This window comes from Elaeis guineensis, chromosome 2 (assembly GCF_000442705.2).
Source record: "Elaeis guineensis isolate ETL-2024a chromosome 2, EG11, whole genome shotgun sequence".
Lineage (NCBI taxonomy): Eukaryota > Viridiplantae > Streptophyta > Magnoliopsida > Arecales > Arecaceae > Elaeis > Elaeis guineensis.
Genome location: NC_025994.2, coordinates 48,288,892 through 48,360,631, shown reverse-complemented (window position 1 = coordinate 48,360,631; position 71,740 = coordinate 48,288,892). Strand labels below are relative to the sequence as shown.

Genomic DNA, 71,740 nt, shown 5'->3' with positions numbered 1-71,740 from the left:
AGCATTTGTCAGACCTAGGTCCAAGTTTGTTTGTGACTAATCGTTTGACATAGGCCGGGCACCCCCAGACCCTAAGGTATGAAAGTACTGGCTTACGTCCCGTCCATATCTCATATGGAGTCTTAATTACAGACTTACTTGGAACCCTATTTAACAGATAACAGGCCGATTCGAGTGCATATCTCCAGAAGGATATCGGCAAGCTAGCAAAATCCATCATGGATCGGACCATGTCTAACAGAGTCCGATTCCTCCTTTCAGACACACCATTATGCTGTGGTGTTCCTAGAGGAGTCCATTGGGAGAGAATCCCATTCTCTCCTAGATATGTGAGAAATTCACTAGAAAGGTATTCTCCTCCTCGATCAGATCGAAGAGTTTTAATACTCTTCCCAGTTTATTTTTCTACTTCACTTCGGAATCGTTTGAACATTTCAAATGAATCCGACTTATGTTTCATCAGATAGACATATCCATATCGGGATAGGTCATCCGTGAAAGTTATGAAGTAAAAATATCCACCTCTAGCACTGGTGCTCATGGGCCCGCATACATCAGTATGTACTAGGCCCAAGAGCTCAGTAGCTCTCTCACCTTTTCCAGTAAAACGTGACTTGGTCATTTTACCAAGAAGACAGGACTCACAGGTTGGAAGTGATTCACAATCACTAACTTCGAGGATTTTCTCTTGAGTCAACCTGTTTATTATGTTCTTGTTTATATGACCTAGCCTACAGTGCCATAAGTAGATATCTGACACACTATCTAATCTAGGGTGCTTGCCAGTTGAATAGACTACATTAACAGGTTGTGATAACATATACACACCATTGTTCAAATGTCCACAAAAAATAGTAACACCGTTCTCAATGATATTACAAATTTGTTTCTTTATTGAAATTTCATAATCATTTTTGGCCAGAAGGCCTACAGAAATGATATTTAAAAAGAAACTGGGACAGAAATGACAATCATTAAGAACAACGATATGGGATTCAAATACAAGTTTCAAGATTCCTAATGCTAGAACTGGAACTGGTCTTCCATCTCCAACGTTCAGGAACCTCTCACCTTGCTCGAATCTTCTACTAACCTGCAACCCCTGCAACGAATTGCAAATATGGTAAGGGCTACCGGTATCCAATACCCAGTCAGTTATATCACAAATAGAGAAATTGCAAGGAGTTATCATATAAATACCTTATCCAGCAACAACTTGCTGCTTTCTCTGCCTGTTCGGGTCTAGAGAGGCAATATACTGGGGACAGTTCCTCTTCCAGTGCCCCCGCTTCTTGCAAAAGAAGCATTCAGCTTGACTCTTATCGAGTTTGATCTTTTTGGTCTGACACTGCACAGATGTCCCAACCTGAACTTGCACCTTCTTCACTTTCTTCTTCTTGTTCTTCTTCCCTTTCTTAAAGGGTCGAGAATCAGAAGACGAACCTCCCACTAAGTTCACCGACTCCTTATGGAGTTGGTGATCTTTCTCAAAGTTCTGAAGTAACCCCAGTAATCCATGATAGTTTACTTCAGGCTTTGTCATTCTATAATGAGTGAGGAATGGGAGATAAGACTTGAGCAGCGAGTTCAGTATTGCATCTTTCTCAAGCTGCTCATGCAAGGAAAAGCCGAGCTTGCTCAATCGTTCCATCAGCTCGATCATGTACAATACATGTTCAGTGATAGAGGCACCATCCCGCATTTTGGCGTTGAAGATGGCACAACTAGTCTTGTGCCTCTCCACGTCATCGGGTGTGCGAAAGGCATCCTCCAATACTTGAAGCATGTCCTTTGGCTGAGCCGTCTCGAATCTGCGACTGAACTCGTCGCTCATAGCAGCCAGCATGATACAGCGCACCGTGGTCCGGTCACTGAGCCACTTTTGATAAGTGTCTCTGACTGTTCCACGTGCATTGACAGCTGGCTCCTCAGGTGCAGGATCCATTATCACATATAGGATCCGTTCATGCTCCGGGACTATCTTCAACTTTCGGTACCAGCTACCGAAATTGGATCCCACCAACTTATCATTGTCCAACAATGATCGGAGCGATAGGGAAGTGGCCTGTTGCTCCTAGATTGATTTTGATGATTACAAAGCAGATTGAAGGGATACAAATATTTTTAAATTGAAAAAGTCTTTATGCTCTTCAGGGGCAAAATCGTAATTTTACTAAAATCCTGATTTGATAGTATCATTTGGTAGAACAAATGATTTGTAATCTATTGGTGAAAATTTCATTGTTTTTGGACTTATATTTTTGAAGTTATGAATGTTTGAAGTGCATGAGTCGACTCATGAGTCAACTCATGGCACAATGAGCTGATTGGCACGCAAAAATTTCCCTTGGCATGCTGGTTTTTTGGCTTGGCACGACCTGTGAGTCGACTCATGAGTCGACCCACAAGGCATGAGTCGACTCATGAGTCGACCTCTACTGGTTTGGGCCAAAAAATCCAGAAACCAACATTTCTGGCTGTTGCAACAGAAGTCGACTCATGAGTCGACTCCTGAAGCATGAGTCGACTCATGAGTCGACCCCTGCGACGGAAATTGTCCGCAACGGCTAGTTTTTTGCCCATTTTAATTGCCTTTTATGCTCCCTTAAAATGCTCTAACGGCTCTTTTTCTGCCTAAAATATTTTTCCTTGTTTCTTAAAGCTATAAAAGGTTTCAAAAGGTGAAAGAAAAAGGGGATCAACGATATACACGAGAGAAAAAGACAGGGGATCCACAATATACATGAGAGAGACAAGGAATCTACAATATACACGAGAGATTGTGAAAGAGAAAAGCAAGAGCGTTCAAAAGGGCATTCAAGAGCATTCAAAGAGAGGGTTTTTTAAGCCAATTTTTCAACCTTGATCAAGAGCTCTTTCAAAGCCTTCAAGAAGTCTTCAATCAAAGTTCACCTTCTCCTCAAGCGTTCATTCAACTCTTCATCCACCTTGAGGAAATCCAAAAGGGGCTTCTTCATTTGAGTAAAGTGTATTTAATGTTATATTCGCTCATTTAAGGAGCTATTCTTGTACTTATTTGTGCTCTAAACTGTCTTACTCTTTGTGAGTAATTGTTCTTGTTTTTGGAGGGTTTCCAAAATAAGGGAAGGTTGATCCGAACCTGAAATCGGAGTGTTTTGGGTTGGCTTGTACCGGAAAACAAGTGGACTAGCTTGAGATAGCTAGTATCGGAGTTTTCGACGTTTGTATTCGGGTTGAATACAAGTATAGTGGATTGGAATTCCCAAGTAGGAGCTTGGGGAGTGGATGTAGGTGCAAGGTTGGCACCGAACCACTATAAATCCTTGTGTTTGTGGTGTGCTTTATTGTTTCTCTTTATTTCTTTATTATATCCTTGCATTCTTGCTTTAGGTAATTAATCTTGAACTAAAGTCTTTCTCCTCATTCATCAAGCTTTTAACAAATACTTTTCATAAGTAATTAGTTAAGCTTAAATTTTTTAAAAACCCAATTCACCCCCCCTCTTGGGTTGCATAGCTGGGCAACATGACCATATCTTCACAAAAGAGAACCATAACCTAATTAGTAATTGATTCATTAAACCTAAAGATTTTGACTTTAATCAAAAGGTTTCTCCCACTATTTTATTCGAATTGGTAGCCTCTACCTCCAATTCGAGGAATTACCCTAATTCCTTAGCGGGTACTAGAATCCACTTAGACTGCACACAAACCCAACTTTGGTTGGCCAACCCATGTACATCTAGGGGTAGGTTCATAACCAATTATTTCTCTAAACAATTTCTAGTAATTTTAATTTTGCCCCAAAAACCTAATCAATAGGCTTTGGCCTCCACTGTAAGGATCCAGTTAGGTCCAACCATTAACATGATCATACATGGTGTATCTAACCAACGAATGATTAAGCCCAACTTTGGTTGGCTCACCTAACCACCATTAGAGAGACACTTCCAAGTCGTCATATGATGAGTGATAATTCCATTAGTCAACAAGCACCAGGCCTTTAGGTCTGCAATGATTATTGAGTTAATGGACTCATTATCAAACACCTTAATGGGAGGCTATGATTCAGTTATCTCCATAACTTTATCATTTTAAGGACCTAATAATTTTAGAGGATTTAAATAATATAGAGGATGAAGTCAGATGAACCAGCTTATCATCATCCTCCCACTGGCTTCACCAAGTCAGCTTAAGGGAGACCAGGGCTGGTCTAGGAGCACCTAAATCAGTCACACTGATTTACCTAGCTAACATGGGTCAGCTCGAATAGTCAAGTGATCCGATCAAAACATAATTTCACCAAGAGGCCAAGTAAGTTCGATCAGTGGGAGGGTCTGCCAAAGCTTGCCTTAGACACCATCAGAAATGGCCAGGTAAGCGGGCTCCCAATTAAAAACCACCGGTCTGGTTTACCTTAGATACCAACTGGTTTAATTAGTTTCGATTAGATCAACCTAACAGTTCGTGCTAGACCGCTTAGCCAAGAATCAAGTCCATTTGGTTCTCGTTAAAGACATGGACTTGACCAACTACAACTATTGTAATTGATCTAGAGAATCCTTGACCTAATCTAAGACAACAATTGATTAGATTTAGTCAATTCTCTAATTAAGTCCATCTTCAATCTAACCATAGGTCTAACCCAATTAATGGACCTAATTCCCGCTAACCCATTAACCCAATGTGTTATGGTTTGTGTCTTAGGTTCTTCATTTCACAATCCTAGAACCTATTCAAACAACTTCTTAATTCTTAATTAAGTTTTGGGCTGAGGGTTGGGTTTGGCTTTTCAAAAAATAATTTTTATATTTGTAAAACAATTTTACAATATGATTCTACCAACCATATTGCATGTTTGATTCATAATCAAGATGCAAGTGAAATAAACATGAAACTACTTCAGATCTAATCTAAACAGGTTCATGTAATTGAAACAATTTCAACTTTAAACAATTTCTTTGCACAAAAATTATTAACAAAGAGATTTTATTTCAGATTTAAACATCTTTTAAATCTAATAAATCATAAATTTAATCTAGATCATATCTAACAAATTTATGATTAAAAATAGATCTACACAAACTAGGACAACCTTTGCACTGTAAGGGGTAAACCTTACAGCAGGACAACCTTGCAGTTTGTGATTGATCTAAAATTTTAATTTTAAATTTAATAATCAGATTATAAATTAGATCTAATCTAAAAAATAATCTAAGCATGTATAAATAATCATGTAATAAAGAACCTAGGCTCTGATACCAATTGAAGAAACCTTATCTAGGGTTTCAGGGTTAGATCTTGAAACTTTTTCAAGATCATACAGCGGAAGACTAAAATAAATCAAAATTTATTTTTTAAAATCAGAAAATCTCTAGATCTAAGATCTTATTATATGATTATTATATAGTATTAAATCAAAAATTAAAATATATAAATATAGCATGAACTACATGTTGATCATATCAACATGTTTCTATACTACATCTAATGTATGTTTTAAACAATAGATCAGATCTATTACCTTGCAAGTTAGATGTTCTAACCTTGTTGATCTGGGCTTGAGGATGATGTTGCAAGCCGCACATGCGTCCGGCCTCTAGGAGTCATCCACACGAGCCCACGAATCTCGATCAGAAGTTCTGCTTCAGGAAATCAGCACAGTATGCTAGTACTGCGCTGATCCTTTTTTGATGGTTGATCAGGTGCCTCCTTCTTCTTAATTTAGACTCTTCCAAAGATAGAAAGTAGAAGGAGGAGTTTCAGATCTGAGACGCTCTTAGAAAACTCAAGATGGAGGGAGAAAAGATATGAAAACAAAAACCCTAGAAGAAGACCCTCTTCTTCTTCACGTTTTTCTCTCTAGACACCCAAACTTGCATCTTTTATATCTCCACGACCCAAAGGTATTTCTCTCTAATTTTTGGATGGCACAAAGGTCTCTCAAATCTCTGACTTCTTCTAAAATTTTATGAAGAAACTCATCTTATATAGAGAGATATGATAGAGTCCTTGTCTAAGTCAAACACCTAGTCAAGGCTTATCCAAACATGGCAAGTTAAGGGGCGCCCAACTCTTGAGCACTTCCTTCATATTTTCATGCATGGATCACTAGAAAAGGGTGCACAATGTATACCCTAAAAGCCACAAAAATTTTAAAAAAAATTTGGACAAATTCGGTGCAAAATTGAAAGGGTTTTGGATTTCTAAAACTCTATCTCATAGAATTCGAAATCCAAACTTATTCCTTTTAGATTTGATCCAAACCACCTTCCATGTAAGAAAGAAGAGAGGAGACCTTTTATGAATGTGGGAGAGATCTGGGAGAGGACTTTTGTCACACAAAATAAGTGGAGATTGATGTTGAATAAGAGAGAGGGCGTGGAGAAGGATTATGTGGCGCAAGGTGGAATCCTAGTCTTACTAGGATTCTGTCTTATGACTTGTTTTAATTTGGTTTTTCAAACCAAATCAAATCAAAATTAGATCAACCCAATTAAAATAGGTCTTAACCCAATTAAGAACTTAATTTAATCAGATTAAATTAGATTTAAATCTGATTTAATTTTCTAATCAAATTAGAAATTAGATTGATCCAAGTCCTAGTTGAACTAGGACTAGTTTTTCTTTGCACTTGGCTTATCCAATAAATCAATTGAACTTGATCCAATCAAGCCCAAACCAAATCTAATTAAATCATATTTAATTAGACTTAATCTCAGCCCATTGGCTTAATCAAATTAAGCCAATCAACAATCGAATTGCTAATAGATCCTCCTGTAATACTTTCACTGGGTTAAATGTCAATCGTATTGATCATTTAACCCTAGAACGATTCTTAATCGTTGATCAACCATCTGATCGAATCATGAACTCTAATATGTGTGACCTCATAGGTCAAACCTAAGCCAGTAGCATAGGAACAAATTTCTATACCAATCGAAGTGACCATCTAGCAATGGTACCCGACGACCGGATAGGTCGAATGTGTAGAACAACATCCTTAGAATCCATGTGGATATAGTTTTCATATAATTCATCCCCTTGACCAAAATGATCATAGGACACCCCAGAGTTTAACTGTCAACTCTGATCAGGTTGTCCATATTGTATTTCAAAATATCAAATCCATCTGATGGATTACCCTGGCCAAGATTTTGCTAAATTGAAATACAGCGACTCATTCTTCTCCAACTCTTGGAGTGGTCAATCCCATCTCGATCACACTCTGACTTCGCAAGTACTTAACTGTGCTCAGAAGCCTTCCGTCCCTGAATTAGAAATTCAGTTAGTCCAGTACCAAAGCATAGTGAGTTGCTTGCAAGTTACTGAGGCGATCTCAGGTCTAAGGGACACTTATACCTATATCCCATCAGAGACATTCTCGACTGCAGAATACTCTGGAGTTGGTCACGTTCAATGATGATGTACCCTTACATCTCACCTGTATGCCATACCAGTGTCTCCACACTCCTTGGTTAAGAAGACAACCAACCCATATGGCCTACAGCGACCTATGCTCGATAGAAGCTGTTGTCCTTATTAACAGCCTATCATTTGGTCGTGAACAGTTTTAAGGACTAATCGATAAATCCTCTCTTTATCGAATCTAAATAGTCCTAAGGACTTCATCATAACAACGGAGTTCATTAGAAGATGAAAGCTTATGATGAAAATACCAAATATATTTTATTTATTAACAAATCAATTACAATACTTGGTTGCTCAACCGTCAACAGCTTGACGATTGGCTTTTTGGGACACATTTTCCAACACTCAGAGCAATAGTATACAAGGTAATAAGAAAATTTTATTTTATTTCATTAGTAAAGAACGCATTACAAAAGCCTTTGAAGGCCAAAAAAAAAAAAGAGATACAACCCCGTTAGGAGCAGAGGGAAAACCCTCGTCCAAACATAAAAAAAGAGGAGAAGAGAAAAAGGGAAAACGACGAGCTATGCCAGAGATAAGGAACAAACGAACTACATCTAAGACTCAAGGGACCTCATCCCAACGAGGGGGGAGACTCTTGTCAAAAACCCTCAGTCTCTAGGGGAGAACCCAACACTGACAGGAGAAAATAGACTTCCTCAAGAAAACGAGAAGTTTGGACCCCCAAGCTCGAGCACCGAGAGGAAGCATCAAACTTCAATGGCCTTGAAAAGATCTTTGGTCATGAACAAAAAGGGCGAATCAATACAGCGATGACCCGAAACCTTCAAACAACATCGACATCAAACAAGACAAAGGACAGGAGAAGTTCGGTAAGCGACAACTCAGAGCAATAGTATACAAGGTAATGAGAAAATTTTATTTTATTTCGTTAGTAAAGAACGTATTACAAAAGCCTTTGAAGGCCAAAAAAAAAAAAGAAGAAATGATAAGAAAAGAAAAGAATACATGGAACAGAGTGTAAAAAAAAAAGGACCCTAAGGGAGCTCAGCTTCTTCCGATTTCGAATACGAAAATTATGTACGAAAATCGAGGGTGGCAACTTCGACTGTGAAAGTTTCTCTGTACTTCCTTCATTCGGAATCCAAACTCAGAAGTAGGGGGATTGGTGTTGGGTATAAAATATCCCCAGCTGAAGTTCGTAAAAGGCCGACCCTCTCAGGGCTCTTCCGATTTCTGACCTTGTGCGGTGTCTTTCTGAACTCCCCCGGCTGTCCGAGCTTCCATAATACCATCCGAACTTCTCTAGTGGTCGACCTTCCACAGTGTCCTCCAGATTTCCCCAACGGACGAACTCCTATCATGCCATCCGGACTTCTCCAATAATGAGCTCTCCCATTCATCTATCGGACTGATCCAAATGCTCTCCAGGCTTCATTATCAGTCGACTTTCTATAGTGATTGGCTACCCTCTGAATCTCTTCCAGACTTCTTCCTGCCACGAGCGACTTTACTCCAAACTTCTTTCAGACTTCATCAATGTCCGAGCTTCTCCAACAGCAGGACTTCTACAGTAACCAGACTCCATCCAAATTTCTACGGTGGTTGATCGCCTTCCGAATTTTATCCAAGCTCCTACAAGAGCCGGATCCCATCCGAGCTCCTACAAAAGCCAGATCCTAGCTGAACTTCTACAACGGATGGATCCCAAACGAATTTCTACAACGGACGGGCTCCACCAATCGGATCTCTACTCTGAACTTCTATTACAAGCGGACTTCATTCGAGCTTCTACAATAAGAAGTCTCCATCCAAGCTTCCACGACAACCGGTCTTCATCCGAGCTTCTACAATAAGAAGTCTCCATCCGAGCTTCCACGGCAATCGATCTTCGTCCGAGCTTCTACAATAAGTGGCCTTCTTTCAGACTCCTACAAGAGCCGGACTCCGTCCGAACTTCTACAATAGAATTGAAACCCGGACTCCTCCAATGTTCGACCTTCCCCAGTGTCCTCAAGCTCCTCCAACGGACGAACCTCCATAGCGCCAACCGAACTCCACTATCGGACGACCCTTTGTCAGATTCCTCATGAAATCGGACCTCTCCGATGGACAATCTTCAGACGAGCTTCCACATCAGACAAATTTCAGACGGACTTCTCTAGCAATCGGACTCCTACCGGACTTCTCCAACAGAAAGTCTCCGTCCGAGCTTCTACAATAGATGACTTCCGCCTGCAGCATCAGCGCCCAAGGCACTCGACAACAGTGGACTCATCAGCAACCTCAAAAATATCCAAGCTTCTCTTAGATTGCTGAGACAAAGAGCCATTCTGCTCCATCAGACATCCCAGTCAAGCTTCAGCCGTCAGGTTCGAACTCTCTGGCAAGCCGTGACAATGGACACTACCTCACTCCGCCCTCTGTAATAGATCCCACGTGGCCCCACCACTTTCTGGCAAATTACGACAATGGACACCACTCCACTCTCCATAACAAACTCCACGTGGCCCTGAACGGCCCACTGACGCCACTACTCTCCATAACAAACTCTGCGTGGCCCCGAACGACCCACTACCAGGCAGTTACGGACGACGCTATCAATCAGTTATGCTCTCCCATCTATAAAAGAGAACCCTAGATACATTCTTCTCTAAGCTCTAAACTCTATCTCGAAACTCTACTAAAATTCCATTCGAGTGCTCCATTTCTGTTGAATCAGAGTACTGACTTGAGCGTCGGAGAGTCTTGCCGGAGCACCCCCAACTTCGGTTTAGACTTCTCTTGCAGCTCCCGGCGGCGGTCGCGATCCCCTCAACTCCAGCTTCTCCGGCGTCGGTGGAAATTTGCACCAATAATTCTCATTTCCAATTAATGCCAACCTATCAAAAAAATGACGGAATAACGATTGTGAGTACTACTTGTGCTCATTTTTTGTATTCTAAAATAATTTGCATCTTTTTCATCAAAAGTGTTGGAGCAAAAATCCACCTGCACCGGAGAAGCTGGAGTTGTGAGGGTCGCGGTCGCCGCCGGGACCTGCAAAAGAAATCTAAACCGGAGGTAGGGTTGCTCCGGCAAGACCCTCCGATGCTCAAGTCAGTTCTCTGCCTCAACAAGAATGGAGTGCTCGAATGAAAACTTTAGCAGAGTTTCTAGGTAAAAATGAAAGCTTAGAGAATAACGTATCTGGGGTCCCCCCTTTTATAGGTGGAGGGAGCAACAGACTGATAGCGATGTTTGTAACCATCTGGCAGTGGGCTGCCCAGGGGTTTGTTGCGAAGAGTAGTGGAGTGGACCCGCGGCTATCACCGGGGCGTGCCACGTGGAGTCTGCCAAGGGGAGCGGAGCGGTGTCCATTGTCGCGACTTGCCAGAGAATGGAAGAATCGCACGGTATCCGTTACAGGAAGTCGAGCAGGATCGTGGCCATTATTGTGGCCAGCCAGGGAGTGATGGAGCCACGTGGAATCCGTCACAGAAAGTGGAGCAGTGCTGTGGCCGTTACTGCGACCTGTCAGGGAGTGATGGAGCCGCACGGAATCTGTTGCAGGAGGTGGAGCAGAGTCTTGGCTGTTGCTGCGGCCTGCCAGGGGGTCCAGGCCTATCGGTCGGAGTTCGGCTGGAGTGTCTGGCGGAGAGAGGTGGGTAGCCACCAGTCTGAGAGGAGCTCGGAGTCCGGCTTTCGTAGGAGTCCGGGCGGAGTCTTCCCGTAGCCGGAGTTGGAGACGAGGTCTGGCTCCCGTAGGAGTCTGGGCGAAGTCTATTTGCAATTAGAGTCAGGGGCGAAGTCCGGCTCCCATGGGAGTCTGGATGAAGTTTACCATTAGTCGAGGTCAGGAATGAAGTCCGGCTCCCGTAGGAGTCCGGGCAGAGTCTTCCCGTAGTCGGAGTTGGAGACGAGGTCTGGCTCCCGTAGGAGTCTGGACGAAGTCTACCTGCAATTAGAGTCAGGGGCGAAGTCCGGCTCCCGTAGGAGTCCGGATGGAGTTTACCATCAGTCGAGGTCGGGGATGAAGTCCGGATCCCGTAAGAGTTCGGGCAGAGTCTTTCCGTAGTCGGAGTTGGAGACGAGGTCTGGCTCCCGTAGGAGTCTGGGCGAAGTCTACCTGCAATTAGAGTCAGGGGTGAGGTTTGGCTCCCGTAGGAGTCCGGATGAAGTTTACCATCAGTCGAGGTCAGGGATGAAGTACGGCTCCCGTAGGAGTCTGGGTGGAGTCTTTCCGTAGCCAAAGTTGGAGACGAGGTCTGGCTCCCGTAGGAGTCTGGGCGAAGTCTACCTGCAATTAGAGTCAGGTGCGAAGTCCAGCTCCCGTAGGAGTCCGGATGGAGTTTACCATCAGTCAAGGTCGGGGATGAAGTTCGGTTCCCGTAGGAGTCCGGGCGGAGTCTTCCCGTAGCCGGAGTTGGAGATGAGGTCTGGCTCCCGTAGGAGTCTGGGCGAAGTCTACCTGCAATTAGAGTCAGGGGCGAGGTCCAGCTCCCGTCGGAGTCCAGATGAAGTTTACCATTAGTCGAGGTCGGAGATGAAGTCCGGCTCCCGTAGGAGTCCGGGCGGAGTCTTCCCGTAGTCGGAGTCAGAGATGAGGTCTGGCTCCCGTAGGAGTCTGGGCGAAGTCTACCTGCAATTAGAGTCAGAGGCGAAGTCCGGCTCCCGTGGGAGTCTGGATGAAGTTTACCATTAGTCGAGGTCGGGGATGAAGTCCGGCTCCCGTAGGAGTCCGGACGGAGGCTTCCCGTAGCCGGAGTTGGAGACGAGGTCTGGCTCCCGTAGGAGTGTGGGCGAAGTCTACCTGCAATTAGAGTCAGGGGCGAGGTCCGGCTCTCATAGGAGTCCGGATGAAATTTACCATCAGTCGAGATCGGGGATAAAGTCCGGCTCCCGTAGGAGTCCGGGCGGAGTCTTCCCGTAGCCGGAGTTGGAGACGAGGTCTGGCTCCCATAGGAGTCTGGGTGAAGTCTACCTGCAATTAGAGTCAGGGGCGAGGTCCGGCTCCCGTAGGAGTCCGGATGAAGTTTACCATTAGTCGAGGTCGGGGATGAAGTTCGGCTCCCGTAGGAGTCCGGGCGGAGTCTTCCCGTAGCCGGAGTCGGAGACGAGGTCTGGCTCCCGTAGGAGTCTGGACGAAGTCTACCTACAATTAGAGTCAGGGGCAAAGTCCGGCTCCCGTGGGAGTCCGGATGAAGTTTACCATTAGTCGAGGTCGGGGATGAAGTCCGGCTCCCGTAGGAGTCCGGGCGGAGTCTTCCCGTAGCCGGAGTTGGAGAAGAGGTCTGGCTCCCATAGGAGTCTGGGCGAAGTCTACCTGCAATTAGAGTCAGGGGCAAAGTCTGGCTCCCGTAGGTGTCCGGATGGAGTTTACCATCAGTCGAGGTCGGGGATGAAGTCCGGCTCCCGTAGGAGTCTGGGCGGAGTCTTCCCGTAGCCGGAGTTGGAGACGAGGTCTGGCTCCCGTAGGAGTCTGGGCGAAGTCTACATGCAATTAGAGTCAGGGGCGAGGTCCGGCTCCTGTAGGAGTCCGGATGAAGTTTACCATCAGTCGAGGTCGGGGATGAAGTCCGGCTCCCGTAGGAGTCCGGGCGGAGTCTTCCCATAGCCGGAGTCGGAGACGAGGTCTGGCTCCCGTAGGAGTCTGCAGGTGAAGTCGACCACCGCCGAACTTGGATGGAATCAGCCCATCGTGGTGAGTCAGGTCGACGCTGGTGGGGGGCTTATCCGTCAGCAAAACTTGGGAGTGTTGCGGGGGCTCGGCCGTCTGAGAGGTTTGGAGAGACGTCGTCGAAGGCCGGAAGTTGGTTGGATCCCCGGAGGGTCACCCCCGTCACGAACTTCGACTGGGGGGTATTTTATACCCAACACTAGTCTCCCTACTTTCGAGTTCGAATTTCGAATGAAGAGAGTACCGAGAAATTTTCGCAGCCAAAGTTGTCCCCTTGAATCCTGTGCACGATCGCCCCCAAACATTTTGGCCTTAAATGCGTGCGTGCTGGAGTCTTTTCGAATCGGGGTGATTCGAAGGGACCCTTCGAAAATCCCGCTGGTACTTGGCCCAGGTACGGCACAGTAATGGCTCCATCAGCTGTCAGCCGCCTTTAGCCATCCGTCGTGGCGAGTGGGACACGTGTCGAGCGTGGATCGGCCTGGGGGGATTCGCGATCATTTGGCGTCGGATCCCAGGGTCTATTTAAACCCGTCCTTCGGGGTCCTGTTCCGCCTGAAAGTTCTATCGGTGTCCGCCTTTTCTTCGAGAGCCCTGACCCTCCTTGGTGTCTTCTTTAGCCCTAGGCATTCTTCGAGTCATCCCTGTCCTCGCCCCTTTGCATCCTTCAGAGCGATCTAGGTTAGTCCCAGAACCTTCGTTTTTCTTCTTGCCATTTAGGGGCCTTTTCTCCTCCATTTTCTTCTGTCATATTCCTCTGATTTGGTCTCCCACAACCCCTCGTCCCTTGTCCCATCTGATTTCTCCGGGATCTTTAGGATCTTCATTTGAAATCATTCGAAATATCTTCCGGCACCTCCGCCTCTAGCGGTTCCGGGAGTTCTTCCGCCTCAGCCCCCCAGGAGCCCCACTCTGTAGACGAACCCACTTCTAGGACTGGGCTTCGTCCGATTTTTGCGCTGGGTGCCATTTCCTGCTCTCTGACTCCGGATGAACTCCTACTGATAAGGGTTCAGTATGGAGTTCCTCCAGAGTACGACCTGGAGCTTCCTGGCCCCTCCGATCGGGCTAGCACTCCCCCACCCGATCGTTTCTGCCTGTATCAAGAGGCCTTCCATGTCGGACTCCGACTTTAGCTTCTGTCCTTTGTCGTCACCCTTTTCTGCTTCTTAGATATCTCTTTAGCTTTAGTTGCTTCGAATTCTTTTAGATTTTTGATAGGGTTCCTCTCCCTTTGCCACGTAGTCGAATTTTAGTCATCCCTCTCTCTATTTAGGCATTTCTATACCTTCAAACGTCACCCTTCGGCGAAGGACTGGTGGTATTTCTCCCCTCAGTTTGGCAAGAAGGGGTTGCTGAAAGGTGCTCCCTCTTCAATCCACAACTGGAAGGGAAAATATCTCTTCGTCCACTGCCCAACTTTGAGGTTGGGCCTGCCCCCTTGGGGCTCTCTGAGGGACTCTGTCCGTCGGGCTCCCAGTCTGGGGGAGGATGACCTTCAGGCTGTCCGAAAGCTTTTTGACTATTCCGCTCCTTCCCTTCCCAATCTTCTGAAGGAGCAATTTTTGTTCAACATCGGCCTGAGCCCCCAGGATCCTGCGAGTATTCCATCTTTTCTTTTCTCTTCTTTTCTTCCGTCCTTCTTCTCTTCTCTTTTCTTTTTTTTTTCTTTTTTTTCAGGAATGAATGTCGAAGCAGCACGGATGCTCGCCGGGGCCTCAAGGCCCACAAAAGAAAAGGTGCCGCGGCCTCCAGATCAACAAAGAAGGCTAGAGTGGAAGAGACGAGCTCGACCGCACCTGTTCAGGCGGCCCCCGCGGTCGATGTTCCTTCGGACGTCGAACCATCGGCCCCCCAGGCCTCTTCAAGGAGTCCCCCCGCTGGGGCTCCCGTTTCGGGGGTCCGTTCCATGGAGGCGCCCGGAATCGAGAGGGGGAGGAGAAGGAAGTCGGTGGCCCGCAGGGTGAGTAGCCACCGAGCCGTCGTTGAAGAGTCCCTTAGTTTCGAAGAAGAGTCGGAGAATCCCTTCAATGACAGGGACTTGATCAAGCGGTTGATTGATGGCTGCATTCTGCCTGAAGTCGTCGAGAGAATTGACCGCGCCGATCCTGAGCAGCGGGTTTGGGACTCCCTAAGGTCCTTTCTCGAGGTAAATAAGTCTTCATTTAATTAGCTTTCCGACCCTTGTTCTGATCCCCTAACCGCCCTTGCAGATTGGGCACCAGCTCCTTGCCAACATCGAGACGACGAACCGGACGAGAAGGGATGCGATCCAGGCGGAGGAGCGTCGTCGGGCCGAAGTCGCTCGCCTCAAAGAAAAGGCCGCTGAAGTAGTTACCCTCCAAGAGGCCCTGGAGAAAGAAAAGCAGGCCCGGGAGGAAGAGAAGCAGACCTCGAAGGAGACGGTGAGAAAGGCGGAGGCCGAGGTTGCCAATTTGGCAGAGCAGATTTCGGTTCTGATCTCAGAGGCTAGGGGTCTTACGATTGAGGAGTTCAAGGCCTCCGTGGAGATGAGGGACCTGAACGTCCGATTCGGCCAAGAAGCATTCATCAAGGGGTTCGAGCTCTGCCAGGAGAAGGTGACCAGAAAATTTTTTGAGCTCGATCTCAGCTTCTTGGGCGAGGAGTCTGAAGATGAGGCCGGCCCCTCTCTTGTTGCTACTGCTGCTGCAGCCCCACTTCCAGGGACACCGAGCTCCCCAACTCCTACCGCTGAGGTCTGAGACCTCCGATCTTATATTTTTCCTTTACTGTAATTTTCCTTTTCCTTTTGTCTTTAAGAAATATTCAATCAATAAAGTTGAATTTCTCATCGTGGATGGCTTCTTCTTTCTTCCTTTCTCCTTTTTGTTTTTCTTTCTGCAATGAGACGCGCCTTGACGCTTTGGTCTCCCGATGGCAGTGTCCTACCGAAGCACTTCCCCTGCCCTAGGGAATTCCGCTGAAGTCCACGATCCAGCGGCTGAAGAAGAAAGTTCTTCATTTGACAAAAAGGTCGAATAAGATGGAAGGCGAGCTTCACAGGTTGAGGGAGGGTCACTCTGAAGCCACCGCGGAGGCCACCCACTTTCGGAATCTCCACGTGAAGGGGATCATGGAGTACAGTCGGAGAAAGGCGAACTTCGCAAAGGAGCTTGAGGAACACAAGAAGCACGCCAGCGATCGAATTTGGGCTCAAACTGCTAAGATCAGTTCTCTCAGGGTGGAACTGTCAGCTGCACAGGAGAGGATTGGCCAGCTGGAGGAAAGTTCATCCCGGCTCTTGGCCTGGGCCGACGGCGATCGGGAGTGGTCGAAGAAGGTCTCTGACCTTCAACAGCAGCTTCAGGATGCCGAGGTGGGCTACGACGTGCATTGGGCCGGCTGGCGCAGGCAGGTGGATGAATATAAAGGGAGACTCAGGGTGGTGACCGACGAAGTTGTCCGTCTTCAAGGGCAGCTGGCTGGCAGAGCTCAGCTCGCTTCCTCTCGGAATTCCAGCGAACTCCAATCCCTGAGAAGAACTGCAGAAGAGCTTTCTATCGCCCTTGGGGGGAGGATGGCTGAGCTGCAGCAATTGAAGATCCAGCTAGCATGCGAGCAGTAGACCGTTAAGGATGCGGAGGCGGAATCCGAGGTCTTGAGAAAGAGGCATTGAGAGGCGAAGAATGAAAGCCAGCGACTCCGTCGGGTGTTCCAGGACATGCTGTTGAAAAAGAGAGAGCTAGAAGAAAAAGTTGAAAATCTGAGGCAGTCCTTGATAAGGAGTGAAGCAGATAATTCAAGGTTGGAAGGAGCAAAGCTTCCCTAGGTCTCTTTTTGGCCTTCCGTCTTTCCATGCATACATTTTCTCTTTTGTTGTTTTGTTTGGCTCTTGTGGTTTTGCTTTTCTTCCTTTAGCCTTCCGAGCTTCGTGGTGTATATTTCGCAAATAAAATGAAAAGGAGATTTTGTGTTACCTCGTCCATGTGTTGTATTAAATTGTTGTCTGCTAAACTTCTTTTATCTTTTGACTTGTCCGACGTCGACGTCGTTTGGAGGTGCCCAGTCGTCGTCACGCTGATTTGCTTTTCTTATCGTTCATGGCCGTAGGCTTGAGCTCGGTGGTCCAAACTCCGCATTACCTCGAAGGGGTCGTTGTTTTCTTGACCTGTGTCGAGAGCCTTCTTAGAGGTCGGGGATGTTTGGTAGGAACTTCCCGTCTTTGTTGAGATGAGGCTCCTTAGGTCTTTAGTGTGGTTTATTTTTTGTCTGTTACCGACGTAATTTATCGCTTTCCTTTTTAATTTTTCTCCTCTTTTCGAGTGAGGGTCCTCCCCTTGCTTTTTGAGGGGTCGCATAGAAGTGTAGAGGGCCATTGAGGGGACTTTTCCCCTTATCCAATTTTGTTGGGCAGCCGGGTTCTTGTCATCGTTAGGACGAGGTTCTCCCTCTGTTCTTGACGTAGTCGATCTCAGTTCAGGTTAGGACGAGGTTCTCCTCCTGTTCTCAGCAGGGCTGTGGGGGCACATAAAGGTCGTTGCAAGGGCCTCTCCCTCCATCCGGTCTAAAAGAACCGGACCTTCGACTTTGCTCATGTTAGGGTGAGGTTCTCCTCCTGTCCCTAACATGGCTGTGGAGGCACATGTGGGCGCTGTTTGGCCTCTCTCCCCATCCGACCTAAGTGGAACCGGGCCTTCGACTTTGTTCACGTTAGGGCGAGGTCCTCTTCCTGTCCCTAACATGGCTGTGGGGGCACATAAGGGCGTTGTAGGGCCTCTCTCCCCATCCGGTCTAAAAGAATCGGGCCTTTGACTTTGCTCGTGTTAGGGCGAGGTTCTCCTCCTGTCCCTAACATGGCTGTGGGGGCACGTAAGGGCGTTGTAGGGCCTCTCCCCCCATCCGGTCTAAAAGAATCGGGCCTTTGACTTTGCTCATGTTAGGGCGAGGTTCTCCTCCTGTCCCTAACATGGCTGTGGGGGCGCGTAAGGACGTTGTAGGACCTCTCTCCCCATCCGATCTAAAAGAACCGGGCCTTTGACTTTGCCTATGTTAGGGCGAGGTTCTCTTCCCGTCCCCAACATGGCCCAGGGGGCATCCAAGGGCCATTATATGGGCCTCTCCCCTGATTCGATCTTAAAATAATCGGACTTTCATTTTGCTCATGTTAGGACGAGGTTCTCCTCCTGTTCCTAACATGACCATGGGGGCACTCAAGGGCCGTTATATGGGCCTCTCCCCCGGTCCGATCTTAAAATAATCGAACTTTCATTTTGCTCATGTTAGGACGAGGTTCTCCTCCTGTTCCTAACATGACCATGGGGGTACTCAAGGGCCGTTATATGGACCTCTCCCCCGGTCCGATCTTAAAATAATCGGACTTTCATTTTGCTCATGTTAGGACGAGATTCTCCTTCTATTCCTAACATGACCATGGGGGCACTCAAGGGCCGTTATATGGGCCTCTCCCCCGATCCGATCTTAAAATAATCAGACTTTCATTTTGCTCATGTTAGGACGAGGTTCTCCTCCTGTTCCTAACATGACCTTGTTTTAATTGTTTGAAGGGATCGTCCCCAATCGTAACAAATCCATGCCAAAAGGAAAAGACATGCAAAGTCGAAAGGAATTTTGATTCAAAGCAAAGTCGTGAGTAGTACATTTATAGGTTTCTCGAGTTCCATGGTCGTGGAAGGTCTGCTCCTCCTTGAGGCCCTCCGATGATGGAGTCGATGGTCCCGATTGGAGGTCGATCTCCGGGTTGCTCCTCCCTCCTTGGCGGTTCAGGTTGCGGCAGGGCCCTTGGCCGATCTTCTCTACCCTCAGGCCGGCATCGAATGAACCTATCGAGTCGACCTCGCTGGATGAGCTCCTCGATCTCGGAGCTGGATGCATTCCTCCGTGTCGTGGCCGTGGTCGCGATGGTAGAGACAGAACTTGTTGGGGTTGCGCTTTACGGGGTGTGTGCGCATCCTATCTGGCCTAGGGAGCTGCTCTCTGACCTCTATTAGTACCTGAGTCTTCGAGGCATTAAGGGGACATAGTTACGGATTCTTCTCGGTGGAGAACCCCGCCGAACTCTGCGGTCTGAACTTCTCTGCCTATGTACCCGGAGAGGAGTATGGACACGCTTGTGCCTGGGAGGAGTTCGAGAACGTGGCCGAGCTTCTCTCGGCCCTTTTTCGACTGCGGGCTTACTTGAGTCTCCCGCCTGTCGCTCTCTCGCAGTCTCCTCATCCTTCATTTTGAAGGCTTCTTCTGCTCGGGCGTACCCTTCAGCTCGAGCCAACAAATCAGCAAAATTCCTGGGGTACTTCTTCTCCAGGGAGAACAAAAGGTCATTCTTCTGAAGGCTGCCCTTCAGCGCGGCCATTGCTACCGATTGGTCCAAATTCCGGACTTCTAGCGCTGCGACATTGAAACGGCTGATGTAGGCCCGAATGGACTCTCCCTCCCTCTGCTTGATATTGATGAGGGACTCTGAACCCTTTCGGGGGTGCCGGCTGCTGACAAAATGGGCCACAAATTGGTGGCTCATCTGATCGAAGGAAAAGATGGTACCCGACTTCAGCATCGAGTACCAGTTTCTCGCCGCTCCCTTCAAGGTGGATGGAAAGGCTCGGCACAGAATAGCGTCGGGCGCGTCGTGAAGCAGCATCATCATTCAGAAGGTCTCCAGATGATCGACCGGGTCCGAAGTCCCATCGTAGCTTTCAAATTTGGAGAGTTTGAAGTTTGGCGGGATCGGTTCCTGCATGATCATTTGAGAAAAGGGGAGGTCAATACAAATATCCTCACCATAAGCGGGGGGAGCGTGGTGGAGTTCTTCGATCCGTCGGTTCATCTCCTGGAGCCTCCGATCCAAAAAATCCTCACGACTACGGATCTCGAGGGTTCTCTAGCAGAATGGGGGAAGAGATCTTCCAGGGGTGGAGTCGTGGTCTGATTGGGGGCTCTCCACTCTTGGATTCATCTTTCCGGGAAAGACTGGGCGGCTGGCCCATCCCGCTGTCGGATTTTGGAGTTCTGGCGATGCTCTTTCCAGTCGTACTGATGCCTGTGGCTGTTGCCGCTGTTGCATGACCTGCACAACTTCAGTGAGGCCTCTACCTGCTGCACCAGTAGGTCGAATTGCTCTGTGCCAACCGCCGTTGTCGGAGGAGGAGGAGGCTGAGAGACTGAAGGTGAGGCCGGAGCCTGAGATCTGGCCGCGGAGGCCGTGGATCGCCGTGTGGATGCTTTGCGGGGAGGCATCGGGCGAGGATCAAGTGGGAGAAGGAGAAGTAGATGTCGGAGAAGATGACCAGAGGCGGTCCCGTTGAGTGCTCCTTTAAGAACAAGGGTACTACGAAGACACAACCCTTCCTCTAGCGTCAATCCTGTTGGTGCAAAAATCCACCTGCGTCGGAGAAGCTGGAGTTGTGGGGTCGCGGTCGCCGCCGGGACCTGCAAAAGAAGTCTAAACCGGAGGTGGGGTTGCTCCGGCAAGACCCTCCGACGCTCAAGTCAGTTCTCTGTCTCAACAAGAATGGAGTGCTCGAACGAAAACTTTAGCAGAGTTTCTAGGTAAAAATGAAAGCTTAGAGAATAACGTATCTGGGGTCCCCCCTTTTATAGGCGAAGGGAGCAACAGACTGATAGCGATGTTTGTAACCGTCTGGCAGTGGGTTGTCCAGGGGTTTGTTGCGAAGAGTAGTGGAGTGGACCCGTGGCTATCACCGGGGCGTGCCACGCGGAGTCTGCCAAGGGGAGCGGAGCGGTGTCTGTTGTCGCGACTTGCCAGAGAATGGAAGAATCGTGCGGTATCCGTCGCAGGAAGTGGAGCAGGATCGTGGCCATTATTGTAGCCAGTCAGGGAGTGATGGAGCCGCGTGAAATCCGTCGCAGGAAGTGGAGCAGTGCTGTGGCCGTTACTGCGGCCTGCCAGGGAGTGATGGAGCCGCACGGAATCTGTTGCAGGAGGTGGAGCAGAGTCATGGCTGTTGCGCGGCCTGCCAGGGGGTCCAAGCCTATCGACCGGAGTTCGGCTGGAGTGTCTGACGAAGAGAGGTGGGTAGCCACCCGTCTGAGAGGAGCTCGGAGTCCGGCTCCCGTAGGAGTCTGGGCGGAGTCTTCCCGTAGCCGGAGTTGGAGACGAGGTCTGTTTCCCGTAGGAGTCTGGGCGAAGTCTACCTGCAATTAGAGTCAGGGGCGAAGTTCGGCTCCCGTGGGAGTCCGGATGAAGTTTACCATTAGTCGAGGTCGGGGATGAAGTCCGGCTCCCGTAGAAGTCCGGGCGGAGTCTTCTAGTAGCCAGAGTTGGAAATGAGGTCTGGCTCCCGTAGGAGTCTGGGCGAAGTCTACCTGCAATTAGAGTCAGGGGCGAAGTCCAGCTTCCGTAGGAGTCCGGATGGAGTTTACCATCAGTCGAGGTCGGGGATGAAGTCCGGCTCCCATAGGAGTTCGGGCGGAGTCTTCCCGTAGCCGAAGTTGGAGACGAGGTCTGGCTCCTGTAGGAGTCTGGGCGAAATCTACCTGCAATTAGAGTCAGGGGCGAGGTCCGGCTCCCGTAGGAGTCCAGATGAAGTTTACCATCAGTCGAGGTCGGGGATGAAGTCTGGCTCCCGTAGGAGTCCGGACGAAGTCTTTCCGTAGCCGGAGTTGGAGACGAGGTCTGGCTCCCATAGGAGTCTGGGCGAAGTCTACCTGCAATTAGAGTTAGGGGCGAAGTTCGGCTCCCGTAGGAGTCCGGATGGAGTTTACCATCAGTCGAGGTCGGGGATGAAGTCCGGCTCCCGTAGGAGTCCGGGCGGAGTCTTCCCGTGCCGGAGTTGGAGACGAGGTCTGGCTCCCGTAGAAGTCTGGGCGAAGTCTACCTGCAATTAGAGTCAGGGGCGAGGTCCGGCTCCCATAGGAGTCCGGATGAAGTTTACCATTAGTCGAGGTCGGGGATGAAGTCCGGCTCCCGTAGGAGTCCGGGCAGAGTCTTACCGTAGCCGGAGTCGGAGACGAGGTCTGGCTCCCGTAGAAGTCTGGGCGAAGTCTACCTGCAATTAGAGTCAGGGCCGAAGTCCGGCTCCCGTAGGAGTCCGGATGAAGTTTACCATTAGTTGAGGTCGGGGATGAAGTCCGGCTCCCATAGGAGTCCGGGAGGAGTCTTCCCGTAGCCGAAGTTGGAGACGAGGTCTGGCTTCCGTAGGAGTCTGGGCGAAGTCTACCTGCAATTAGAGTCAGGGGCGAGGTCCGGCTCCCGTAAGAGTCGGGATGAAGTTTACCATCATCGAGATCGGGGATGAAGTCCGGCTCCCGTAGGAGTCCGGATGGAGTCTTCCCATAGCCGGAGTTGGAGACGAGGTCTGGCTCCCGTAGGAATCTGGGCGAAGTCTACCTGCAATTAGAGTCAGGGGCGAAGTCCGGCTCCCGTAGGAGTCCGGATGGAGTTTACCATCAGTCGAGGTCGGGGATGAAGTCCGGCTCCTGTAGGAGTCCGGGCGGAGTCTTCCCGTAGCCGGAGTTGGAGATGAGGTCTGGCTCCCGTAGGAGTCTGGGCGAAGTCTACCTGCAATTAGAGTCAGGGGCGAGGTCCGGCTCCCGTAGGAGTCCGGATGAAGTTTACCATCAGTCGAGGTCGGGGATGAAGTCTGGCTCCCGTAGGAGTCCGGGCGGAGTCTTCCCGTAGCCGGAGTCGGAGACGAGGTCTGGCTCCCGTAGGAGTCTGCAAGTGAAGTCGACCACCGTCGAACTTGGGTGGAATCCGCCCGTCGTGGTGAGTTAGGTCGATGCTGGTGGGGGCTTATCCGTCAGCAAAACTTGAGAGTGCTGCGGGGGCTCGGCCGTCCGGGAGGTTTGGAGAGACGTCGTCGAAAGCTAGAAGTTGGTTGGATCTTCGGAGGGTCACCCCCGTCACGAACTTCGGCTGGGGGGTATTTTATACCCAACAAAAAGGATTACAAAAAGTTCATGATAGATTTGCAGTATAGAAAGAGCTACCACAATATCAAAAATAACTAATGTAGTATTAAAAAAAGTAAATTGGAGTATCAGAAGTAAATAATATAGTATCAAAAAGGTACATCACAGCACCAAAAGCAACTAATGCATAATTAACAGGGGTAATGTAGTATAGTTACTTAACTAAGAAATATATAAATAGGCTTGCGTGGTGTTAGAATCATATAATGTAGTATAATAAACAAGTAATTTGGTATAAAATTCTATTTTAGATGTAGTATGGAGATTGATTTTCTTAATAGTAGTATGGAGATTGACTTTCTTAGTATTTAAAAAGGCTAAATCAGTATGAAATACAGACAGCATAGTATAATTTTTTATTCTAAATCTGGTAAATAAAAGAGTCTTCTCAGTATCAAATGAATCAATTAGATATACTTTACATTTTTTGTCTAGTATATATTTGTCACAGTGAAGTATGGTTTCATATTTCTGCTGTCTGGATAATTTATAATATAGTACCATATGATGTAACATGAAACCACAATATAGAAGGGTAGGTGGGAGTACCTTGATGTGCCTATCCCTGGATCCTCTCTAGCATTCTCTCTCAACTGGATCTTGTTCTCTAAAACTATATCGATGATCTCCTTCTTCATTACATAGTGAATATGACACATGCTAGCCACATTGCTATTCTCAATTAAACTCACTTTGCATCCTTGTAAAAGGTGTAAGGTACTTACTTCACAATGACATTTTCGGATGTTATATGGCTCTATCTGTACGAGAGGATGTTGTAGATGTCTGAGAGCTTCATCAATTTATTTATGCCAAAGACATGATAAGTGGTGCTGTATTTGCAAATGACGGAGAGTTCAGCATTTGCACTTGTGTTAGCGACAGAAGATGAAGCCACTGGAGTTTAGGGCACGGGCGTTGAGGGTCGGTCAAGGATTTTTGGGATTTAAGGCTGTAGCTTGGATCCTCATGGTGTAGATGTTAGGGGCTGTGGAGAGAGTCATCGTGGGAAGAGAGCTTTGATTGAAGCTGTGGGATACCCGAATTGTGAGAGACGGGTAAGAGCACAGACTATAAAGTAGAGAAGGGAGAGGGGCGAGTAGAGAAGAGAGTGGGGCAAGAGCACAGACTGTGGAGTAGAAGAGGGAGGGGGCAAGAGCACAGCTGCCTCCTCCTTTTGGTGGGAAAAAGATGGAGGGGGGTAAGAATACAGACTGTATAGTAAAGAAGGGAAGGAGACTTTTGACGGGAAGAACATAGCTGGATGGAGGGAGGGAACGAACTAAAATATGCTGTAGTTACCTATAGTAAAGATATAAGAGTAATTGTTTTCCTGTAATGAGCTTCTTTTAATTTATATCCATAACAAAAAGTAATTTTTATTTAAAAGTGACATAGATGGATTTTTTTAATTTTAAAATAAAAATAAAAATTTTATTTTAATTTATTATTATTATTTTTTTGGTAGGGTGTTATTTTGTTTTGTTTGGAAGTGTTTAAGCAGTACCAAGTAAGTACTTACCGTCTATAAAAAAAATGGTTTAAAATAAATTTCTCTCGTTCGCCGCATTGGCTTCAGCTGGTGGTTCAACCGGACCAACAAGTGGGCCCCGACCTTGCACAGCTATTAAGAACGGACACTAAGCAGGGCCCGCTGACGGCCAGTCGCTTCCAATGGGAACCTCGCAAAGCCCGTCGCCATCGTCCGCCGTTGCAAGATAACGGTGCCGTGGCGCGGAAGGGGGAGGGGGAGGGGGAGGGGGAGGGCAGTCGTCTTGCAAACCACGGCCATAAACATAAGGCGCCAGAGTGGGAGAAGAAAGAACGAAGAAGAAACCACGCAGCGAAGAGGGCGAGATGAGACCGAACGTAGTCACTGAGGTAAGAGGCTTTGAGAGATCTCTTCCCATCCTTCTTCCAGATCTGGGAATCAGCGATCTCTCTTCCACTTTGGATTTCTAAGTATTCGCTGGAAATTCTGATATCCTGGCACTCTCAAACCTTTGATCTGCCCTCTTTTCTAAGTTTCTTTGAATGATTAGGGTTTTATTGAGCTGTGATGGTGTGAAGAATAAAAACTTCAAGGGCACTCCGAGGCATTTGATGACTCTGAAATCTTTAATTTGCTGCATTTATTGATAGTTTCTTGTATCGCTTGATTTGTTTACGGAAACAAATTGGATTGGCGGATGAAGAGGGTTTCATTTTACTTAAACTGTGCCTTTGCTTGTTTTGATTTCGTTTTCGCTTTCAGTTCTCGTGGATTCATATGTAAGTTAAGTGGTATATTCGTCTTATGAAACGGGAACATGCTAACGGGTAGCTGTGACTCACCATGATCGTGAACTAAGAAAAAAAGGTTTTGGAGGTAGTTTAATTGTAGGGAAAAACAGATAGATGTTGTTTAACTTTACCCTATAAATTAAGTTTAATTTAATGCAATCTTTTCAGGATTGGTGCAGTGCGTAGAATTCCAATCCTGGTTACTAAACCCGTGAGTGTAAATTTGCATGAAAAGTACAAATGAGGTTAGGGATCAGTTTTAATGATCAAGGCATATTTGAGAATCAAGGATTTGAGAGAAGGCATTGCACCTGCAATGGTTCATGTGTTATAGTCAATCTTCTCCCTGGATATGACAACGAAGAGTGCTTCTTTCAGAATTTGTGGAGTACTAACACCTTTTTGGCACAACATAATATTTCTTTGCATGCCAAATATTGTCATGCTATGGCCACCAGTATTGACACTCAGTACAGCTTTTCTGAGTATCTTGTAGAAAAATATTTGAGTTATGGCACTTCGGCTCTTAACTATTGCTGTTGTTAAAACATATTAGCATGCATTGTAAAACACTCCTAGTGGGGTGTGATACCCTTTTCTTACGTGCGCGCACACACATGTATATACCTACATACATATATATGTATAATACACGTATACATATATATTTGCCTGCAGTAATATCTCATGAGATTCAAGTTTTGAAGTTTATTGAAAAAAGTTCCATTGACTGGTTGAATCAATGGAGTAGTTGACAGATTTTGTTGTATCCAAGCACACATGCATACAGACATTTATTTACATTTGGATTTTGTTTAGTGTCAACCATGTGTTTTTGGAGGTTGAAGTGTTGGACATTTCATACTCAATTGGACAAACCATGTTGAGTATCTAAATTACATCGAAAACCAACTTCACAGAACATCACACTTTTTGTGAAGAAAAAAGGTAATATTTTTCAATAAATTCAGACAAGGTGCTTGGGCTAGATTGTTGTTTTGTATATGATAGATGAATATTATAAAAAGGGTATTTATCTTTGTCTCTCTACACAAAAATAATAATAATAATAAGGCAATTTTTTTTCAATCAACATGCTTTATACATGAGCATTAAAGAATAAATTCTAGATAACAAAATAAAATGCATGCATAATTACAAAGGAACATGATGATGGGATGGTGCATATTACCGCATGACCCTTTGGTGTAGTTGCAACTAGAATGACAACTTATTCGTGCCTCACCACGCAATGTTGAATGTCGCCTTTGATTCTATGTGTCGTAATAACTACATGGCCAGCTGCTGTCAAACTCAATGGAAAGCCCAAAAAGTCCTATCTATAGATCATGTTAAACTATTGTCGCTTGTGCAATATTAATTTCTTCCATATGTGGTTTAAACTTCTTCGTCACACTGGGACCAGTTCAGTGATAAAAAATTAATATGGACGTGTCCTTTATTCACTTGTAAACATTGATTAGAAACAAGAAAAAGTGTCCAGGGATCCCCACCGTGCAATTAAATAATTTGTATAAAACATATCTAATAGGATTGAATTGTAGATATGTTTATCTCTAATAATTTTTTTCTGATTGAAGGGCCTATAGGCAATGAGTTACACCCAAAAAAAAGGAGGGGGTGGCAGCCCTCCTCAAATTCCCTTAACCGTCCAAACCCCAATGAAGGATAGAATTTGATTCTAGGTCACTTGGTCCAACTACTAAGGACTTTACTAGCTTGATAAGCGGGCACCTTCATGTTGATCATTAATGCAATTTAGAAGAAGCTAAAGTAGTTTTTGAAATCACTTAGTATTAGTGATTTTGTTAAATTTTTTTTTAAGCAATAGAATTGTAAAACTATGTCCTTCAAATTTAAAGTGGAGATACTAAAGAAGTACCTTGCCATGTAAAGGTTGACAAGAAAAGATGATGCAAAAAGTCTCTGAAATGAGCAAAGGAACATAGAAAAGGATTCTTGACTAAATCCCATGCAAAATGTAATTTGCTTTTATTGTCCATGTTAAAGCTCATATTTGGAAAACACCAATGCATTCTCCTTTAGAATCTCCACGCAAAAGGTATGCATGTAATTTCCCATTCTTTTTGTTGCTCTTGAAGGAATGCAAGTATATCCCAACCCATTAGTGAAAAAAATGTACCACTACGACCAGCTGTTTGATAAGAAAGATGAGTGTTATCCAAATGCAGCCAGGTAATACAAGAGAATTAAATAGGTCACCAATTGAATCATTGTCTACAAGACATGAATAGCAAATTTTGTACATTATCCCTCCTTTTGGCTAGAAGACTTGTTTAGTCTCTCATGGATAATGCAAACCTTTTGATGTTGGAAGATATATAATTATGCTATTCTTAATATCTAAATTCTCATTGATTAATCTGCATTAAATTGATCTAACGCTGTGGATTTTGTAGCTTTACATAATTCAATTGGTTTTTTTGGGCCTTAATGCAATACCATCTTGAATCATTTTGGAGCTTTTCCCATTTATGTTATCTGAAATGAACAATTGTTGTTATTCATGCTAAATAATGTTACTTTTCTAGTTCATAACAAATTACAAAGGAATTTCTCATACCAAATACAAAAAAGGATGAAGACATTGACAATGCTGTCCGTATTAGGCTGTTATTTGATGATGTAATGCCAATCTTGATTTCTAAAGAATTGACAGAATCAAGCTTGTCAACATGTTTTTTATAGTGCAGGGCTCCTTCATTGTGCTCTTTAATGATTAATATGTTTTCAAAATTCAACTTTCTTATTTTCTTAAATGGTTCATAGGCTGGATTGCCAACTCGGCTAAGTCAATGGTGGGCTAGTGTTCCATTCATCACTTCTGGTGTGGTTATATTATGTGGAGTAATTTACTTGGTGTGCCTATTGGTTGGCTATGACTCCTTTATTGAGATATGCTTCTTGCCTTCTGCAGTGCTTTCACGGTTCCAAGGTATTTTCTTTCCTTTTTGTCAAGGATGTTGAACCTAAGTAATGCTGGTTTAGAATAAATTGTAGCTGTCTTTCTTTTTTCCATTTATATGTTTTTATCACTTCTCATCTATGTAAAGCAAAGAAGTGATGTGTATCAAATGATCTTCCCTGAGCCAATTCAGATTAGTTTCCTTCTATGATAAAGTGTTTATTGGCCATCATCTAATGCATTGATATTTTTTATCGTTTATATGTTTTTGTTACTTCTCATCTATGTAAAGCAAAGAAATGATGTTTATCAAATGATCTTCCTGGAGCCAATTTAGATTAATTTCACTCTATGAGATCTTTATTAGACAACTTCTAATGGATTAATATTTTTATTAGTGAAGCATGACGTTTGAAATCTTGGTCCTAGACATAGTATTAGTTAGGACTGTGTCAGAATGATACCATACCAGCACTAGGATGCCCACATTTTTTATCTTTTATTTTTAATCCTATTTCTTGTTTTCCTTTAATGGTCATTTGGAGGTTCTTCAAAGTTGTTTAGGCATAATCTATGATTAGAAGGGTTTTTTAAGCCCATAGTAGGATATAGTGTTGTTTTCGATATTGATACTCAACTGGTATTGGCACTGATACCAGTGTAGGTGCAAATGTTCTTTTTTTTCTCTTTTCTTGTTATGTTGTGTCTTGTATTTTGAAGATGTATTGGCGCAAGGCCTCTCCTTGATCGTTGAGCCGAGGGGTTGAGGCCCATTGTGAGGGCTAGAGGTCTTTATGGCTTTAAGACTATCTCTTTATGCCTCTCATGTGCAAATCAAACAAGGAAAAGGAAAGGGATTGGGCCTTTTTTTTCATGTCTTGACTGGTATCAATGTGTCTCAATCACCACTCCAGCCTAGATGGGTGGGTGCACATAGTAGCAACTAGCAACAATTGGGAGAATTCCTATCTTAGGTATGAGGGTCCTGGACATGTTCTAGGATTGTATCATATCAGTTCGATCTGGGCCCACCATGATTGACCCAGAAGTACCAAGTCCTCAATTCTTGGTGAAGTGTGATGAAGTATAACTGAATAATACAACTCAACCCAACTAAGCCTTAATCACAAACTAATTGTGGTTGCCTATGTGGATCCTTTTCCTCCATTTCCTGGATTGAGTCTAATTGAATGATGAATGATTCAAAAGGTGTAAGATGGCATTTTTAAACTCTGAATGAATCAAGTCATATGCTAGGAGAAGTAACGCATAATCTTCTTTGATTTTTTCTTTCATAAAAATTGTGTAGAGAAATAAAAAGGTTATGTGGAAAGAAAGCAAGATGTGACGTGTGTAAAGAGGGTGAGCATGGTACAACAGTAAGGTTGCTCCACTGTGACATGAAGATCATCGGTTCTGAACATGGAAATTGCACAAGAGGGTAAGGCTGCGTACATTTGACCCTCCCTAAACCTTACAATGGCAGGAGCATTATGCATTGGGCCATTCATTATTTTGTTGATCACTAGTATCCTAGATACATACCCACTCCCAATTGAGCCTTTAAGAGAATTAAAAAGTCTTTGAACTTCGTTGAGATTACCTAGGATGTAATAATCAAATCATAACCATGATTGTTATATCACCCCTGTAAGTTAGCAACTACAATATTGGTTCCTTCCGTGATGTCTTGATGTTTTTTTTCCGGCCCTCATTGTATCTAGAGATGGCAAAATGGTTATATCATGTTTTAGCATTGTTTACAACAATCAAGTCATAATAGATAACAACAAACCTAGAGTTGGGCAACTATATAATTTGATTCTTTCAAGTGTTAATATAGTTTTGAGCAAGATTTGCGGATTTGGTATCGGAACCCATGCCGGTCGGTCAGCGGTACGATCGGTACGGATCTGTATTGGATTGGACCAACATGAATTGACGTAGAGTAAAAGAAGCAAATCGGGAGGAGGAAAAGAGAGAAAGAGAGAGAGGGGGGAAGAAAGAAAAAGAGGGAGGAAAGCCGTCGGAGAGACTGTAGGAGGGCCTCTGGCTGGCTGTCGTGGCCGTCAGACGGCACACTTGACGCCTGCGGCGCCGTGGGCGTGAAACAAGCGGGATTTATTTTTAAAAACAAGTGGTGTTTTTAGAAAAAATGATGAAGGGACGGTGGCGGTCGCCCTTGTTCCATGGTCGTGGCTTTGCCCGCGTGTTTTCCGCTGCTTAGTGGCCATGGCGGCCATTCGGTGCCTTTCGGCAGCCTCTCCGCCAGCTGCAGGATCCTCCAATACCGTCGCTCCTCCTCTCTCTTTCTCTTTCTCTTTCATTTAAAAGCCCTATCGGGCGACATCGATTCGCAGAGGCCTCCGCGGCCCTCCGACGGTTGCAGCGGTTCACCGATGGCGTCGTGATCTCTCTCCCTCCCCTCTTCTATCTCTCTTTTCCTCTTTTTTTCCTCTCTCTTCTCCAGTGTACCGTTTTTTCGGTCGAACCATCTCGATTTCCTGTCGGTCCAGCTCGGTACAGGATGTACCATCGGTTCGGATTGGTATGGAATTCCATGGCTTTGAGCTTTTTGGAATATCCAAAAGACTTTAAGAGTTCTTAATGTTGTTGTATAATATTCCAGATCAGATGACTAAGCTCCATTCACTAGAATCGAGTCCTCGACAACTTGCATAAGGGTGGGTGGCCTAAATATTGACCTCTTCCTCTATGTCTAGACTTTGTTTTCAGTATTTCAAAGCATCCAAGAGATTTTGGACTTCATCAAGATCACTTGTGGGCAAAAAATGGATGCAACTAGCATTTAACATATTTGATAATGCAGTCAATGTAACAGGCGGAAACCTTAACCGAAAAGATGTCCTAATCAATCTATGGTGCTTGAAAGTTATCAAGGACCGATGAAGTATCAATGGACCATATTTAAAGATCTAGTGGAGCTTACGTTCTGTTCTAGGAAGAGTGCTAGTTTACTAAAGAGTCCTAAAAGATTTGACTTGGCTTGTATTTATCCTTTTTTCCTTTAATTTTTCTTTTAGAATTTAGACAAGGGAGATTCCCTAAATATGACTGATATTATTTTCGAAAATGATGGATTATAACCTTTTTATAAGTTGACTCTTGTGCAATTGCTACTACCATGACTATGACATCATTATATTTTTAAAAGAGAACTACATCAGAGATACTTCCTTAAAGCCATGCCTCAAGGTGTGAGGCAAGATAATCATTTAAGAGAAAAAGGTTTGTTCCCAAAACAAAAAGTGTATTCTAGTAAGAAAAAAATACCTTATCCAAATGTTTCACTTGATTTTGGTCGCGAATCTTAATATTTTGGACCATGTTTAGTGTATTAGGGTAGTAAAAGGTCTGGGATGACATAGCATGATGACAGAGCTTCAAGTCCTGCGCAGCCACTTTGCGCAAAAATGCCAGAAGTTAGGTCTGTTTCCTGGTCTGCCCCTCAGTTGTCAGGCCCATAACTGGGCAACGGTCCTTACCAAGTTGGGTGTATTGCATATTTATAGTGATTGTAGAGTTTCATGACTATTGTAAGCTAAATTACTTAAAATGAGTAACTAAACCAAAAACAGAAGTTCAAAACAGTAAATCGTGTTTCCGAACAATCTCAAATTTGATCCTAGTACTCACAGTATTATGATTAAATCCAGATTTCTTGTCTCTTTCTCTCAAGAAATTATTTTACCTTGCAAGACAATGAACAAGGAACAGGATATAAGATTGATGGAAAATTCTCCAGAAAGCAACTATTTAGGTGATGGTCCATACCATACAGTCTGCACCATTTGACCAGGTATCAACACAGAACGGGGTTTAGCTATGTCTAATTGTGGTGTGGCAAGCAGAACTTCTATTCCTGTAATGAAGCTCATATTTCACCAACTCCAATTAAAGGATTTTTAGTATCTCACCATCTGCAAGCATATCTTAGCATCATTAACATGTGATTCTTCAATGGCAAAGCAAACTATCAATTTATCCAGAGTTAAGATGATTTAGAAAATAGCTATGCCTTTTGCAAATTTGTTTGTGTTTGTAAACTAGAACTTCCATAGCAAGAGTTAACCAAAGGGTTCAAAATTTTGGTTTCCCATAAAAATTGATATAAAAATAAATCCAGAACAATTCAAGAACATCAAATAAGTCATACATAATGGGAACTTTTGAGTATCTGTTGGATGTTTGTTCAGCAGTGTCATGTGATGGCACATTACGGAACATAGTCATAAGTGGGGTGATTAAGAGAATCAAAAAAATAGGACTCAGCAATCAACATAACCAATTGGACAGTTCCATATAATAATAAAAAAACAGACTTCGTATATTAGTCCAACATAAATGGGATAGGATGACTCGAGAAATGAAATATGACTGTTGGTGCAAAAATCCACCAGCGTCGGAGAAGCTGGAGTCGAAGGAGTCACGGTCGCCGTCGGGACCTGCAAAAGAAGTCTAAACCGGAGTTGGGGTTGCTCCGGCAAGACCCTCCGACGCTCAAGTCAGTTCTCTGCCTCAACAAGAATGGAGTGCTCGAATGGAAATTTTAGCAGAGTTTTTGGGATAGAAATTAGAGCTTAGAGAATAACGTATCTAGGCCCCCTTTTTATAGGCGGAGGGAGCAACGGATTGATAGCGACGTTTGTAACCGCCTAGTAGTGGGCCGCTCGGAGTCAGGAGGAGTTTATTATGAAGAGTAATGGGGTGGAGTCGTGGCTGTCACCATGGCTCGCCACGTGGAATCGATTGCGGAGAGTGGAGCGGCGTCCGTTGTCGCGACTCGCCAGGGAGTGGTGGAGCCGCGCAGTATCCGCCGCAGGGAGTGGAGCAGATTCGTGGCCATTACTGCGGCCTGCCGCGTGGAGCCTATTGCGGGGAGTGGTGGAGCCACGCAGAATCCGTCGCAGGAGGTGGAGCAGAGTCGTGGCCGTTACTGTGGCCTGTCAGAGAGTCCAGGCCTGTCGGCCGAAGCTCGGTTGAAGCGCCTGGCGGAGAGAGGTGGCTATCCATCTGGAAGGAGCTCGGATGTTGCTGGCGGGCCGTCCACCGTTGGGTGCTTTGAGCGTTAGTACTATAGGCGAGGGCCATCTGCAATTGAAGTCGGGGACGAGTCTGGCTCCCGTAGGAGTCCGGACGAAGTTCACCTGCAGTAGAAGTCGGAGACGAAGTTCGGCTCCCGTAGGAGTCCGGATGCAGTCTACCTGCAATTGAAGTCAGGGACGAAGTCCGGCTCCCGTAGGAGTCCGGACGAAGTTCACCTGCAGTAGGAGTCGGGGACGAAACCCGGCTCCCGTAGGAGTCCGGATGCAGTCTACCTGCAATTGAAGTCAGGGACGAAGTCCGGCTCCCGTAGGAGTCCAGACGAAGTTCATCTGCAATTGAAATCGGGGGCGAAGTCCGACTCCCGTAGGAGTTCGGACGAAGTCTGCCTGCAGTAGAAGTCGGGGATGAAGCCCGGCTCCCGTAGGAGTTCGGATGCAGTCTACCTGCAATTGAAGTCAGGGACGAAGTCCGGCTCCCGTAGGAGTCCGGACGAAGTTCACCTGCAATTGAAATCGGGGGTGAAGTCCGGCTCCTGTAGGAGTCCGGACGAAGTCTGTCTGTAGTAGAAGTCGGGGATGAAGTCCGGCTCCCGTAGGAGTCCGGATGCAGTCTACCTGCAATTGAAGTCAGGGACGAAGTCCGGCTCCCGTAGGAGTCCGGACGAAGTTCACCTGCAATTGAAATCAGGGGCGAAGTTCGGCTCCCGTAGGAGTCCGGACGAAGTCTGCCTGTAGTAGAAGTCGGGGACGAAGCTCGGCTCCCGTAGGAGTCCGGATGCAGTCTACCTGCAATTGAAGTCAGGGACGAAGTCCGGCTCCCGTAGGAGTCCGGACGAAGTTCACCTGCAATTGAAATCGGGGGCGAAGTTCGGCTCCCATAGGAGTCCGGACGAAGTCTGCCTGCAGTAGAAGTCGGAGACGAAGCCCGGCTCCCGTAGGAGTCCGGATGCAGTCTACCTGCAATTGAAGTCAGGGACGAAGTCCGGTTTCCGTAGGAGTCCGGACGAAGTTCACCTGCAATTGAAATCGGGGGCGAAGTCCGGCTCCCGTAGGAGTCCGGACGAAGTCTGTTTGCAGTAGAAGTCGGGACGAAGTCCGGCTCCCGTGGGAGTCCGGACGAAGTCTACCTGCAGTAGGGGCCGGGGATGGAGTCTGGCTCCCGTAGGAGTCCGGACGAAGTCTTTCCGCAGTCGAAGTCGGTGAAGTCCGGCTCCCGTAGGAGTCCGTCTGTCGTGAAGAATCTGGTCGACGCTGGTGGGGGTTTATCCATCGGCAGAACTCGGGAATGCTGCGAAGGTTCGGCCGCCAGAAAGGTTCAGAAAGATATCGCCGAAGGTCGAAAGTCGGCAGAATCCCCGGAGGGTCACTTCTGACGCGAACTTCGGCTGAGGGGGTATTTTGTACCCAACACCAGTCCCCCTACTTTCGAGTTCGAGTTTCGAATGGAGGAAGTACAAAGAAATTTCACAGCCGAAGTTGTCCCCTTGAATCCTGTGCACGATCGCCCTCAGATATTTTGGCATTTAATGCGCGCGTGCCGGAGCCTTTTTCCAACCGGGGCGATTCGAAGGGTCCTTTCGGAATTCCCACCGGAGCGTAGTCCTAAGCGCCACACCATAATGGTCCCGCCAGCGGTCAGCCCTACGCTGCGGTGAGTGGGACACGTGGCGGGCACTGATGGACTTAGGGATATCCGCCACCGTAACTGCGCCAGGCCCCGTCGCTTATTTAAGCCCCCTCCTTCCCTCCAGGGGCTTCACCTCGCCTGAGAGTTGGCGCCCTTCTTCTGTCTGAGAGTTTAGTCACTCCATCGGCGTCCTTTTTGACTCTAAGCGCTCTTCGCACCAGTCTTCGCCATCTCCACCGGCTCCCCGCCGCCTTCAGTCTTCCGAGTCCCTTCGAGGGGTTCTCCCGCCGGGGCTTCTGCCCTGGAAGCTAACCTCGAGAGGATGCCACGGATTATGAGGGGGAAAACAGCGGCCTGTGAATTCTCCGGCTGTCGAACTGTCACTGAGGGTTCCCACCGCCTCAAAGGGGGCTCGAGGGAGAATTCCTTCAACAACAAGGATTTAATAACGGAAACAACCGGTGAGCGCGTTCCACCCGAGAATTTCGGAGTAGTTGAACGGGGTGACACCGGTCAAGGGGGCAGAGTCGTCGTCACAAGCTGTGGTGGGATTCTTGGCGTCGTCGGGGCCGAGGGACCAGAAGCGGTCGGTGCTGACGGTGGGGCAGTAGAACTTGTTGCGGGGACGGTGGAAGTAGCGCATGCCGACCTTGCCGAAGTACCTAGGATGGTGGTTGTCGTGGAGCACACGGTGGTGGTGCATGCCTCCGGCGCCATCGCGGCCTCCGGGGTGCCTCCGGTTCTTCTTGATGTAGGTCGTCGTCGTCGTTGCCGTTGCCGTCGCTGCCCCTTGAATTCTATCCCCCCTTTTCCCCTAGGGTTGGGGTTTCGACGATGGAGCAGAACGAGGCGGGGGGCGAGAGCTGAGGGATTTATCACACGCACTGAAAAATGCTGTCGAGAAGGACGGAACCGGAAGGAGAAGTTGGGAGCTTGAAGTGGTCTCCAACGTGTTTCTTTTGAGTCTTGTAGTAATGTTTTTTTTCTCGGCCCCCAGGGCCTTATAACGTACACCTTTGTTAATCAAGAATGAGAAGGAGATTTTGTTACTCCGTCCGCATTTTGCGTCGAATTGCTGCCTGCCGAACTTCTTTCATTTACCATTGTTATTGTTGTATTCCCTTCTTTTTCTTTTTCTTTTCTTTTTTTTTTTTTTTGACATCGTCCGGAGGTCACCAGTCGTTGCCGCGTCGGCTCGTTTTTCCAGTCATCCTTCTTCAGCCTTAATGGCTCTGTAATGCATATTTAATAAATAACATGAGAAGGGAATTTTCTGCTACCTCTTTTACTCACGTGTTGAATTGTCGCTTGCCAAGCTTCTTTCGGCTTTTGCCTTGCTTGAAATCGATGCCGTTCGGAGGTACCCGATTGCCGTCGCATTGACCCGTCCTTTCGTCCATGGCCGCAGATTTGTCCGGGGCCGCTCGGGTTTGACGCCTCCTTTCAGAGTTCGAGCTCGGAGGTCCGAGCTTCTCGTCACCTTGAGGAAGTTATCTTATCTCGGGCTTGCGTTGAGAGCTTTCTTGAAGGCTGGGGTTTTTGATAAGAACCCCAATCTTTGTTGGGACGAGGTTTCCTGCATCTTTGATGCTGTTTGTTTTCCATTCGTCGCTGACGCAGTCCGTCGCTTTCCTTTTTAACTCCCCTCTCCTTTCTCCTTTTTCTTTTTCGAGTGAGGATTTTCCCTCTGCTCTTGGTGGGGTCGCGGGAGCGCGAAGGGGCCGCTGGGGAGGTCCCCTTTTTCCCATCCGGTCTTGAATGACCAGACCTTAATTGGTGTCGGGACGAGGTTCTTCCTTTATTTCTGTCGTAATAGGTTTCAGCTCTAGTTAGGACGAGATTCTCCTCTTGTCTCTAACAGGGCTATGGGGGCATATATGGGCGTTGCAGGGCCTCTCCCCCCATTCGGTCTAAATGTAACCGGGCCTTCGACTTTGCTCAGGTTAGGATGAGGTTCTCCTCCTGTCCCTAACGTGGCTGTGGGGGCACATATGGGCGTCGCAGGGCCTCTCCCCCCATCCGGTCTAAATGTAACCGGGCCTTCGACTTTGCTCATGTTAGGACGAGGTTCTCCTCCTGTTCCTAACATGGCTGTGGGAGCACATATGGGCGTTGCAGGGCCTCTCCCCCCATCCGGTTTAAATGTAACCGGGCCTTCCACTTTGCTCATGTTAGGACGAGGTTCTCCTTCTGTTCCTAACATGATTTGTTTCGATCGTCCTGTCGATATAGGCTCGTGCCAAGAGAGAAGACATGTGGATATAAGACTTTTATTAAAAATGAAGTTACTGGTAATACATTCGTAAATTTTCAGAGCTCCATGGTCGCGGGAGGTCTGCTCCTCCGAGCTCCTTGAGGTAATAAGTTTCGGGCCAGACTATTTCTTTGACTTCGTATGGGCCTTCCCAATTTGGGGCGAGCTTCCCTTGATCCTGAGGTTGCGAGACGGCAGCTCGTCGAAGCACTAAATCTCCTGCTCTAAAGACTTTATTTTTGACCCGGGAGTTGTAATAGCGGGTGACTTTCTGCCTGTAGGCTGCCGTCCGAACTTGAGCTACCTCCCGCTTTTCTTCCAGCAAGTCGAGGTTGGCTTTAAGACCTTACGAATTGTGGTGCTCGTTGAATGCCACGACTCGTGCCGACGGGAGCTTGAGCTCAATTGGGATAACGGCCTCCGTTCCGAAGGCTAGAGTGAAGGGGGTCTCCCCTATGGGCAGTCTTTGGGTAGTTCGATACGCCCACAACACATGATAAAGTTTGTCTGTCCAAGTTTCTTTCGCTTTTTCGAGTCTTGTCTTGATCCCTTGCAGCAGAGTTCTGTTGGTCACTTCAGCTTCGCCGTTCGCCTGAGGATGGGCTACGGACGTGAAGTTGTGGGAGATGTTTAGGTCCTCACAAAATTCGGCGAATCTCGCTCCCGCGAATTACCGTCCATTATCAGTAATTAGGATTCTCGGCGGGCCGAACCTGCAAACGATTGACTTCCAGACGAAGTCTTGCACTTTAGTTTCTGTGATTTTCGCCAGCGGTTCGGCCTCGACTCACTTGGTGAAATAGTCAATCACTACCAAGAGGAACTTCCTCTGCCCCGACGCCACGGAAAAGGGTCCAAGGATATCCATCCCCCATTGCGCAAAAGGCCATGGGGCACTCAAGGGTGTAAGCTCGGTGGCGGGCTGTCTCTGGATGTTGGCATATCTCTGACATCGGTCACACTTTCTGACGTATTCAATCGAGTCACGATGCATTGTCGATCAGTAATATCCTTGGCGGAGCAACTTGTGGGATAAGGATCTAGCCCCCAGATGGCTTCCGCAGATTCCTTCATGCACCTCCCACAAGACGTATTCAGCTTTCGAAGGCCGGAGGCATTTTAAAAGGGGCAGAGAGTATGATCTCTTGTACAACTTGTCCTCATAAAGGATGTATCGGGAGGTTTGATTTCTGAGCTTCCGAGCTTCTTTTGTATCATGAGGGAGAACTCCGTCCCTGAGATATGCCATCAGTGGGTCGATCCAACTGGGCTCATGATCAATTTCCATCACGGGCCGCGATTCTTCCATACTTGGGTACTTCAGAACTTCAAAGAGAACACCTTCGGGCAATTCAGCCGTAGCCAGCGTAGCCAGCTTGGAGAGAAGATCGGCCCTGGTATTTTTTATTCTTGGAATCTGCCTGATGTGGAAGCTACTAAAGGCGGGGACGAGCTCCTTTACCTTTTCAAGATACTTAGTCATGCTGTCCTCCCGCGCTTCGTAGTTTCCGTTGACTTGTCCCACTACCAATTAGGAGTCGCTGTGAACTTGGAGCCGATCTACTCCCAATTCTTTGGCGATCCTCAACCCTGCGATCAGAGCTTCATATTCAGCTCCATTGTTTGTTGTGGGGAACTCGAAGCGCAGAGTGTACTCCGCGACAATTCCCTCTGGACTGATCAAGATCAGGCCCGCGCCTGCGCCCGACATGTTGGAAGACCCGTCCACGTAGAGGGCCCAAAAGCAACTAGGGAGGTCGGCTTCTTCTTCAGGGGAGTTCGGTTGGGGCTCAAGGTCGTCAATTTCATCCTGTTCCGGTTCGGCCTCCTCCGAGATAGTGCACTCTACTATAAAATCTGCCAATATCTAGGCTTTTACCGTCGGTCTAGGTCGATAGTTGATGTCGAATTCAGTGAGCTCGATCGCCTATTTCGCCATCTTCCCGGAGGCATCTGCTCGGTGTAGAATCGCCTTGATCGGCTGGTCGGTGAGTAACGTTACGGTGTACCCTTGAAAGTAGGGTCGGAGCCTTCGGGCTGCAATCAACAGGGTGTAAGTTAGTTTCTCTAATTTAGTATACCTGGTTTCGGTGTCTCTCAATGTGCGATTGACGTAGTAGATCGGTCGTTGAATTTTCGTCTCTTCCTTAATAAGGACTGCTGCGAGAGCCATAGGGGAGACCGTCAGGTACAAAAACAGCTCCTCTCCAGGCTCGGGCTTCGCCAACAACGGAGGCGAGCCAAGGTAGCTCCTTAGCTCTTCGAATGCCTGTTGGCATTCAGGGGTCCAACAGAAGTTCTTCGGTCGCTTGAGGGTTTGGAAGAAGGGTAAGCACCGTTCGGCCGACCTCGCGACGAAGCGATTCAGGGCTACTACCCTCCCTGTAAGGCGTTGAACCTCTTTTATCGACTTCGGGACGGCCATCTCTTGGATGGTGCGAATTTTCTCTGGATTGGCTTCAATCCCGCGCCCCGATACCAAGAAGCCCAGGAACTTCTCCGAGATCACTCCGAAAGCACATTTAGTCGGGTTTAGTTTCATCTTATATTTTCGGAGGGCGCCGAAGGTCTCCTCAAGGTCGGCGACGTGGTTCATGGAAGATTTGCTTTTCACGAGCATGTCGTCCACGTAGACCTCCATGTTGCGGCCGATCTGCTCCTTGAAGATTTTGTTCACCAGCCGCTGATAGGTCGCACCTGCATTTTTGAGGTCAAAAGGCATGACCCTGTAATAGTAAAGGCCACGGTTAGTAATGAAAGCAGTCTTTTCTTCGTCTTCCGGCGCCATCCTGATTTGGTTATAGCCGGAGAATGCGTCCATAAAGGTGAGAAGCTCATGGCCCGAGGTCGCATCCATCAGTTGATCAATTCTGGGCAGAGGGTACCTGTCCTTTGGGCAGGCTTTATTCAGTTTTTTGAAGTCTATACACATCCTCCACTTGCTGTTTGCCTTTTTGACTAGGACAACGTTGGAAATCCAGTCAGGATAATTGACTTCTCTAATGAATCCGGCTTTCAGGAGTTTGTCCACTTCCTCGGCTATCGCTTTCTGCCTCTCCGGTGCATGATCTCGGATTTTTTCTTTCGTCGGTCGATGCTTTGGATCGACGGCCAGACGGTGCTCCATGACTTCCGTGTCAATTCCCGACATGTCTGCTGGAACCCAAGCAAAAATGTCCGCATTCTTTCGTAGAAAATCGACGAGATGCGCCCGCACCTCTTCCCCCAGGTTGGAGCCGATCTTCACCACATGCTCCGCATTCCCGTCGTTCAAAGGGATCGGAACCAGATCTTCGATTGGGCCGCCCCTCTCCTCAGCGAGGTCGTCGCGGGCGTCAGCCCATCAACTGGACAGAGGTCGGATTGGTCACTTCTTTGCAAGGCTATGTTGTAGCAGTGTCTGGTCAGGGCTTGGTCTCCCCTGACCTCTCCGACCTCCTGGTTGGTAGGGAATTTCAATTTCAAATGGTAGGTTGACACGACGGCCCGGAGAGCGTTGAGGTCAGGTCGGTCGAGGATCGCGTTGTAGGCTGACGGCGCCTTCACAACCAGGAAATTCACCAGAGCCCTGGATTGTCTTGGATATCGACCCGCAGCTACAGTCAAAGTTATTACTCCCTCCATCGGGACAGCATCGCCGGTAAATCCTACCAGAGGGGAGCTAATCGGCCCCAAATGGCCGTCAAGGATGGATATTCTTGAGAAGGCATCGTAGAACAAAATGTCGGCCGAACTTCCATTGTCAACAAGAATGCGGCGGACGTCGTAATTAGCTATATTCAAGGAAACTACAACCGCGTCGTTATGAGGAAATTGAACTCCCCGAGCATCTTCTTCAGTGAAAGTTATGGATTCCTCAATCTTTTGCCGCTTGGGAGGTCCGGCCAATACGCCGGTCGCTCCCCGCCAGGATTCTTCCAAGATGGTGTTGGCGAAATCCGTCGGAGGCCGATTGTCTGACCGCTCCATACCGGCGGCCGTTGCCGAAGGAGGAGCCTGAAAAACTGGAGGCGAGGCCGGAGCCTGAGATCTGGCCGCGGAGACCGTGGGTCGCCGTGTGGATGCTTCGCGGGAAGGCATCGGGCGAAGATCTAGTGGGGGAAGGAAGAGGACGTCAGAAAAGATAACTGGAGGCGGCCCCGTTGAGCACTCCTTTAAGAACAAGGGTACTGCGAAGACACAGACTCTTCCTCTAGCGCCAATCCTGTTGGTGCAAAAATCCGCCTGCGTCGGAGAAGCTGGAGTCGAAGGAGTCACGGTCGCTGTCGGGACCTGCAAAAGAAGTCTAAACCGGAGTTGGGGTTGCTCCGGCAAGATCCTCCGACGTTCAAGTCAGTTCTTTGCCTCAACAAGAATGGAGTGCTCGAACGGAAATTTTAGCAGAGTTTTTGGGATAGAAATTAGAGTTTAGAGAATAACGTATCTGGGGTCCCCTTTTTATAGGCGGAGGGAGCAACGGATTGATAGCGACGTTTGTAACCGCCTAGTAGTGGGCCGCTCGGAGCCAGGAGGAGTTTATTATGAAGAGTAATGGGGTGGAGTCGTGGCTGTCACCATGGCTCGCCATGTGGAATCGGTTGCGGAGAGTGGAGCGGCGTCCGTTGTCGCGACTCGCCAGGGAGTGGTGGAGCCGCGCAGTATCTACCGCAGGGAGTGGAGCAGATTCGTGGCCATTACTGCAGCCTGCCGCGTGGAGCCTATTGCGGGGAGTGGTGGAGCCGCGCAGAATCCGTCGCAGGAGGTGGAGCAGAGTCGTGGCCGTTACTGTGGCCTGTCAGGGAGTCCAGGCCTGTCGGTCGAAGCTCGGTTGAAGCGCCTGGCGGAGAGAGGTGGCTATCCATCTGGAAGGAGCTCGGATGTTGCTGGCGGCCGTCCACCGTTGGGTGCCTTGAGCGTTAGTACTATAGGCGAGGGCCATCTGCAATTGAAGTCGGGGACGAAGTCCGGCTCCCGTAGGAGTCCGGACGAAGTTCACCTGCAGTAGAAGTCAGGGACGAAGTTCGGCTCCCGTAGGAGTCCGGATGCAGTCTACCTGCAATTGAAGTCAGGGACGAAGTCCGGCTCCCGTAGGAGTCCGGACGAAGTTCACCTGCAGTAGGAGTCGGGGACGAAGCCCGACTCCCGTAGGAGTCCGGATGCAGTCTACCTGCAATTGAAGTCAGGGACGAAGTCCGGCTCCCGTAGGAGTCCGGACGAAGTTCACCTACAATTGAAATCGGGGGCGAAGTCCGACTCCCGTAGGAGTCCGAACGAAGTCTGCCTGCAGTAGAAGTCGGGGACGAAGCCCGGCTCCCGTAGGAGTCCGGATGCAGTCTACCTGCAATTGAAGTCAGGGACGAAGTTCGGCTCCCGTAGGAGTCCGGACGAAGTTCACCTGCAATTGAAATCGGGGGCGAAGTCCGGCTCCCGTAGGAGTCCGGACGAAGTCTGCCTGCAGTAGAAGTCGGGGACGAAGTCCGGCTCCCGTAGGAGTCCGGATGCAGTCTGCCTGCAATAGAAGTCGGGGACGAAGTCCGGCTCCCGTAGGAGTCCGGACGAAGTTCACCTGCAATTGAAATCGGGGGCGAAGTCCGGCTCCCGTAGGAGTCCGGACGAAGTCTGCCTGCAGTAGAAGTCGGGGACGAAGTCCGGCTCCCGTAGGAGTCCAGATGCAGTCTACCTGCAATTGAAGTCAGGGACGAAGTCCGGCTTCCGTATGAGTCCGGACGAAGTTCACCAGCAATTGAAATCGGGAGCGAAGTCCGGCTCCTGTAGGAGTCCGGACGAAGTTCACCTGCAATTGAAATCGGGGGCGAAGTCCGGCTCTTGTAGGAGTCAGGACGAAGTCTGCTTGCAGTAGAAGTCGGGGACGAAGCTCGGCTCCCGTAGGAGTCCGGATGCAGTCTACCTGCAATTGAAGTCAGGGACGAAGTCCGGCTCCCGTAGGAGTCCGGACGAAGTTCACCTGCAATTGAAATCGGGGGCGAAGTCCGGCTCCCGTAGGAGTTCGGACGAAGTTTGCCTGCAGTAGAAGTCGGGACGAAGTCCGGCTCCCGTGGGAGTCCGGACGAAGTCTACCTGCAGTAGGGGCCAGGGACAGAGTCCGGCTCCCGTAGGAGTCCGGACGAAGTCTTCCTGCAGTCGAAGTCGGCGAAGTCCGGCTCCCGTAGGAGTCCGTCTGTCGTGAAGAATCTGGTCGACGCTGGTGGGGGTTTATCCATCGGCAGAACTCGGGAATGCTGCGGAGGCTCGGCCGCCGGAAAGGTTCGGAAAGATGTCGCTGAAAGTCGGAAGTCGGCAGAATCCCCGGAGGGTCACTCCTGACGCGAACTTCGGCTGAAGGGGTATTTTGTACCCAACCATGACAATCAGCTCTAAAAAGTTTAACATACACAAATTTGAGCAATCATCTCTAATTTTAATCAATAAATTGCAACCATTAATTCTTTCCTCATATAAGTTAAATGTAGAATAAATGGGAAGAGAATGATTTCAGCCAGGTTTACCATGTCGATACCTGGCTTTGTACTGGTATTGTGGTACTATCATATTACAGTATCGATACATGGAATGGTACAAGTTGGTGGGGCATACTGAGCATCGGTACAGTACATACTGCATACTGGTTTGGTGTCAGGATGGTATGGTTTGTCCGGCACGGTATGGTAGGGTACCAACTGGTATGGGAGACCTTATCACTTCACCTTTATTACACAATGTACACTTTTCTTGAATTTGTCAATGTTTCCAACAGTTGTAAATTGAACTATTCTCCGGACAGAGTAATCTCCTAAAGACTTGACTTTTTTATGGAACTCTAGGTTCAGGAGGACTTTCTGTAAGCCAAACCTAGGTCATGATCAATGAAAAAGGTGAAGGACATCACCAAGAAATTTTCATCTGTCTTCTATGATACTTATTATCCCTGACTAAAGTAGTTGGGAAGCGTAGATGAGCTGAGGCTTGTTGGCCCAGAGATTTGTAAGTTCCAAGTATTTAAACAATTATTGGCGGACCTGTAAGTCCCTGTAGTCATGGTCCTCATGAAACCAGTATACTCTTCTGTTATCAGAACCAACTATTTGTGGTGTACGTGAACATGCTGTTCTGTTTTCTTTCCAATCGGAACTGCTAGGAAGAAAGCATAATCTTCTCTTTTCTTTCAACAAACTCCTTGGAGCAGAATACAAAAATTCTCTGATAAAACTGAACTGACAAATAGATTAGTTCTCTGTTATTTGCTTCCTATTGCATGTGTTGAAGGACCTATGATCATTCTTTTTAATAATCAAAGCTCATATTCATGTTATATGCTAGAAAGTAGAAACTTTTCCAATCTGATATTTATCTTTTGTATCCAGCTAATGTATATATGGAAGAAATAAAATAAGCATTACAAGGAAAATGTAATTGAAGTTTGAGTTATCCCTGGCATTTAAAGCTTGTGTTCCTTTATCTTTTCTTTCTTTTTTCTGTTTGGGAGGAGCTCTCTAATGATTATTGAGTCACTAGTTGATATATTCAATTCTGTTATGTTTTATTTATATAACTTATATTGAGCTCTAACATTCATTTTTCTTTTTTATAGTATACAGGATTTATACTTCCGTTCTTTTTCATGGATCTCTGCTGCATGTTCTTTTCAATATGTTGGCTTTGGTTCCTCTGGGTACAGAGTTGGAGAGAATTATGGGATCCATCCGCCTGTTGTATTTAATCTTCTTACTTGCTACAGCCAATGCTATTTTTCATCTTATTATTGCTTTTGTTGTGGCCCACAATCCTTTACACCCTTATCCATTTCTGATGAATGAATGTGCCATTGGTTTCTCTGGAATCATATTCTCAATGATCGTCATAGAGACAAACCTAAGCGGGGTACAGTCTAGAAGGTCTGTTATCTGCTATAATTTTTCATTTATTTTCTCTTTTCATGAAATACACCAGCATAAAAAAATGGAGTACTTTATTGCATGGTAAGGATTTCCCATCCCAGTCTATCCCAGTGGTGCCGTACCAGACCAGTGATAAACTGGATCCCACGATGCATTTGGGACCCCGGGTCTCTCTAGACAGGATCTTCCTGCTCTGTCCTGGCCAAGACGGATCCGGATGGTTTCATCCCGGCACCTTAGGTGGCCTGGCATCCTGGACAATTTTTTTCTCTTCACTTTTGTTGCTAATGATCATTCTGGTTCTTCCCTACCCATTTTAGTACTATTACATACTGGGACAAACCAGGATGGGCCCTTTGCCAGCATTTAGATCATTGGTGCACAGGGCACTGCTTTGAAGCAGAAACCTCTTATCTGATGACAATTTAAACTTGACAGGCTGACCTCCAATGTAATTGGTGGTTCGTAATCTTAAAAATATAAAAGCATCCTCACCTTTAGAGTTCAGAATTATGATAATTCAGAAAATGTGAAATGATCTATGTCCTGTTTATTCATCATACCCCAATCTGTTGATGTTTGCTTTCTTTTATATTTTGCAGTGTTTTTGGACTCTTCAGTGTCCCTGCCAAATGGTATTTAGCCTATACATTGCATGAAATAAAGTTTCTAAGTTTTCCAGTCTCATAGCCTTTTTATCCAGTTATAAAATGTTTCATTCAGGTATGCATGGATCTTATTGATACTGTTCCAACTTCTAGCGACCAACGTTTCATTATTGGGGCACTTGTGCGGCATTGTATCTGGGTTTGCATGTTTGTTCTTGCATTTCCTTCCATCACCTTTTTTTTTCTTTAAGACATGAAGTCAGAATGATGGGGAAGGGGAACTCATAATGCTTACAGCATTGCTTCTGTTTCTTACCAGACACTTATGGATTGTTCAACTACTTGCTACCTGGATCATCTTTCTACTCGTCCATTGAAAGTTCCTCTCTTCTAGTAAGTTTTTTTTTTTCTTTTAACTCACTTATGTTATTGTGATATAAGCATGTGAACATTTATGTTTGAATTTAAAATCATTCTTCATGGCATTTGTGAGTTTTCAGATTGATTCCCTGCATAGAATCACTATGTAATAAGCATAATCGATGCAAGCATTTCCTATTCTAGTTTTTTGTAATTGCAGAAATTAAGGTTACATGGAGTAACAAGAAATGGGAAATAAGCCTTTGAAATATTCATGAAATCTGAGACATACATGTGTGCTTTAGAGTTATCCTAGCTCTTGACATATCAAAATTGAATTTTTATGTTTTTTCAGTCTGCTTGTATACGGCATCCTGGGTTTATTTTGTGTACTGGAGGGACTACATATGGTCAGCTTCCTATATATTTGAATGCAGCTACAGCATCCAGGTAACCTGCATATCTGCAAATTTTGCTGATTGGTCATTGTTAGCTAGGATTTATTTTGTTCTTTCTGCCTTGATGCAGTGGTTTAAGCCCAGGAAACATATGGAGGAATCTTTCTTCATGGATGCCACAAAGGGAGACATCAACCAGTCAGGTGAGTAGTTAGCACCATAAAAACATATGAGAAATCTTAAAGTTCAAATTGAACAGCTATGGGATAGCAAGACAAAGGGTGAACAGCTATGTTATTGCTTCTAGATGATCCACTGTTATTGTTTGATTCCTATTTGTTCTTGTAATAGTTTATGGACACATTTGATGCACATGGGAATACATACATACCTATGTATGAAACATTAAATACATCTTTACTCAGAAAAACAAAACATCATCTGTATTTGACAATTAAATTGAGGATTTTGAAAAAATGGAATTATTTTGATAGAACATAATATGATTAGTTTCAGCATTGCCTCAATTTGTATAGTTCAGTATTTATTACTTGTATCTGTTAAGGTTAACTTGTTAGAATAACACGTGAAATCTTTTCAAAATTTCAAACCTCCCCTTAGATAATATAGTTAGATTTTTCATATATGTCGTATGGAACGAAAAAGTGCATGTCGTTTATAATGAATTACTTCTTGCTCATCCCAAAACATTGGATCCGAAGTTGCTTTGGGAAGCTGATTATGGTGATGTGATGTGGGAGCATTATGTCTCGTTTTAATTTGAATATGATCAAGAATAGTTTAGCTATAGTCATCTAACATATATATGTTAAAACAATGGAGAAGCCTCCGTGTGACATGTGAGATTTAGAAAAATGCGGAAGGAAGCCACGTAGCAAAGAAATTTGCTCAATGCGCTTCGAATTCGAAGCAGTGGAGGAAATAACAAGCTGCAAGCTCGCCGCGAGATCGATCGACTGAGCGAGCGATGGCAGGGTAGCGAGATCCATCGAGAGGGAGAGAAGGGTTTGGAAATTATGGCGATCATCCTGTTCCTGACTTAGATCCGGTCTGAATCAATTCGGAGTAGGGTTGGGAGATGGTGGCGATGGTGGGTCTAGGGTATATAAGCAAATTGCTAATGTAAACTGAAATACTAATGCAAACTCATTGTATGGTAGAAATATAAGCAAATTGCTCTTCACAAAGGTTTCATGATGGAGGGCTTTCTTCATAATTGAAACAATTCTAAATATCCATCTTCTTTTATCCTTCTTTTTTCCTCCAACATTACAGTTTCTTGTATAGTGGAATTTTATTTGTTCTTGTAATTCTTAATAAACAATAAGGTTGTTTTTTTGTGTGGAGGTTGATTTGCAATTTAGATATGATGGATAAGGATGTTGCTTACCTCCTAGAAGCAGATGCTTGTGTTTTTTATGAGAAGGTCCCTTGAACATCAAGCCATTGTGATGAAGAAACTGTTTGGAGAGATTCAAAAGCATTAACTTTTGAGTGCGTTTCTAAGGTTCCAAAGTCTATTTTTAGTGAAAATTTAGTAGTTTCTAGGGATGTAAACATTTGTTATTTGTAGGGTCCCTTTTTGAAAATATCAGATTTAGATATTGAAGATGGCTATATTAATTGTTGGGATCATTAGCATCACTAGTTATAATGCACGTGATTATGCACATGTAATTGATGGTAATAATAACTTTAAATCATAATTCACAATCGTCACGAATCTATGTATGCTCATGTCCCTGTTTTGTCTGCTTATTGTGCTGTGTAAAATAGCATTGGTTCCATAATGAAATAGTATCTTATAATATTAAAACTTTAAAAGATTTTTCTTGACGAGTAGAGTTTGTTTCACAGTCAAATAGTGTTCTTTACTTGCAATGGGCTCTTTTACCGGCAGAAAATGCATTATTGCTTTTAAATCTTATGATGCCATATTGGGAGGCTTTATTACCACCTTTTGAATGCTTATTTTCCTTGAACACAAGGTGATTGGTATCTTATTCGATTGTTAGTTATTTTCCTTGGTTGGGTTTTTCGACACAAGTATGATAACATCAACCCAATAATCATTTAGGCATATATCCAATCTGAAAGATTAGTGTCCTGCAAGCCAATCACATAGTGATGTGATAGGGACTTTTCTATAATATCTTCCAGCTCATGTATTTGATCATTTATTTATGAATAAAATGAGGTATTTTGTTTCATCATTTGTTGCATCTTATTTATTTTTAAGATTATGATGAACCTCATAAATTAGGGTAATGATTTTAGGATCATGATGAGATCATGCTAGTAAGATCTAAAATCTTAAAATTCGAATCTAAAATATTTTCAGTCGTTGGATTATTGAGTCAGAGATTAATGATTCTGATAAAACTAGCACATTCTATATATGCTCAACGGAGAGGATGATTGATTTGATAATCATCTGTGTGGAGATACTAATACAAGGATGTGGATGCTCATTAGGGAATGAGTTCATTAAATTGATCTGTCGAAAGAGAACATCTTATGGAGCCTTACTTACATGTGAAAAAAGGTTCTCTAAAAGGGAGTTGTGCAAGTGATCCTTAGATTTGAGACCACCATGAAACCTTATGTACATGAATTTATGTTTTTGGTTCATACTCATTCTTGACTAAGTCATGTACGGGATGTTTTGAATATGGTAGAATATATATGAAGGATATGAGTCAGTCAATAAGGAATCGATCACTCCTAGTAGGAGGAGATCATCTTATGTGTTATCATCTCTTGATGACTCAGAAAGTCTTTGATCAAAGCAGGATGAGAATTAGAAAGAGTTTTTAATGTTTCATTATTAGAGCCATCGTTGATTGATGGATAATCAATATGAATATATAATTGAGTTTAACATGATTCTATACTCATAAATATATTCGGAATGTAGGATGATCGAAGGATTGAATTGCACAGTAACTTGCCACTGAAGGGTATATTTGGTATTTCCGTCAAATTTTTTATCTTTCGGATAGTTATAATACGTTACTAGACGTCAATCTTAACTTGTAGGTATTTATGAATTAAAGTGTTTAATTCATAAATCAATCAAAAAGAGTTCTGATTGATCAATTTGGGTTGACATGATTTGGACCTAAATTGATTGGAAGGATTCTAATTAAATTAGGTTAACATGTACCTAGACTTATTGCTGGCTAGATGTGGAACCCAATGGGTCATACACATAATGAATTTGGTCAAAGATCTATTTGGAATAGGTTATAGATCATTGGATCCAAGTTGGGTTGCTAATTGGCATACCAGCACTTGTGGTTAATCCTAACTTTTAAATCAAATCAGATTTGTTTTAGAACCTTGTTTATTTGGTTAACCTAATGGAGTATGACTTAAATTAGATCAAGCCATGGAGGGGCAGCCAAGAGTTGGCACCTCCAAGCCTCACCCACGCCCTTTTGATCGAGTCCCAAGTGGTTGGGACTCTATCTAGTATTAGGCACAACAATTTATGGTGCTAATTTATTTTTGGCATGGAGGAAGGATCAGAGTCTTTTTGATATGGGATTAAGACCCATGTGGCACCTCCTCATGTTTATCTCTAAGCCTCCTATGCACCTGAGTCTTATCCAAAGTTGGCGCAAAAATTATTGGGTGCTACTTCTCTGTTTGGCGTGGAGAAGGACTGAAGTCCTGCTTTGGGTCTCTGACCCATGTGGCATCATCGGGATCTCTCTCTCCCTTCCACACGACATGGTGGCCTTTGGACCAAGTCCATGCCCCTTGGGTGGCGTGGAGTAGATTATTTTACAAAGAGAGGCGAAGCAGAAAATGTTTCTGCTTGAGGTCAGCGCCAAGAGTCCTGCTTTGGGCAGAGTGCCCTCATCTCTTCTCATGCCTATCTTATGGGTATTGGATTAGATCCAATGCCACATGGCATTGCGTAGAAGTTTATCAGAATGAGAAAGACATATATACGTCCCTTTGATGCCGAAACAACGTATACACTTTTCTTCGGAAGAAAAGTGGCGCGCTCCTTGACCCTTGAGAAGTCCTTCTGCATGAAGGAACTTATCTATATTTCTATGGAAATTATTTTGGGGGGCATGGACTTGGGATGCATTGGTTTATGTTCCACCTCCTCTCTAAATATAAATACGGACCCCATCCAAGAGTCCAAGGTATCAAAACCATTTCGGTTCTCTTCCTTCTCTTAAGACAAGTCTTCCAAATTAAGACAAGTCAAGAGAAATTCAGACAAGAGTGGGGAAGAGAACAGAAAAGGATTTTGAGATATTAAAGAGAGGGATAAGGGAAGAGAAAGAGAGTTCTAGCCAAATCTTTGAGAAGGATTTGATCCTAGAGAGGCTAAAGAAATTTTTGGAGGAAGAATTCAGCAACAAGTTTCCTTGAAGGAGTGTCCTTGATCGAGTCCAGTGTGGATCACCGTTGGAGGGCAAATACTTGGGTGCCTTGTGGAAATCGATCGACCTACACAGGTATGCTTTTGAACAAAATGTTTAAATGCAGCTTTGATTATGATCATCAAGGGGTTTCTGGGTTCTAGGGTTCGGTTTTCTTGATGTTCATTAAGGAAAAATTTTTGAACATTACCCTTCCGTTGCTATACCGCAACCCTACACAATCTAGTTTGGAGTGTGGGTACCATGACATTCTTTGAATCTAACGAAATCCAATAGCAATAATATTCTGTTAATTGAGGTCTTATTTTATTCTAGTATGCCGAGTAAGTGCCGCTGATGAGGATGAGTAGAGAGTGGGCATGGCTGAAGTTTTGAATGGACACTAGACTTTTCTATTATTTGATATAGGATCATTATAGGCCTGGGGAAAGAAATATTCTAGTTAGATATTAACATGGAGAGGAGGACCTAGTGGTTAAGGAGTTTTAAATGGCTTGGCATTTGAGTGGTCAAGATGATTGTACGTAAATTCAAAAATCGAACTGGCTTATTTCATTGTTTGGTGACAATTTGGAAGAGAGAGATATTTTTATTATTATAAGGATACTTTAGGAGAGGGACATTTGAGATTAGGAAAGTTTGCACATGGCATGCTTATATAATTTTTAGGATTTTACTTATGGATGTTTGTGAAAGATTCCCGAGCTAATACATACATACATGGATGAACTCACCTGGAGGCGTAGATCGATCCATAGCCAGGAATCCTAGGTTCAGTGGCCGTAGCTGAGGAAGGATGGGGAGCAAGCGAAACACCGAAAGGAGGAGAAAGGCATCAGCAGCGATGAGTGGAGGGTGAGAGGCAAGGGTTTCGAAGGAAATGGATTCTTGGTCTTCTCAACTAGGATTCAAGGGAGAGAAAAGAATGGGTAGAAATCCTCAATTTCTTATTGAGAGCAAGAGAGAGAGGGTGGGGGGGAGGCAGAGGAGGGGGGATCCACGAGGGGGGGGCTTCAAAGGGTTTCGAAGGATCTTGGGGTGGTGGGGTGGCGGGCGATTGTGAGCAGAGGAGATGATGAAGTGGTCGGAGCAGTGGGGATCTGGGATTCTTTTCTTTTGATTTTTTTGTGTTTTTTTTTTTTCGGGGGCGGGGGGGGGGAGGGATTTCAAAAGGGTTGGAATGATATGCCAAGGAGGGGAGGAGAAGGGGCTTTTTACTGGGTTCGACCTATTTACTGAGCCAATAGGGCGAATTGTTCTTGTTCCTCGTCAGTTTGATTCGATATGCCCCAAGTAGGATGGCTCAAGTTGGTATAGCGAACCTCGCATACATGTATATGAAGAGATCTGACAAAACAATAGCAAGTTTCATGGAAGTCATTTGGGAAAGTCTTGCAACTTTTGTTTCACATGTGAATTTTGGTTTGTTTCTCCTGCATGTTGATATCAAGGGACTAAGCAATGATGCATCATTGTGGAAGATATGTATAATACAAGAAGTGAGGATTTAGTTTCTCCATCCTAGTGTTGTACGCAAGCAAGCCAAGGTTGGCTTGAGCTTGTTTCAGCTTGATACAAGTTGGCAAGGATCAGTGAAATGTCTCAAACCCACAGTGTAAAAGCTGAAGTTATTGGATCAAGGACTGGCCTAGGCTTATAAACCCATGTGGCACCCCATTAATCATTTGATGTGGGACTATAACAATCTTCCCCACCCAACATCGTAACACCCTTATCATGGATTGTCTCCTACTTGAGAGGGAGGCCCACCCATGGCTTGGGTCCGATGCTATCCTTGTATCCTAATGAGGGATCCATATGATTGATAAGGGCTGTGACACACACTGGACCTAGCTTTAGGACCACCTGTTATGGACTCACAGACCAAGAACTTAAGCTATTGGCTGGAGGACTGGCCCATGCTTATAAGCCCATATGGCACCCCCTTAATCAGCCAGTGTAGGACTATACAATCAAGTTTGGCTTATATGTAGCTGAGGGCTTGCTTGCTGTTGGAGATATGTTGAGAGAGAGTGCAAAGAGAATGAAGGACCTGATGTGACTAGTGCAAGCGAAGGAGATGAAGCATTAAATGTTGATTGAGGCATAGGAGGCAATGTAGGAGGCAGCATTGATGGCTCAACATCATAGTCGAGAAGACATCATGATCGACCCCACCGGAAGGAAGCAGAGCTGGGGAATATTGGGAGCTAAATTTAGTTTACCACCTGCAGAACATGAGAGAGAGAGAGAGAGAGAGAGAGAGAGCAAGGATGGAGGTGAGGAAGGTCATTCAGAAAGTGGAGAGAGATGAGAACTTTAGGGCTGAAACTGGTATCCTAGAGTTTATTAATCTTGTCCTAACTATTAGATTGAGATCTAGCAATTGACATTATGAATGACTAGTTAAGTTTCTTCCTGTTGGGTATAAAATACCCCTCCAGCCGAAGTTCGTACCAGGAGTGACCCTCCCGGGACTCTGCCGACGTCCAACCTTGGGCGACGTCTTTCCGAACCTCTCCGACGGTCGAGCTTCCACAATATTCCCAAGTTTTGCCGACGGATAAACTCCCACAGCTTCTTCTACAAGTGTCGATCGGATTCCCCCGACGGACGAACTCCTACCGCATCTCCCGGGCTTCTCCAGCGATAAGCTTCTTCGGTTGTCCATCAGGCTGCTCCAAGTGCTCTCTGGATTCTACCATCGACCGATCTCCTACAAGGGTCAACCGTTCTCCGGACCCTTTCCGGATCTTTTCCGACAGGATTCGATCGACTCCAATCCGAATTTCTTCCAGAACTACGTCAGTTCGTTAGTGGCCGAACTTTCCCAACAGCAGATCTCCACGACGGACGGGCTCCATCCAAGTTTCTACAGCGGTCGACCGCCTTCTGGGTTTCATCCGAGCTCCTACGGGAGCCGGACTTCTTCCCCGAACTCCTACTGCAGGTAGACTTCGTCCGAGCTCCTACGGGAGCCGGACTTCAGTCCTGAGCTCCCATTGCAGGTAGACCTCATCCGAATTCTTACAAGAATCGGACTCCGAGCCCCCACCACAAGCGATCTACTCCGAGCTACTACTACAAGTGGTCTACTTCAAATTTTTACTACGAGCGGTCCGCGTCGGATTTCTACTGTAAGCCTCCACCCGAGCTTCCCTTGTGAACGAATTCCTTCCGGACTTCTATTGCAGGCAGGCTTCGGTCGAGCTTTCTCAACAAATGATCCCCATCCGGACTTCTACGGGAACCAGACTCCGATCGAACTTCTGTAGCGGACAGATTCCGGACGAACTCTTAAGACGCACAGGCTCCAGCAGCCGAACCCCTCCAGTGGGTGAACCTCTCCAGCGCCATCCGACATCCACTGTCGGTCGATCTTTTGTCGGATTTTGCGTGAAACTGAACTTCGTCCACAGAAAGCCCTTGACCGAGCTTCTACAGCAGATGACCTTCGCCTGCAGTACTAGCGCCCAAGGCACCCAACGGTAGAAAGCTCACCAGCAACATCCGAGCTCCTCTCAGACGGAGAGACCCCTCTCCACCAGACACCCCAATCGAGCTTCGACCGACAGGCCTGGACTCCCTGGCAGGCCACAGTAATGGCCGCGACTCTGCTTCACTTCCTGTAACGCATCCCACGCCGCTCCATCATGCTCTGGTAAGTCACGACAACGGACATCACTCCACTCTTCATAACAGGCTCCACGTGGCAGGCCACGGCGATGGCCATGACTCCACTCCACTACTCTCCGTAACAAACTCATGGCCCCGAACGGCCCACCACCAGTCGGTTACAGACGTCGCTGTCAATCTGTTACATCCTCCGCCTATAAAAAGGGGACCCCCAGATATGTTATTCTCTAAGCTCTAATCTCTATCTAAAAATCGTGCTAAAATTTTTGTTCGAGCACTCCATTCTTGTTGAGGCAGAGAACTAACTTGAGCGTCGGAGGGTCTTGTCGGAGCACCCCCAACTCCGGTTTAGACTTTCTTTGCAGGTCCCGGTGGCGATCGCGACTCCCTCGACTCCAGCTTCTCCGACGCTGGCGGATTTTTGCTTCAACAGGATTGGTGCTAGAGGAAGGGGCCTGTGTCTTCGCAGTACCCTTGTTCTTAAAGGAGCGCTCAACGGGACCACCTCCGGTCATCTTCTCCGACATCTCCTCCTCCGGTTGCCTGCCTGATCTCCACCTGATGCCTCCCCGAAGGGCATCCACCAGGCGGTCAACGGCCTCCGTGGCCAGATCTCAGCGAGCTCCGTAAGCCCCGGCCTTATTTCCGATTTTTCAGGCTCCTCCGACGACGGCAGTCGGCATGGAGCAGTTTGACCTGCTAGTTCAACAGGTCAGAGGCCTCACCGAAGCAGTGCAGGCCATGCAGCAGCAGCCGCAGGCATCGATGCGGTTGGAAAGAGCGTCGTCGGAGTTCCAGAATCCGACGACCGGGCGGGCCACATGGGTCAGCCGTTCTGTCTTTCCTAGAAAAGAAAAACAGAAGGTGGAGAGTCCTCCGTTCGATCATGATTCAACCTCCGGAGAGTCCCTGCCTCTGCTCCACCAGAAGACCCTCGAGGCCGGCAATCGAGAGGACCTCCTGGATCAGAGATTCCAGGAGATGAACCGGCGGATCGAAGAGCTCTGCCGCGCTCCCACTGCTTACGGTGAGGACATCTGCACTGACCCTCCTTTCTCTCAAATGATCATGCAGGAACCAATCCCGCCGAACTTCAAGCTCTCCCAATTCGAGAGCTACGACGGGACCTCGGACCTGGTCGACCACTTGGAGGCCTTTCGGACCATGATGCTGCTCCATGGCGCACCAGACGTCATCTTGTGTCGAGCTTTCCCGTCTACCTTGAAGGGAGCAGCAAGGAATTGGTACTTGGCGCTGAAGTCGGGTACAATCTTCTCCTTTGACCAGATGAGTCACCAGTTCGTGGCTCATTTCGTCAGCAGCCGGCGTCCCCGGCGAGGTTCGGAGTCCCTCATCAACATCAAGCAAAAGGAGGGAGAATCCATCCGAGCTTGCATCAACCGTTTCAACGCCGTCGCCCTGGAGGTCTGGAACCTGGACCAATCGGTTGCAATGGCTGCCTTAAAGAGCGGGCTTCAAAAGAATGACCTCCTTTTCTCTCTGGAAAAGAAGTATCCCAGAGACTTTGCCGATCTGCTGGCTCAGGTTGAAGGATATGCCCGAGCGGAGGAAGCCTTCAAGCTGAAGGACGAGGAAGCTGCGAAGGAGCGGCAGGCGGGCGACTCCAGCAAGCCCGCAGTTGAAAGAGGGCCGAGTGAAGCTCGGCCACGTTCTCGAACTCCTCCCGGGCACAAGCGCACCCAGACTCCTCCCCGAGCACGCAGGCAGAGAAGCCCGGACCGCAGGGTTCGGTGGGGCTCTCCCCCAGGAAGATTCCGTAGCTATGCCTCCCTCAACGCATCGAAAACCCAGGTACTGATGGAGGTCAGGGAGTAGCTCCCAAGGCTAGAAAGGATGTGCACACACTCCGGAAAGTGCAATCCTAACAAGTTCTGCCTCTACCATCGTGACCACGGCCACGACACAGAGGAATGCATTCAATTCCGAGACGAGATCGAGGAGCTTATCAGACGAGGTCGGCTCGACAGGTTCATTTCATGCCGGTCTGAGGGTAGAGAGGATCGGCCAAGGGCCCTGCCACAACCTGAGCCGCCGAGGAGGGAAGAGCAGCCCGGAGATCGGCCTCCAATTGGGATCATCAACTCCATCTCTGGAGGACCTCGACGGGGAGCAGACCTTCTACGACCATGGGATTTGAAAAATCTGTAAATGTATTACTAACGACTTTGCTTTAAATCAAGATTCCTTTCAGATTTACATATCTTTTCCTTTTGGCATGGACTCATAACGACAGGGGATAACCCCTTCAGACAACGAAAACAAAGTCATGTTAGGAACAGGAGGAGAACCCTGTCCTCACATGGGCAAAGTTGAAAGTCCGGTTATTTTAAGACCGGACGGAGGGAGAGGTCCATATAACGGCCCTTATGTGCCCCCACGATCATGTTAAGAACAGGAGGAGAACCTTGTCCTAACATGGGCAAAGGTGAAAGTCCGGTTATTTTAAGATCGGACGAGGGGAGAGGCCCACATAACGGTCCTTATGTGCCCCCACAGCCCTGTTAGAGACAGGAGGAGAACCTCGCCCTAACATGAGCAAAGTCGAAGGCCCGGTTACTTTTAGACCGGATGGAGGGAGAGGCCCTACAACGCCCTTATGTGCCCCCACAGCCCTGTTAGGGATAGGAGGAGAACCTCGCCCTAACATGAGCAAAGTCGAAGGTCCGGTTACTTTTAGACCGGATGGGGGAGAGGTCCTACAACGTCCTTATGTGCCCTCACAGCCCTGTTAGGGATAGGAGGAGAACCTCGCCCTAACATGAGCAAAGTCGAAGGCTCGGTTCTCCTTAGATCGGATGGGGGGAGAGGTCCTGCAATGCCCATATGTGCCCCCACAGCCCTGTTAGGGACAGGAGGAGAACCTCGCTCTAACATGAGCAAAGTCGAAGGTCCGGTTACTTTTAGATCGGATGGGGGGAGAGGCTCTGCAATGCCCATATGTGCCCCCACAGTCCTGTTAGGAACATGAGGAGAACCTCGTCCTAACCTGAGCTGAAATCGACTACATCAGGGATAGAAAGAGAACCTCGTCCTGACGCCAACTAAGATCCGGTCATTCAAGATCTGATAAGAAAAAAGAGAAGGAGAAAGAGAGAGAGATCTACGGTCATGAACGAAAAGGTAAATCAACACGACAACGGTTAGGAACCTTCAAACGATGTCGACGTCGAACAAATCAAAAGACAAAAAAAATTCGGTAACGACGACCTAATACAAAAATGAATAAGGAACTTTCGGACAACATCGACATCGAACGAGATAAAAAATGAAAGAAGTCCGGCGGATGACAATTCAACACAACGCGCGGACAAGATAACAAAAAATCTCCTTTTCATTTCGTTAACAAGGTATACCTTACAGAGCCCAGAAGGCCCAAAAAAAGAAAAACGACAAGAACAGAAAAAGAGGACACATAGAAGGACGGAAGGCAAAAAGAGCCCTAAGGGAGCTCGGCTTCTTCCGACTTCGAACTTTCGGCTTCGACCCTCATCAGGGAGTACCTTAAGCTTTCGACTTCTTCCAATTCTTTCTCCCTTATTAGTATCTCCAGATACATCCGATGAAACCGTTGGCTTTCGTTCTCCGCCTCTCGGAGCCTTTTTCTCAGGACCTCGGACTCCGTCTTCGCGTCCTTGACCACCTGCTGCTCGTGTACCAGCTGGATCTTCAACTGCTGCAGCTCGGTCCTCCCCTCCCCAAGGGCGACGGATAGCTCTTCTATGGTTCCTCTCAGGGATTGGAGTTCGTCGGGGTCCCGAACAGGGACGAACTGGGCTCCTTCAGATAACTGCCTTTGAAGGCGGACAACTTTGTCGGTCGCCATCCTGAGCTTCCTCCTATAGTCGTCCACCTGCTTGCACCAGCCGGTCCGGTATGCATTGTAGTTCGCCTCAGTGTCCTGGAGCTGTTGCTGAAGGTCGGAGAACTTCTTCGATCATTTTCGATCGTGGTCGGCCCGAGTCGAAAGCCAGGACGAGCTTCCTTCCAGCTGGCCGATCTTCTCCCGTGCAGCCAACAGCTCCGCTCCAAGAGAGCTGATCTTGGAAGCCTGAGCCCAAGATTGGTCGCTGGCGCGTTTCTTATGTTCTTCGAGCTCCTTCTCGAAGTTCGCCTTCCTCCGACTGTAATCTATGATTCCTTTCACGTGGAGGTACCGGAAGTAGGTGGCCTCCGCAGTGGCCTCTGAGTGGCTCTTCCTCAGCTTGCGAAGTTCGTCCTCCATCTCCTTCGACTTTTTTGTTAAATGATGGACTTTCTTCCTCAGATGTCGGATCGTGGACCTCAGCGGAACTCCCTGTGGCAAGGGAAGTGCTTCGGTAGGACACTACCATCGGGAGACAAAAGCGTCAAGGCACGGCTCATTGCAGAAAGAAAAAAGAAAAGAGAAGAGAAGTTCCCCATAAGGAGCCTAATTTTATTGATTGAATGTCTCTTAAAGATAAAAGGAAAAAGAAAAATCGCAGTGAAAGAAAAATACAAAGTCAGAGGTCTCAGACCTCCGAAGCAGGAGTTGGAGAGCCCGGTGTTCTTGGAAGGGGGCTGCGGTGGCAGCGGCAGTAGGAGAGGGCCCGGTTTCATCTTCAGACACCTCATCCAAGAAGCTGAAGTCGAGCTCGGGAAATTTCTTAACTATCTTCTCTTGGCAGAGCTCGAATCTTTTGATGAATGCATCTTGGTCGAACTTGACGTTCAGGTCCCTCATTTCAGCGGAGGCCTTGAACTCCATCGCTTGGCCCCTGGCCTCCGAGATCAGAACCGAAATCTGCTCCGTCAAATTTGCGACCTCGGCCTCCGCCTTCCTCACCGTCTCCTCCGAGGCCTGCTTTTCTTTCTCAAGTGCCTCTTGGAGGTTGGCTACCTCAGCAGCCTTTTTTTTGAGGCGGGCGGCCTCGGCCCGACGACCTTCCTCCGCCTGGATAGCGTCCCTCCTCGCCTTGTTCATCGCCTCGATGTTGGCGAGGAGCTGGTGCCCGATTTGCAAGGGCGGCCAGAAGGTCAGAATGAAAGCTAAAAAGTTAATTGAATGAAGGAGCGAGGGGAAGGAGGAAAGTGAATCTGCTTACCTCGAGAAAGGACCTCAGAGAGTTCCAAACCCGCTGTTCGGGATCGGCGCGAACGATCCTCTGGACGACTTCGAGCAGGACGCACCCGTCGACCAGTCGCTTTATCAGGTCCCTGTCATTAAAGGGATTCTCCACCGGCTCTTCCTCGAAGCCGTGGGATTCTTCGATGGCAGCTCGGTGGCCGCTGACCCTGCGGGCCACCGTCTTCTTTCTCCTCCCCCTCTCAACCCTTGGCACCTTCTGGGAGCGGGCCCCCGAAGCGGGAACCTCGGCGGGAGAACTCGAAGAGGCTCGGGGAACTGGGGGCTCGGCGTCTGAAGGAACATCGACAGTGAGGGCCGCCTGGGCAGGCGTGGCCGAGCTCGTCTCCTCCGTTCTGACCTTCTTTGCCGACCCGGAGGCCGCAGCGCCTTTTCTTTTGTGAACCTTGAGGCCCCTGGCAAGCATCCATGCTGCTTCGACGTCCATTCCTAAAAAAAAAAAAAAAAAAAAAAAAGAGAAAAAAAGATCAGCAACGGAGTGAAAAAAGGAAGAGGTGACGCATGGTTAAAAAAAAACAGAGAGAAGAAGAAAAGAAAAAGAAAAGAAGAAGAAAAGGAAAGATGGAATACTCGCAGGATCCAGGGGACTCAAGTCGATGTTGAACAGAAATTGCTCCTTCAGAAGGTTGGGAAGGGAAGGAGTTGGATAACTAAGAAGTTTTCGGGCGGCTTGAAGGTCGTCCTCTCTCAGGCTAGGAGCCCGACGGACGGAGTCCCTCAGGGAGCCTCAAGGGGGCAATCCCAGCTTTAAGGTCGGACATTGGACGTAAAGGTACTTCCCCTTCCAGTTATGGATAGAAGAGGGAGCACCTTTCAGCAACCCCTTCTTGCCGAGCTGGGGGGAGAAGTACCACCAGTCCTTTGCCGAGGGGTGGCGCTTGAAGGTGTAAAAATACTTAAACAAAAGAAGAGATGGCTGAACTTCGACTATGTGGCAAAGGGAGAGGAATCCTATCAAAAATCTAAAGGAGTTCGGCGCGACTGAAGCTAAAGAAATATCTAGAAAACGGAAAAGAGCGACGACGAAGGACGGAAGAGGGAGCCGGAGTCCGGCATGGAAGGCCTCTTGGTACAAACAGAAACGGCCAGGTGGGGGGTGCTAGCCCAGTCGGCGGGACCAGGAAGCTCCAGATCGTACTTCGGAGGAACTCCATACTGAACCCTTATCAGTAGAAGTTCGTCCGGAGTTAGAGAACAGGGAATGACGTCCGGCGCAAAAACCAGACGAGGCCCAGCCCTAGATATGGGTTCATCTACAGTATGAGGGTTCTGAGGGACTGAGGCAGACGAACTTCTGGAACCGCTAGAAGCGGAGGTGTCAGAAGACATTTCAAGCAAAAACCCTAAAAATCTCAGAAAAATCGGGAGAAATAAGAGACGAAAGGTCCGTGGGGAACCAGACAGGTGGAATGCGGCAGAAGAAAAATGAAGAAGGAACACCTAAATGACGAGAGAAGGAACGAAAGTTCTGGAACTAACCTAAGTTGCTCCGAAGGATGCAGAGATGTAGGGATAGGGATGACTCGAAGAACATCTAGGGCCAAAACGAACGCCGAGGAAGGTAAGAGCTCTCAGAAAGAAGACGGGCACCAATAGGACTTTCAGGCAGAATGAAACTCTCGGAGGAAGAAGGGCAGGTTTAAATAGACCCTGGGATCCGGCATTATAATGATTGCGGATCTCCCCAGGCCGACCCATGTTCGCTACGTGTCCCACTCACCGCAGCAGGCGGCTAAAAGCGGCTGACAGCTGGCAAGGCTATTATTGTGCCGTACCTAGAGCAACGCTCCAGTGGGAATTCCGAAAAGTCTTTTCGGATCGTTCCGATTTGAAAAGACTCCGGCATGCGCGCATCAAATGCCAGAATTTCTGAGGGCGGTCGCGCGCAGAATTCAAGGGGGCAACTTCGGCTGTAAAAATTTTTCCATACTTCATTCGAAATTCGAACTCGGAAGTAGAGGGACTGGTGTTGGGTATAAAATACCCCCCCAGCCGAAGTTCATACCAGGAGTGACCCTCCCGGGACCTGCCGACGTCCAACCTTGGGCGATGTCTTTCCGAACCTCTCCGACGGCCAAGCTTCCGCAATATTTTCGAGTTCTGTCGACGGATAAACTCCCACAGCTTCTTCTACAAGTGTCGACCGGGTTTCCCCGACAGACGAACTCCTGCCACATCTCCCGGGCTTCTCCAGCGATAAGCTTCTTCGGTTGTCCATCAGGCTGCTCCAAGTGCTCTCTGGATTCTACCATCGGTCGATCTCCTACAAGGGTCAACCGTTCTCCGGACCCCTTTCGGATCTTTTCCGATAGGATTCGATCGACTCCAATCCGAATTTCTTCCAGAACTACGTCAGTTCGTCAGTGGCCGAACTTTCCCAACAGCAGATCTCCACGACGGACGGGCTCCATCCAAGTTTCTACGGCGGTCGACCGCCTTCTGGGTTTCATCCGGGCTCCTATGGGAGCCGGACTTCTTCCCCGAACTCCTACTGCAGGTAGACTTCGTTCGAGCTCCTATGGGAGCCGGACTTCAGTCCTGAGCTCCTATTGCAGGTAGACCTCATCCGAATTCTTACAAGGGCCGGACTCCGAGCCCCCACTACAAGCGATCTACTCAGAGCTACTACTACAAGCGGTCTACTTCAAATTTCTACTACGAGCGGTCCACGTCGGATTTCTATTGTAAGCCTCCATCCGAGCTTCCCTTGTGAACGAATTACTTCCGGACTTCTATTGCAGGCAGGCTTCGGTCGAGCTTCCTCAACAAATGATCCCCATCCGAACTTCTACGGGAACCAGACTCCGACCGAACTTCTGTAGCGGACAGATTCCGGACGAACTCCTACGACGCATGGGCTCCAGCAGCCGAACCCCTCCAGTGGGTGAACCTCTCCAGCGCCATCCGACATCCACTGCCGGTCGACCTTCTACCGGATTCTGTGTGAAATTGAACTTCGTCCACAGAAAGCCCCTGACCGAGCTTCTACAGCAGATGACCTTCGCCTGCAGTATTAGCGCCCAAGGCACCCAACGGTAGAAAGCTCGCCAGCAACATCCGAGCTCCTCTCAGACGGAGAGCTACCCCTCTCCACCAGACACCCCAACCGAGCTTCAGCCGATAGGCCTGGACTCTCTGACAGGCCACAGTAATGGCCGCGACTCTGCTCTACTTCCTATAACGGATCCCACGCGGCTCCATCATGCTTTGGCAAGTCATGACAATGGACATCACTCCACTCTCCACAACAGGCTCCACGTGGCATGCCACGGCGATGGCCACGACTCCACTCCACTACTCTCCGTAACAAACTCATGGCCCCGAATGGCCCACCACCAGGCGGTTACAGACGTCGCTGTCAATCTGTTACGCCCTACGCCTATAAAAAGGAGACCCCCAGATATGTTATTCTCTAAGCTCTAATCTCTATCTAAAAATCCTGCTAAAATTTTCGTTCGAGCACTCCATTCTTGTTGAGGCAGAGAACTGACTTGAGCGTCGGAGGGTCTTGCCAGAGCACCCCAACTTCGGTTTAGATTTTCTTTGCAGGTTCCGGCGGCGACCACGACTTCCTCGATTTCAGTTTCTCCGACGCCGGCGGATTTTTGCTTCAACACTTCCTATGGTGTCTTTTTTTAATATATCTATAGCAACTGATTTGTTACCAACTCATTTGATCTTCTAAATTCCCAAGTCAACATTGGCAGTGAGCCCTATAATTTTTTGGTGGCAAATTTTTTATTCATCATTCATCTTTGTAACTTAAAAACAAAAAATATTTGTGGAAAATGTTTATGTATTATGTAATATATATTTGTATTGTATATTCATATATTAATTTTGAGACCGATCTGAATATAAGTGATGTATGCTCAGCTCATGTTCATCTTATTTGACTTGCAAGCTCGAATATTTGACTCATGTTCAGTTCATTTACTAATCACACAAGCTCATTTGAGCTGAACACAAGCTGCTCATGAACAGCTAGTTCGTTTGACAGCTGGGAGATCTATCGGCCAGATATGGTAGGATAGAGCATGTGAATGCTTGCTGTTGCACTAGCCTTCTGCTGTATGCTACTTGGTCTGTTGTCTATATTGGCTATAAGAAGAAAAAGTCATGAACCCATATGGAACATTGAACGAATTGGTTTTCAAGTTAATCCACACACTCAAGAAATTGTTCTGTGTGGAAAGTCCTTTTATTGTTTATGCAATTTTGCACTCTCATCATACTATCTTTTTCTCCAGATCTGTTTCTGCTACACATTAGTCATTATCCTTGCTTTATTGAATGTTTAAGTTAAGTTTGTGATTATGCCTTTGCTTTCAATCTGTATTGGTACTTATTATGTAACTTGGTGTCAGCCCTGGACCCCGAATACCTTGGAGAGGAAGGGTTCTATGTTCTGGTTGAAATTAATGAACTCTGCAGATGGTTATGAGAACCTGCAGGCTACACTCTTGAATTAGACTGTGCATGCCTTGTTCTTTGGATTTCACTGTAAATTGGTGCTGTTACCACATATCTAGAATCTTTCTACTTATATTTCTTTGCTGCTAAATTTTCTTCATTAAACATTGAAACTAGATTCATGCTTCTCAGATGCCATTATTACTTTATATTGTAGCCAGCACAAGACCCCAGATTTCCTGGGAGGGGAAGGACTCTTGGCTCTGCACGAAGTCAATCAGCTACTACAGCTGATTCTGATATAAGCTTGCAGGCTAGACTCTTAGATAATTCTGCTCCAGATCATCCCTTAGAAACAGCACCACCAAGCACAGAACCTCGGATATCAAATGGAGGGTAAGGCAAGTGTACATGCGGTTCATACTTATGTTCGCATCCATCAAATATTTGTTCTGCTTAACAAAGGAAACCAAGACATATGCCAATTTAGCTAGAACACAGTATATTTCAATCCACTTACCAAAGCTTAAGTCATTGATACTTTTTAATACCATCATTCTGAAATCCAACACTTGAGCCGTATTTGATTTAAGTTTTTAAGAATCTTACCATATTAACCATAAAATACAAATTGTACTGCATGACTAACATGATGCAAAATAGACAACTTGAAAATGGGAAGAAAACTTACAAAAGTTGCCAAGACAGCCACATCGAGCAGGATAGCCTCGGGCGCATTATCTTTGTTTAGCAGTCTGTCTGGGCAGCTTATCATTAGACTGGGCACCTAGATGACACTGATAGTATCCATGCAAACATATTATTAATGGATAATTTCTCTCTCTGTCGTGAAACTTTTTTGTTGAAGGGAAAATCAATTTAAAAAAATTAATGCCTTAAATAAAACAATGAACAAGATTCCTGCTTAAGACAAAGGCTGCCCTTAGGTGGCCTAGGACCTGCCTGGTAGCCAACCTGGGCACTTGTGTGGTCACCTTGCTTGAACACCTGGAAAGCACCAGTCTCCTTGGTGGTTGGGTTGCCCAATCACCAATGCAGGACCACATAGGTAGGTAGGCAGCCACCTGATGAATAATGAATCCTATCTGCATCTGCCTGTCTCTGACTTTTATATTCTCTATTTGGACTTGAGAAATAACCGCACATTGTGGACGAATATCCTTGGGAGCATATGACTGTTCCCTACACTGATTTTCCTTGATCATCTGAATTTATTTTCATATTTTCACAATTCTTTTTGTCTGAAATAAACTTTAAAGTTTAAACTGTATGATATTCTAGATTTAGTCAACCCTGATCGTCTATACATTAATATGCCTATTAACAGCCATTGTGATAAGAAAGAAAATTCACAGAAGCTGTTTCAACATCAATTGTTTTTTACAAAATGTTGGAATTTAGGGCCTAGGAAAGAAAATGTATATCAACAATATTGGCTGATTCTTTTGTATTAGTTGGACATTGAAAAGATGACAGGATAACGTTAATGAGGTTGGAAAGGTGCATAGTTGAGATGAGCTTGAAGATGATTGGGATTATGATGATGCTCAACTGTCAGATAAAGATAGTGAGGAACAGGACTACTGGCCAATATGAAGCATTAGAGAGAGTATCAGTTAATCAAATGTTAAAATACTACAAAATTTGGTTTATTTTATATATTAGGATACACTATTATTTGGCAAAATCATGGAACTTTTTATGACTAATGAACATGGAATTTTGATGGTAGGAACTCATTTGACCATGTCTTTTTTGGTCACATTGAACATTGAATTTGGAAGTTCACATATGTTTTCTGCAACTCTTTTGGATGACATGCAATGGCAAATGCTAATTAAGAAATAAGACTGCTAAATTAATTGGATGATCAAAGTTTATCTGTGTTGGTTTCTGTCAATACATAATGTAATTTTAATTATAATTCTGTGAGTGTGTTCATAGTTCATTGACTTGATGGTTCAACCTACTTTTTCGCTTGTTAGGGCTGTTTTTAAATGAATTTAATTTTAGTTTGGTTTTGTCATCTTACTGGTTATGATAAGGTTATTCTGACTCGGTGATAGGTGGTCATCAATGCTTGTTCGATGCCTAAAATATGTTTAAATAATAAAAATATATTTCCACATCACATTATACAAGTTTAAAGTTCTCAAATTTTCCTTTTTAGAAATGGTTTGTTCTTTATTTTTTGGTTTGTTTGCATATATGCCCTTTTGCTTTAACCCATTTTTGTTTTGAAATGCATGTCATACTTATTACTATATGGTCTAAAATAGCATTTCTTATATCCATTGGCTACTTGCATCTGGTAAATGCTTTCAATAAAATATTGTTGTGTACGGATGATATATGCTTATCATTTCTACAATTTTGTGATTTTAGGCATTTGTCTGGAGAAAGCGAGAGCATTGCTGTATTAGCTGCGCAAAATCAGGTTGGATCCCTTGACTTGTAGTTCAGATAGTCAACATTTTATTTTGCTTTTGTTTTCTGTCATTTGTGACCTTTATTTAGCACATTCTTTTACAGGGTGTAGATAACTTTGAAGAAGAGCTCAAGAAACTAGTAACAATGGGTTTTGAGAAGGTTCCTGCATTGATCTTGATTTCCTCTTTTATTCTAGTATGAATAATCATTAACATGTTATCTGTGGTTTCTCTCACCTTTTTATGTAATGCTGCCATGGCAATATCATTTTCTGAAAGTACAGTAAGCATAGTGGAGATGGATTTTTGAAGTTACATTTGCCAGTTGGTTCCTTTATCGGGTTTCAAATTATCATAATTTCTACGCCATTGAGTCATTTAGCACAAAATTTGTCAAATACATATATCAATTTAGAACATAACATTTGAAAAGTAAATTATACAATTGTATTTTAATCGAGAAGGAAAGACTGAGCAGAATTTCTTTAAAAAGATTAGACAAGGCTCACGTTAGGGCTCAAATGTTTCTTGCAAAGAATGAACCAAAAGACTTTTTTATGCCAAAGCATAATGAAACAAAGGCTCTTGATAGTGAAGAGAACACTATTGTTGTAAGAACCCAAGAAACACTAGAATTTAGCAATAGTGGGGATCAGCTTCATTTTAGATTTCTCTGTATTGTTAAAACAGATTGCATACCGCTTTACTTGATGAAGTTTTGACCCCTTCTGATACATAAAGCCTAACTTACCATTTAATGACAAATGTCTTCTATTCTGATAGTAGTTTTTGTTGCAGTCTTTTATTTACTGATAAAAGCATTATGTGTCTTTGCAAGTTTGGGATGTTGTTTTGGTATAAAATGAGCATCAAATTTCTTTTAGAGTGCTAACATCTGAGATGGGTTCCTTGTTGCTACAGACCCAGGCCGAAGTCGCCCTTGCTGCTGCTGATGGAGATCCTAGTGTTGCCATTGAAATTCTGATGAGCCAACAGGCATGTCTCATTCTATTCTATTAGTGGATCCAAAGTTCATGTCTCAACTGATCTTAGGGTTTTTGTTTCATTTAATGTTTGCAGGGTTAAACAAGCAACGGAAAGAAACACTTTTCCAAGTACACTTGAAAGTTTATGCTGTTCTGGACCCTTCACCTTGTTGAGCTTCTGTGCCAACCCACTAGTTTACCATTCACAACTAATTTCACACAGACCGAAGCTTGTTCAGCAAATGGTGGTGACATTGTCGTGAAGTAAGTTTGAAAAAAGGGGAGGCTTAGCCCACAAGAAAGACGTAGACATGGTTTTGTGATTCGATGAACTAAACATTTATGCTGTCATTTGTTTGTGATGTATCTCAAACCAATTTAAGCTTGTGTTGTTCCAGTTAGGGAACATCAAACGGATTTTAACAGTGTAAATGTTGCAGTGGAAAATCTTTGTATTCTCATGTATGATTGTTCAGGGATGTTCATATGGCAGATGAATAGCACACGTTTCAGCCAATCAATGCTTTTAGATTTTACAGACGTAGTACTCCATTCACTCACCCAGATTGCCCCTGGGTTGATTGTCATTTTGCATTCAGTCATAGCCTTATTGTTTTGATGATTCTTTATTTGAGCAAAAGATGGGAAAGCACCCGTCAAACACTTTATTAAGCTCATGGTATGTTACGTTAGATGTTAATGCATGTATTTACATTTGAGCAAGTCAACGACAAATCTGAGGGTACAAGATAGAATGGGAGACCCAGATAACCATATGAAATTGTCCTATTCAAAAACTGGCAGATATGATGTGTGTGGTATATTTGGAAGCTTAGCCGGTTGAGTATTTATATTATGCAACAGGTGAAGTTTTTTAATTTTATTTAATATAGATAGTTTTTATCTAAATGAATCGAAGTGAATTAGATCTTGAATTATTTTTTTTTGTTTCAGGCTTTAACTGTCACACAGTATACAAAGATTTATCGTGGGGTTGTGTAATATTGGCTGTGCGCAAGTATCTTATAGTTTGTGAGAATATCTAAAGTTTATTCATATTTTTAGTCGCGGTCGATACGGAAGCTTTTATATAGGTAAGCTTTCTAGAAATATGTGTAGAGTCACATTTCGAGAAGAATATCTCTTGAAAATTCATTCAAAGTTATGTTCTTCTTTAACATCTATATAAAAGTACAGATCATCATAGAGATGGGGTAGAGTGAAGATTCTTATATATATATATATATATAAATATATATTTTTTGATTAATTAATCGGTTTGTTATTGCCACATTGAACTTCCAAGAGTTCTATATATATAAGAAAGTTTTCATATAGATGAGCCTTTTAGAGATGTGTGTAAAGTCACATCTTGAGGAAAATATCTTTTGAAAATTTATTTAGAGCTATGCTCTTCTTCAACATCTACATAGAAGCACTGATTACTATAGGAATAGGATAGAGTGAAGACTCCTATATATATATAAAAATATATGTTCCTTAGCTAACCAATCAGCTTGTTATTGCCACATTGAACCTCCAAGAGTTCTCCTATCATAGAGATTGGGTTCTAACTGCTGGAAGGTCTATTATAGGCTGTCCTATCCCCCTTGATGATTTTAGAATCTTAGTCCAATTTAGGCTTTTAGTAAGGCAATCAGTAAGATTATTATCAATTTTCACATAAGATAAAGAAATAATGTCATAATAGGTTTCTTGCTTTCTTACAGACTTTTGTCTCATCTTTATATGCCTGCTAATTTTTGAATTTATAAATATTTTTTTGTAAAAGTCTATTGCAGCTCTAGAGTCATAATAAATTGAGATAGAAGGAATAGGAGATGAAATTAAAAGAATTTCAGATAAAAGATTTTTAAGCCATTCGGCTTCAGAGCAGGTAGAGTCAAGAGCTATAAATTTAAATTTCATTATACTTTTTGTTAGAATAGTTTGTTTGATAGATTTCTAAGAAACAACAATATCATCAAGAAGAAATATATAGCCAAAGGTAGATTTCACATAAGATGAATTAGAAATCTAGTTGACATCACTGTACCCTTCCAATATAGCTGGATAGCCAACAAATCTAAAACAATATAAAGTAGTACTTTTAAGATATCTAAAGACTTTTTCAAGAGCAATCTAATGAATTCTATTAGAATTACTAGTATAGTGGCTAAGTCTAGAAACAGCATGAGCAATATCAGATCTAGTATGATTTGAGAGATACATAAGAGATTTAATGATTTGAGCATATCTTTCTTGATTTACAAATTTATCAGAGTTCTTTACAAGTCGAATAGAAGGATCATAAGGTGTAGAAACAAGAGAATAATTAGAGAAGCCTAATTTATCAATTAATAAGTGGGTATCATAGAGATAGAGATATAGAATCAGAGAATCGAATGATCTTCATGCCTAGAATTAGATCAGCTTCACCTAGATCTTTTATATCAAATTGATGGGAAAGAAATTTTTGACATCATTAACTAAATTAAGATTAGAAGATAGAATCAAGATATCATCAATATAAAGATAAAGAAGAATATATTGATCACCAAATCTTTTATGATAGAGATAATTGTCAGATTCATTGATTTGGAAGCCATAAGAAAGAATGATACTATCTAACTTCTCATGTCATTGTTTAGGTGCTTGCTTTAATCCATATAAGAATCTAATAAGTTTGTACACTTTATGCTCTTGACCAGGCACTATGAAGTCTTCAAGTTGAGTCATATAGATTTTTTCATCAAGATTTTCATGAAGAAAGGCAGTCTTCACATCCATTTGATGCACAAAAAGATTATGGATGGAAGCGAGAGCAAGAAGGATACGGATAGTAGTATGCTAGTAATAGGTGCATAAGTATTAAAGAAATTAACATTTGCTTTTGGTCCAAAACCTTGTACTTTTTCACTGATCCGTCAACCCTAAGTTTCTGTTTAAAGATCCACTTATGACGTAATGGTTTGGTTCTGGAGGTAAATCAGTGAGAATCTAAGTATTATTACCAATAATTGATTTGATCTTACTATTGATGCCTTCTTTCTTAATAGAGTATCAGAAAATCTCATAGCTTCCTGATATGAGGTAGGTGTATCCTCAACCAAGAAGATAAAGAAACCTTCATCTAGGTTCTTTTCAATCCTAACCCTTTTGCTCCTTTTGGACTAGTTTGAAGTAGGATCATTAGGGATTGGAAGACTAGAGATTGATGATGAACTGGTAAGGAACAAGAGTTATAATCAGAGATGGATCTAGAGATTCGATTCTTGAAAGGAAATACATTTTCAAAGAAGCTTGCATCTCTAGATTCGATTATGGTATTAGTGGATATGCCAATAAAATCAGATTAAATAACAAGAAAATGATAGATATTACTATCAAGAGAATAACCAACAAAGATGGAATCAACAGTTTTAGGACCAATCTTATGTCTTTTAGATTCAGGAACAATAATTTTAGCTAAGCATCCCCAGACTCGAAAGTAACTCAACTTTAGTGCATGTCCCTTTCAATACTCATAAAGAGTCTTTTCTTTATCTTTTGATGGAATTCTATTAAAAATGAAAGTAGAGGACAAAAGAGCTTCTTTCCACAAGTTTTTTGGAACATCAGAACTTATGATAATAGCGTTAACCATGTCCAATAGAGTTCTGTTCTTTCATTCAGCTATACCATTAGATTGAGGAGAATAAGAAGCAGTAACTTTATGAATTACATCATGTTCTTTACAAAATATAGTAAATTCACTTGAAGTGTACTTTCCTCCATGATTAGACCTTAGGATTTTAATCTTCTTTTCGATTAAGTTTTCAACCTTAGCTCAGAAAATCTTAAACTTATTGAATACTTCATCCTTGATCTTTAGGAGATAGGAATAACAATATTTGAAAAAGTCATCTATAAGGGTTACAAAATAATGACTATCTCCATGGTTTGGATTTCTACAAGGGTCACAAACATTACTATGAATTAATTCGAGGAGTTGAGAATTTCTTTGAGGGGTGGATTTGAAAGTTTCCTAGTTTGTTTAGATTGAGCATAGATTTCACACTAGGATTTATGATTAATCTTGAATTTTGGAATAAAATTAAGATGGAACATCTTTTGAATGGATTTAAAATTCACATGATCTATCTACCATGCCAAACATAACAAGATCTAGAATTTAACACAATAGATTGAGAAGGATCAAAAGAATTTTTATTGATTGAAGGAGAAATTATATTGAATTTGAATAATCTCTCAGATGCAAATCCTTTACCAATAAATACATCATCATTAGAAATTATAATTTTATTGGACTCTAATATAATTTTATATCCTATTTGTACTAATA

At 45.4% G+C, this 71,740-nt stretch overlaps 1 protein-coding gene across 2 annotated transcripts; it reads left to right on the top strand.

Moving 5' to 3' along the window:
* The first annotated feature begins 24,617 nt into the window (after window positions 1-24,617).
* LOC105035534 (rhomboid-like protein 15) lies at window positions 24,618-67,935 on the top strand. 2 transcript variants are annotated; one of them, XM_010911117.3, is made up of 13 exons: window positions 24,618-24,822; window positions 28,036-28,201; window positions 44,686-44,989; window positions 45,595-45,627; window positions 45,716-45,807; window positions 45,920-45,993; window positions 46,316-46,410; window positions 46,489-46,561; window positions 64,177-64,355; window positions 66,366-66,417; window positions 66,513-66,569; window positions 67,331-67,405; window positions 67,490-67,935. In XM_010911117.3, exons 1-13 carry the CDS (start codon window positions 24,799-24,801, stop codon window positions 67,493-67,495), a joined length of 1,230 nt encoding a protein of 409 aa, XP_010909419.1. In that variant the 5' UTR covers window positions 24,618-24,798; the 3' UTR covers window positions 67,496-67,935. The 2 variants fall into 2 exon arrangements, 1 of the variants encoding a protein (XP_010909419.1); XR_003799331.2 differs by lacking the exons at window positions 67,331-67,405; window positions 67,490-67,935 and having other exon boundaries at window positions 24,665-24,822; window positions 64,177-64,360; window positions 66,513-66,575.
* The last annotated feature ends 3,805 nt before the right edge of the window (window positions 67,936-71,740 follow it).

Bases quoted from the DNA above. Each gene is read 5' to 3' on its own strand.
- LOC105035534 (XM_010911117.3), top strand. From the start codon at position 24,799: ATGAGACCGAACGTAGTCACTGAG. The intron at 24,823-28,035 runs GTAAGAGGCTTT...AATGGTTCATAG, and splicing joins GACCGAACGTAGTCACTGAG to GCTGGATTGCCAACTCGGCT. The intron at 45,628-45,715 runs GTATTTAGCCTA...TGTTTCATTCAG, and splicing joins TTCAGTGTCCCTGCCAAATG to GTATGCATGGATCTTATTGA.